Genomic DNA, 72,089 nt, shown 5'->3' on the forward strand with positions numbered 1-72,089 from the left:
CCCCAGCCTGGACCAGCTGAGTGACGTCAGCCGACAGTGGGCTTCAACCCACTGTCAGCTGAAAATGGGTCACAGGAGTGCAGAATGAACTGCACTCCCGTGATCCACAGGAGACGTACAGCCAAAAGGGCTTTGTACTTCTCCCTTAATGGAACAGAACCTATAGGAAAACTGACCAGTCTGATAGCATTAATTCTGGATTCTCCTGTATGAAAGTTGCAATCATTGATTAGATTCTAGTTATGCTTGTAACAGTTTAACAAAGTAGTATTAAACATTCAATGTTTTTTAGGTTAACACACTGAGCACAATGAAATAAATATCCCCCTATTTGTTAAATCTCTTACACCAACACTTGCAGTTTACAGAATTCAATTCTGCTGGCTCCTGCTCTTGCTGCTGCGTCCCTGAATTTATCATCTTTAGAAGAAGAGTTAACAATAGACAGTGCAGTCTCCAATCAGTCTGATAATTTGGAGGAGGGGGAGGAGCAGGAGAGCGCCTTCTCATCTTAGGCCACGGGGCTGTATGTTTCTACTGATGCACACAGCGACCCAGCTCTAGTCCCTGCATGCAAAGGTGGCTGCATAGGACCCTGCAAGAGAAAGGAGCAGGGGCAGACTGACCATTTGGAAACTCGGGCCCTGCCCGAGGGCTGGGGGTCAGTACGGGGCCCCATGAGATGCCCCTGGTACCTTTTTCATAGGCTTTTTTTAGTTTGGGCAAGGACACAGGGGCCCCATGATCCCCTATTGCCTGGGGGCCCCATGAGTTGTCAGTCCGTCCCTGGAAAGGAGCCACTCTAAAGCATTACATTTGGAGCAGTGATCATGGCACCAGCTTGAACAGGAACATAGGCAATAATTAAAAGATACCACTACATAAGTGAATGCATCAGCTGCTGAAAATGTTTAGGGCGGAAACAACTAATCAACATAATTGATTATGTATATAGTTGTCAAATATTTTCATAATTGATTAGTTGGTCAGCCAATTAGTTGGCCTGCATACAGTATGTCAGTAAGTGCCCAAGAACCTGTGAATGTGTGGGGAGCATTGCCTCTTGGGACGTGTAGTCATGGGCAGGAGAAGGAAGTGAGTGATTCTAAAGGCAGACATTTGTTTTGCCAGCTATAGGGGTACTCTATACCAGCCTTTCTCAACCAGGGTGCCTTGAGGTTTCTTCAGGGGTGCCTTCATAAAATGTCTAAAAATTGCCCAAAACTTGTATACCAGCCAGCGGGTGGAACAAGCCTGCCTTTTAGTTACACAAATCCACAGGTTGTCATTATGCACCATTATGACCATCTAGCCACTGGCATCCTGACAACCAATGACATCATCAGTTGATAAAGAGGATGTCCGCTGCCTGCACAGCATCCTTGTTTGACCCTCTCTTGCCCCTCTCCATCAGTGATGGGGTCACATTAGCTGAGTGATGGATAAAAACTAACGGAGAAGAGAAACACTGGAATACTACTCAGTACCAGTGTGCAAAAGTGTATTTGCTTTGAAAGAATAAATCACCTCTAATGTTGGATGTCCTACATGTGTGGATGTTGCTGTGTTATATAAAACTATTAGCATAGTTTTTCCCATTTTAGAATGGGGTGCCCTTTTAAAATTATGGACAGCCTTGAGGCACCTCATTTTAGAATGGGGTGCCTGAAGACTGTCCATAATTTTAAAGGGTACCTGGACTGAAAAAAGACTGAGAAACTCTGCTCTATACTATACTTTGCAGCTTGCTATAGGGACATTCTGAAGACAAGAGGAGCCAGGAAAGTCAGTGGGGAAACCCCAGAAGAGGACAATATTGACTGCTCTGTGCCAAACCATTAAACAGAGCAGGTCAGTATGACAAGTTTATTTTAAAACATCTGTTTACAACCACTGCAACCATTAAAGCTCTGGAAGATTTTACCTACTTCATGACCAGGCCATTTTTTGCTATATGGCACTGCGCTATTTTAAATGACGATTGTGTGGTCATGCAACGCTGTACCCAAATGAAATGTTTACTATTTTTTTTGGGTGATATTTAATTACCACTGAGTTTTTTTATTTTTATGATATAAACAAAAAAAGACCAAACATTTTGGAAAAATAAAATTTATACTTTGTTATAAAGCATATCCAGTAAAAAAAATGAAAGAAAAAAAATTCTTCATAACTTTAGGCCAAAATGTATTTGGTAAAAAAAAATCCCAAAAAGTGTATATTAATTGGTTTGTGTCAAAGTTATAGTGTCTACAAAACTTTTGTAAATATACTGGAATTTTTTTTTTTTAATACTAATAATGGCAGTAATCAGTGACTTATAGTGGGACTGTGATGGTGCGGCAGACAAGTTGACGCTAACTGAGACTGACATCACCAGTGACACTAATACAGTGATCAGTGCTTTTACTATACACTATCACTGTACTAATGACACTGGCTGGGAAGGGGTTAATATCTAGGGACAATCAAGGGGTGCCTAACAATGTGTAATATGTGCTGCTTTGCAGGAATTAAAAAACAGCCACATCTTGCTGTCTGTACAGAGCCCTCTGTAGTTTGTCAAGACAGGGCTCTGTACTGTCATTCGCTAAGCCTATCAGCATGTACCCCCATAAATCATTGGTCGGGATCTGCTGACCGATTTGTGCTGTAGCGAATGACAGCACAGGTCAGGCAGTAGGTGATCGCGCCCCCTACCTGGAAATGCCAAGTCACGTACATGTACGTGATCTGGCACAGCGGGGCCACCCTGCTGCAATAAAACTGTGGTGGGCAGTCCAGAAGTGGTCAACTAAATTATACACCAAACTTTTTGGAGGTTTTTATCTGATTAGTTGAAACAATAATCGGCCATCTAATCGATTATGAAAATAATTATTAGTTGCAGCCCTAAAAATGTTTTGAGGGTTTAATATCACTTTAAGGCCCAACTCTGGGCACAGTAATGTTTAACCCCGTCCTGCCCAGTGCCATTAGTACAGTGCTTTTTTTTTAGCACTGATCACTGTATTGGTGTCACTGGGGATGTCAATGACACAAAGTCAGTTCCCCCCCAGTGTCAGAATGCCCACCGCAGTCCCGCTATAAGTCGCTGTTCGCCGCCATTACTAGTAAAAATACAAAATAAAAAAAAGTCCCAGTATCTATACCTCCATTTGTAAATGCTATAACTTTCACGTAAACAAATTAATTTACACGTATTGGAATTTTTTTTAGCAAAGACATGTAGCAGAATACATTTTGACCTAAATTTACGATGAAATTTTATTGTTTTTCTACTGGACATGTTTATTAGCAAAAAGTCAAAAATATTGTTTTGTTCTCAAAAATGTCAGTCTTCTTTTTTTTTTATAGTGCAAAAAATAAAAAAAACACACAGGCAATCAAATACCACCGAAAGAAAGCTCAATTTGTGGGAAAAAAAGATGTAAATTTAAATTGGCTGCAGCTTTGCCAGACTGCGCAATTGTCAGTTAAAGTAATGCAGCACCGTAACGAGAAAAATGGCCTGGTCAGGAAGGGGGGTAAATCCTCAGGAGGGCAAGTGGTTAATGAATGGCAAAGTAATGTTTCATTCCTTTAAAGCATTAATACAGTATATTCTGTAACGCTTCCGTAATGTGTAAATGATTATTAGAAAAGCTGTATGTAAGCCCCACTGAGCTGTTGCAATAAAGTACACCAGGAGGCTCCAGTAGCACCAGATCGGTGTCTTTGACAAACACTAGTTTTGGTGTTGTGTCTCTATACCAGGGGTGGACTGACAACTCATGGGGCCCCTGGGCAATAGGGGATCATGGGGCCCCTGTGTCCTTGCCCAAACTCAAAAAAGTCTATGACAAAGGTACCAGGGGCATCTCATGGGGCCCCCTACTGACCCCAGGCCCTCGGGCAGTGCCCGAGTTTCCAAATGGTCAGTCAGCCCCTGCTCTAGTCAGCCCTCTGGTTTGCCATTCACAAAGTGCAGCCACTCAACGAATTCCACTTCTCCTCATGACATAATTTCTGCATTTCCTTTTCAGCAATTCTGCTAGGTAGCATCTTATTATGGTAATCTTCAAAAAAGAAAAATAGCCATTTTGATTACTAGTAAATTCCTTATCTTGAAGTACACTAGGACACAGGGCAGGTATTCATAGACCATGGGTTAAATGTAGACAATCTTCAGGTAATTATATGCTCTTAAATTTGCAAGGGCCACCTTTAGTACACATTCTTTGTGACATTCCAGTTTTTTCACAAGCAATAAGGAGTGATAAAGACACAGAGGGGAAAGGCCGGTGTCCTGTACTGCACTCCAAGATATTAAATGTACAGCTACATCCAAATTCCTATTACCCTAATCCTACAGTACAGGACACAAAGCTTGTATGTAGAGACCATGGCAACGTGAGGACAACAATACAGCAAAACAGGACTCCCGACAGGCTCTCAAAAACACAAGGATTACCCACCACAATACGGAACACTTTCACCCCCTCTTCAGGCCATTTTTAAGTTTTCAGAGCTGTCACACCTTGAATGACAATTACTTAGTCATGCAACACTGTACCCAAAAGAGATTTTTAGCATTTTTTGTAAACAGATAATTTGTGTGTTAAAATCACCACTGGGTTCTATATTTTTTGCTAAATAAGTAAAATAAAATACTGACAATTTTGAAAAAAAAAACTTTTTTCTTGTTTTTGGTAAAAAAATGTTACAAATAAATAATATTTTCCTAAGTTTAGGCCAAAATGTATTCTGCTATATTTCTTTGGTAAAAATAACCCAAATTAGTGTATATTATTGTAGCACCCTCCTAGTTACAGTAGGATACTAGGTCAATTTAATTTTAGCTTCACTGTAATCATTGGAGCAGGGGTTGATTACTTATGGCTGTTCAGTGTCTCACATGCATCTGTTCTTTCTACTTCCCTTGGTTTTCTAGAGATTTTTAGATGAATAGTTGGGGGGGGGGGGGGGGGGCAGGACAGGTGGCCTGAATATATATGGGTCTCCGGACAATACCTGGGGAGGCGTTCCCAGTAGGTGAAGGGAAAACCCATAAAATACTTTGAGGCCTGGCAGCCTGGGGAGAGTCCCAGGGTTCAACCTTCAAGAGGAGACCCCTCTGTGCTGTGTGCTCTGACCCTGGGGCAGACAAGCCTGAGGTTTTTTTTCCTTTTTGAAGACATCATGGTCCTGGCTTCGCTTAGTTGGGGGGGTCTACCAAAGAGGGACAGAGCCTGGGTCAGAGACTGGATAGAGCCAGGAAATAAGAACAAGGAATTACTATTTGGGAATGAGTGAGCACTTGATCCTGTTAGAACAATTGAGAAGTGTCTGTGGGGCGTTTCACCCAGCAACTTATTGCAGTGCAGGCGGGTGTTGTGCAAGACAGCCAGGAGAGTGCCATATTGTTTCAGAGTGCTTGGAGAAGCCAAGAGCTGTGCAAGACAGCCAGGAGTATGAGCTATTGATCAATTGTGCCTAGTGCAGCCAGGAGCTGTGTAATACAGTCAGGAGTTGTAAAAATTGCACACTGCAATATATAACCTTTCTAACAAACTTTGCAGAAAAAAGGAATATTTAGTTCACATGTAATGCAATAAATGTTTAAGCTGGCCAACTGCATCAAAGTCTCTATGATGAGTCCCTACTCTGCTCTGCAAATTGCAAATGCTTAAGTGGATTCAGTGCCATTACTATGGGGCACATAGACACAAGTTTTAGGAGAGCTACACATTTCAGATCTGGCCACTGACCTGCAATGCAATAGAAGAAAGATATACCTGTGCTCAAATCCCAGTAGCTTCTACATGAGCAGAGTAGGGACTGGACATAGAGGGATTGCATTGATGCAGTTGGCCAGCATAAACATGTATTGCAATATATGTCAACTAAAAATCCCTATTTATTTCACAGCCTACTCACACAGAGGAGCTCCAAATCCAAGGAGCACCTTCAGGCTTTCTTGGGGCATAAATTACACATCTAAATTTCCTGACTACCTATCACAATTTGGAGGCCCTGGACTACCAGGACAGTGGAGACAACCATAAAATGACCAGTCTGGAAATCAAACACCCCAAAGTATTTTCTAAGAGGCATGGTAAGTCTTGAAAACTTCAGTTTTTTGCTACAGGTTTTTGGAAAATGTCCAATGAAAATGAAAATCACTTGTTTTTTGTTTTTTTACACATAGTAGCCAAGATACTGTATTTCTCACATACATCATAGGCATACTTAAAAATACAACCCAAAACACATTCTGCTGCTCCTGCCGAGTATGGCAATACCACATGTGTGGGACTGTTTCCGTGCCTGGACTAATTATGCACCAGGCATTGTATCTTGTGTATCACACAAATAAAGCAGTTGTATCAAAAGCAAAGTAATGTAATGGTTGCCACTATATGAGTGTTCAGGGAATATAGCTTAGTGTTGCATCACCTATAGCAGTCCCTCTTCCTATAAGCCAAGCAAGCCTAGACTACTGGTACATGGCTGCCCCAAGGAATTCCATGTTCACTAGCCAGGGAGTATGGGAGGCTAATGAAAGGAAGAACAAAAGAGTTCCTGTGGTTACAGGAGTGCAGTTGTCTGCAGTGGATGGCTGGGACTGGTGTCTTGCAGGAATATAGTCTTTTGGACATGCAGATGGGTCAATTCAGGTGTAGGCAGAAACATGGTCAGCATACAGGCAAAGGATCAATCCAGTCGACAAGCAGAAACTACACTGATCTGGTGGTGCTGTGATTGGAGTAGTGGTGATCGGAGAACTGCGACTGGCTGCACTATTAGGAATTGTTCACACGTAAGGTTTAGTGGTGGTAAAACCTTTATGTGCAGAGGCAGTGGCTAAAGGTGTACACCTGCCATGGTTGCTATGCGTTGCTTTACAGCTGTGGAAAAAATTATACTCCTTGACTACCCCCCTTACATGGGGTTGTTAGCTTTCATGGTAGATGCGTTGTTTTAGTGAGTCCATGGCAGATAGTAACTATTTGTAAGGGCTTGGTAGCCCACTTTTATTTAAAAGAAAGAGAAAGTTCACAAATGAATTTCCCATGCAGGGGATCTTCTCCAACTTCAACTAAAATCCATACACTGGAAAATGCCGAGCCACTTGGCTCATAAGCTCACTCAGCTTCAGTTGCAGTACCTCTCCTGGATACTTGGCTATCTAGCCTTTAGACACAGCACCCTGCTGCAAGGCCCACCTCTGGCCTATGGATTGGGGTTCTCCTGACACCCCAATAGGAGCCGACCTGACTCCCAGAACTGAGGCCTCAGTCTTTTGGCTTCTGGCTGGGTTCTCTGACCCCTCAATGAGACCTTCCATCTCCCTCACTAAAGGCGGTCTCCAACTGGGAGCTCTGAGCTATTGTCAGACCTGAGTATATACTGACACCTTACATCTGTGTACTCCAGATTGCAGGTGTCTAGCAAAACCGACACAGGAATGTTCTGATCCAGAGCTGCAGAATCCAGAGAAAGCCAAATCTGCAACTTTCTCTGCCCCAAAACACTAGTCTGGAATGTAGCATTCACCCTAAATGTGAATCCTAAGTAATATCTTCCTATCTTCTCACAGTGACAGGGTCTTGTCCTGTCACACCCTGTACACCCGTCAATCGTGACCCATATGAGTGAATTGGGTTATTTGGGTGGGGTCCAGGGGGTTAAAGCAAGTGATAAGAAGGTGATACAATGCCTACTCACTGCCTGTCAAATGCACTCTGAAGATTGATCTGAACATAAATGACTCTTAAGAGAGCATCACACATGTGAACAAGTACTTCTGGTGACACAATGACTGCTGTAGCGGCGATTAGACAGGCTGACTGCTGTAGTGGTGATCAAGGTCACTGTAACAGTGACCTTGATGCACCAAATATCCTCCCTTGCCTCTGGTGGTTCAACCAGGGGTTGGAATCTCTGCCTTCCTCCTCTCTTACTCCTGTTGTTTGTTTTTGCTCTTCCTCTTTGGGCAAACACACTGGTCCTATTGCATTGGCAACATATATATGTTATTTAATTTGCTCTTTTTTTTTAATCCAAACAACTTTAATTGTCAAGATAATAGAGAAAATGGAACAGTGCTTACAGAATCCACAATGACATTACTGCAACAGCAGGATTACACATAAATAGAACAATGTGGATAAGCAGATCCCGTAATGGACAAAATAACGGAAATAGTGATCAAACAAAACAGAGACCACAAGGATCCAAAACTCTCTTGACAATACCCTGCTTTTTCCTTTTTATTCCTTCCCAACCAGATGTAAACAGAAATGGAGGAAAGGAACAAAGCCCAAAACATGCCTTCAAACAATAAAAAAAATCCCACATCAACAACAACCTCTGGTTCACCCGTGACGCCTCATTAAAAAGAATGGGAGGTGCACATGAACTCCCCCAGGGGGAGGAGTGGAGCCACGCACCTGATATAAAATATCACACCTGCAGAAGTCAGTCCACTATCAATTGAGGAGGAATAAGCCCAGGTGTATCCAGCCAACCCTGCCATACCTGCTGGAACTTACAATAAGCATTGTGGTACGTGAGTTTCTCCCATGGGAGTAAAGAATTAACATAATCTATCCATTGCTTACTAGTCGAAGGAGATGATGATAACCAGTACCTTGTTATCAACTTCCTAGCCAGATATAAAAGTCTAGATACCATAATATACACTCCAGGTTGGAACAGTTCTTGGTCCAGTGCCCCCAACAGACATTGCAAGGGATCTTGGGGAACAGTATATTGCGATACTACAGAAATAAGTTGGAGAACCTCACTCTAATATCTATGTAACTTGGGGCAATTACAGAGCATATGAATGAAATCACCCTGTTGGACCCTACACCTCGGACAATCAGGTGAATCATGCCTGCCCCACCGTTGCAGTTACACAGGGGTCCTATATGCTCGATGGAGAATAAACAATTGATTTAATTTGCTCTTTGGTGTCCCTATCCAGATACTCTATGCTTGAGAAGTGAATGGGGGCTTTTATTTTGGGTTAATGGTACCTTTTGGTACCCTTTCACCTTCTGCCCCTTATACTTATTAGCACTCTGTTCATATATTTGCAATACTGAGTGGCACCCATATTTATCATTTTGGGATCCCCTAAAAGTTTGGACACCTTTCCTAAACAACTTTTTCTTTATTGGTTTATCTTTTCATGTACGTTAGGTGGCCTCAGTGTTTGCATGGTGATTTGTGGGGTGCTCTGTCTTTATGGCCCTTTTTTGGACAAGTGAGCACCTGGAACTCTGACCTACTTTGTAATTTTAACTCATGTTTAATGCTATATACTGTATATTACTTTGTACGAGTATTTCAATGGTTTAACCTTTTCTTCCCTGAAGAAGGAACCTGTTTCTGAAACGCGTCAGTGTGGTCCGAATGCTATATGTCAGAGCTACTTAGCCATGTAAAAGCAGCTTACATCATTATATTCCAGACATATAGGATATTTTGGACCGTAAGATGTGTATCTACAGTATTATTATTCTCTTGTATGTAATCTTTAATCTTTTAATATGGTTTTGCAATAAAGCTTGACATTTTTTTACTCTTTAACCGCTTAAAGACCGCCCAATAGTAGATTTACTGCTACAGGGCGGCCCTGGTGCGCAAGATCACGTATATATATGTGATTCTGTATTTGCAGGCAGGGGGTGCACGCGAGCCCTATCCGCACCAATCACTGGGTCCCAGCTGGTTATTACCAGTCATCGCCCAGTGATTACCGTTTTTTAGCACTGATCCCTGTATTGGTGTCACTGGGGATATCAGTGACACCAAGTCAGTTCCCCCCAGTGTCAGAATGCCCACCACAGTCCCGCTATAAGTTGCGATCGCCGCCTTAATTTTCTGATCGACGCCATAAGTCTCTGATTGCCACCATTATTGGTATACATGTAAAAATAAATTCCAGTATCTATACTGCCATTTGTACACACTATAACTTTCATGTAAACCAAATAATTTACACGTATTGGGATTTTGTTTAGCAAAGACACATCACAGAATACATTTTGGCCTAAATTTATTACGAAATTTGGTTTTTCAAAATTTTTTTACTGGACATGTTTAACCGCTAGCCTACAGGACACTTATACCCCCTTCTTGCCCAGGCCAATTTCCAGCTTTCAGCGCGGTCACACTTTGAATGACAATTGCGCGGTCAAACAACACTGTACCCATATGAAATTTTTATCATTTTTTTATGACAGATAGAGCTTTATTTTGGTGGTATTTAATCACCTCTGGGGTTTTTTTTCTTAAACAAACCAAAATCCACTGAAAAGTTTGGAAAAAAAATGTTTTTTCTTAGTTTTTGTTATAAAATTTTGTAAATAAGTGATTTTTCTCCTTCACTGATGTGCGCTAATGAGGCTACAGTAATGGGCACTGATAGGCTGCACTGATGGACACTGATAGGTGGCACTGATGGGCACTGATGAGGATGCATTGGTAGGTGGCATTGAAGGGCATTGACAGGCAGCACTGATACATGGCACTGATATATGGCACTGATAGGCAGCACTGATATGCAGCACTGACTGGCACTAATAGGCGGCACTAACTGGCAATGATAGGCGGCACTGACTGGCACTGTTAGTCAACACTGACAGGCACTGATAGGCGGCACTGATGCGCACTGACAGGCAGCACTGACTGGCACTGATAGGTGGCACTGACTGGCACTGATGGGTACTGGCACGAGGCACTGATGAGCACTGGCATAAGGCACTGATGGACACTGACAGGTGGCACTGCTGGGGCTACACAGTTCATCAGGGCACACTGATAATCAGTGCTCTGATGATATGTGTACATGTCCCCTCCACGGAAAGTCGATAACCGTCATTTCCCTGTTTACATGTGATCAGCTGTGATTGGACACAGCTAATCACATGACCGAGCCGACATCTTCGGCTCTTTCCGTGATCAGTGATCCGCTGTGTCCGAGGGACACAGCACACCGCCGATCGGCGCACTGCGCGCTCCCTGAGCCGCGCATGCGCAGTGAGAATGGGAGGACGTCATATGACGTCCTCCCAGAATGAGAGAACCACCTTGCGCCCGTCATATTACTATATGGTGGGCGGGAGGTAGTTAATAGCAAAAAGTCCAAAATATTTTTTTTTTTCTCAAAATTGTTGGTCTTTTTTTTTTATAGCACAAAAAGATAAAAAAACGCACAGGCAATTAAATACCACCGAAAGAAAGCTAAATTTGTGGGAAAAAAAGGATGTACATTTCATTTGGGTGCAGCAATGCATGACTGTGCAATTGTCAGTTAAATTAACGCAGCACCGTAATGCAAACTGCTTCTTTAACCGCTTCCTGACCTCCCTATAGCAGAAATACTGCTACACGGCGGCATGGGTGCGCAAAATCACGTATATATACGTGATTCACGCTCCCATGGTTTTTGCGCCCCTCTCAGATATGTCAGTACACCAGTAATCACATTTAAGCCCTTGATTGCCAGGAACACGCTCATTCAGAATAAACCTCCATTGCTAGTATAGTGTCTGAACGGATCAATATCTTTGATCAGATCAGCACTATACCAGCGTTCACATTAGTATAGTGTCCCCAAAAACACAGTGTTAGCGGGATTAGCCCTGGAACCTGCGAGCACCTGCGTTTAGCCCCACACTTACCCCTCTCTTCTCCCCCAACAAGTGCAGTGTCAGTAGGTCACTGTCACTTGATACATTGTACACAAAAACGCAGTGTTCGCACAATCAGGCCTGATCTCTGCTAGCACTTGCCGGTAAATTTTGATGACTCTCATATGCAGCAGAGTGCCAGTACTAGCGCCACTCTAACTTTTGGTGAATTGGCGAGCACCAGTGGCCTAGTACATCCTGGTTTTTCACATACCAGCAATGCAGTATCACTTGGTGACGTAGCGAGTCCCATAAGTGCAGTACAAGCTGGTGTGGTGGTGAGCACAAGTATTGTCCTGCAACAACCAAGATTTCGAACACAGGCCCGTAGAGCCCCTAGTATCTTTCCGGATGTGCTTGCAAATCCCGATTGGCAGTCCACAAATTCTGCAGCACCCATACTTCCCCCATTCACTGCCCAACCCGGAATTCAGGTGGAAACAGCAAATTTAACTACTCCCCTTGATTATTTGGAGCTCTTTTTCACAAAAGATCTGTATGCATTGATTGTGGATCAAAGCAATTTATATGCACAACAATTTACCGCTGCCAACCCAAATTCAAACCTTGCCAGACCATTCACATGGAAACCCATTACAGTTACTGAATTTTAAGGTTTTTTGGGCCTAATCCTCAGCATGGGTATCACAATCGCGGCGTCAGACCCCAGACCTTCTCACCAAACTCGTGACCGAAGGACTAGCCAATCTAAAACCGCAATGTCACATGCGTAACAATGCCACACCCAGCTGCACCCTGCACAGCGTTTTTCCAGCTAATTGGACCACAATCGATGTACCGGCAGTCTGAGTGATTGTTACTGGGTCAGGTTAATTACGTAATTAACCCTTCACACTGCCACCACCTCCTTTTGTACAGAGAAAGAGGAAACTCGGCGATATCAGTTATAACACTATAATGGTTGAGGTAATCGTCTGTATACCACGGTTATACAGAGGGTTAAACAAACACAGTAGCATTCTCTTTAGAGGCAGGAATTCGTAACTTGCAATACAGCGCTATAGAAACAGTTCAACACTTTCAGAAGGGAAGATTTATTACTAAAAGGTCAAACAGGTGCAATAAAAATATTTACAGAAAAGATGTAACTAAGATATATATATCAACATACAGAGAACAACAGCACAGCAAAGAGATATCAGAGAGAGGTGAAAGGGTTAAGATACTTGCCAAAGTCCTGGGTTAGCAGATCCAAGTTTCAGAGCAAAAGGGCATGGGTCTCCCCAGGTGGTATTGATGTTAAAATGGGAGACGTCTTCAACGTAAACTCTTAGGCCTGACAGCCTATTTTGTATTTCCCAGCAGGGGCTGTCTCTGAAGTCAAGGACCAACACCCCATTTAGGGTGTGTAGGTATGGGTGGATACCTCAACTAGAGCCAAAATCTCCCATAACTCATATTTTGGCCCATAACTTTCCATCTGCACAAGTGACATTCCAGATTGTTATGCAGACACGTCTGAGGATTGATTAGATATGAATTATGAAATTATACACTGTACAGTTCACGAGGTCTACTTTTCTGTTTTCCTATGTATTCGAGACAATGCGAGTGACCTTCCAAACTTTTCGCCTGCTCGTGGCCAATCTGACGATAGGTCCGGGTTTTATGTAAGTCTCTCAAATTCCAAGATATGAGACATAGGGGAGAAATGGATTTTGAAAAGTGTTTATCTGATTCTGTCACCTACGCTGAGTTAGGTTTATTATGTCAGAATCTCTTTCAACTCCTGGGAAAGCTTGCCTTATCTCTTACGAGGTGTTGCAATTTGCATATTCTTTAGACAGGGAGGCCCCGGCTCCCTTGGGGGGCTTTATAGCTCCGATGACCCTCCTGTGACATTCCCAACACACATACTGGCCAAATGTCGCTGGGCCTCTCTAAGGAGGGAGGGGGGAAGAATGAGGGAGAAATAGATTTGTCAGGATGGTTAATCTCTTTGCCAAGATGGAGGTTGAAGCCAAAATGGTTGAATCTCATCCATCTCTGGGTATACGCTGTTACAATGGGCATTACTAAAAAAAAATTAATTGCGGTTATATTGATCCACAGACCTGATTCATCATATGCCCGTGTTCTCTGCTGCCATGGCCAGGCATAGAGAGTATAATGTGTTTTATGCATTTCCACAACAATACACTCTGTTGTCCTCGGGGTGACCCTGAATTTGACCGGCTCCACAAAATTCGCCCCGTTTATAAATCTCCTTAACCAAAAATTTGCAGATGTCTATACTCCCCAGCAAAAAATCTGCATTGATGAGTCCCTCATTAATTTTTCTGGCCACCGTGCATTCAAAGAATTTCTCCCCAACAAGCTTGCCAGATATGGGGTCAAGATGTATAAGACCTGTGAGAGGGCAACAGGCTATACATATAAGTTTCAGATTTACGAGGGAAAAGATAGTCACAAGGAGCCCCCCGGATGCTCAGACTACATGGGGAGCAGTGGCAAGATAGTTTGGGACTTGGTGTCATCCTTTTTCCATATGGGGTACCACTTATACATGGACAAGTTTTATTCAAGCGTGCCACTATTTAGACATTTGTACAATCTTGGAATTCTGGCACCGTGCGACCTAATGTGTGCTCAGAATTAGTGGGTGGATGCAGGGCGGTATATTCTAATGGTGGGAATACCACACACTTTTTCTGGCAGAAATTTCTTCTCTTTTTTTCATTCAGCCCACAGGCTGCATACAAAAAAAGGAGAACATAGCATATATGCCCAACAAGGACCAGCGACATACTGGTACATCACTGAACTTTGAATGGTTATACCAGGATGATGCCTACAGCTGCAGGCATAATCCTGGTATAGTTTTTTTCAGCAAACGATCTGCTTTCATGTAAAAGCAATCCTAATGGCTAATTAGCTGCAGCATTGCTTTTACAAGCAGCAGGAGATGATATTCCCCCTCTCCAGATACCTTCCATGGCCTTCTCGGGCAGTCCCGTGCCATCGGGGAACCTGAGAATGCAGCTGGTGTTTCTGCCAGCTGACCATAGAGCTGATTGGAGACCGGAAAGGTGCCAATCATCTCTATAGTCTAAATCGGAAACTACAACCATTTCATCACTTCAGTTTTGTAGGATATAAACAGCACCATTTGTAATTTGGGAAAGCATCTGATCACACCGATCTTGGTGAGATTAGATAATGTAAGGGCAGAGGAGATATCTAGAGCCTGATAGACCCCAGATTTCTCATAAAAGAATATGACAATGCTCACTGAAGTTATAGGGGATATTTGCATTTCCTGTGATAGCATTAAAAGTGATTAAAAAAATGAAAGGGACAGTGTAAAAATAATTAAAAAATCTAAATAACATTTAAAAAAAGCACCCTCGCCCCCCAGCGCGTGTGCGCGCATGCATTGATCCTGTGCCGGTATGTAAACAGCGGTTGCACCATGCATGTAAGTTATTGCTGTGAACGTCAGATCAAGGGCACTAATTCTAGCACTAGACTTCCTCTGTAAATCTAAAATGGTAGCTTGTAAAGGCTTTTATAGCATTGCCTATCGATATAAAAAATGTATGCAGTTTGTCGCCATTGCATGGGCCATGCACAGTTTTAAAGCATGTCATGTTTGGTATCTATTTACTCGGCATACCATCATCTTTTATACTTTACCAAATAATTGGCCAATATATTGTGTTTTTGTGCATTAAAAGTAAACAAAGTGTATTTTTTTCAAACAATTTGCATTTGAAAAATCGCTGCGTGAGTACTATGTGACATGAAAAATTTCAACACCCACCATTTTATTCACTAGGGTGTCTGCTTTAAAAAATATAATATTTGGGGGTTCAAAGTAATTTCCTAGCAAAAAATACTGATTTTTTTCATGTGAACAAAAAGTGTCAGAAAAGGCTTGGTCTTCAGGTGGTTAGAAGAGTGAATGATGTGTGGCATAAACTTCTAATGCTGGGCATAAAATTCCCCCACCCCCCAAAACGACCCCTTTTTGGAAAGTAGACACCCCAAACTATTTGCTGAGAGGCATGTTGAGTCAATAGAAGAATTTCTTTGTTGATTGACCATACAAGTTTTTGGAAAGTGACAAAACTTCTTTTTTTTTTTTTTAAACAAAACTGCGATGATTTATTGCTCTCACATGCCATTGGTATATGTGGAATTACTCCCCAAAATAAATTCTGCTACTTCTCTCGAGTATGGGGGTACCACATGTGGGAGACTTTTTGGCAGTCTAGCCAAGTACAGGACCCCAAAATCCAATAAGCACCTTCAGGCTTTTAGAGGGCTTTATTTCCTCATTACACTTCCTGATTACCTATCACAGTGTCGGAGGCCCTGAAACGCCAGGATAGTCCAAAAGACACCCCAAGGAATTTGATAAGAAGCATGGTGAGTATTTTGCAGATCTCGTTTGTTGCCACAAGTTTTTGGAAAATGAAGAAAGAAAACAAAAACATTTTTATTTTCTTTTTTTATATTTCAAAACCTTGTAAGAAAAAAAAAAGATCTGCAAAATACTCATCATGCTTCTTTTTAAATTCCTTGGGGTGTCTACTTTCCAAAAAGACATTTTTGGGGGTTTGGTGCCATCCTGGCATTTCAGGGCCTCCAAAACTGTAGGTATTGAGGAAGTGAAATGAGGAAGTTACGCACCTTCAGGTTTTCAAAGTGGTCATTGGATTTCAGGCTCCTGTATGTGGCTAGGCTCCCAAAAAGTCTCACACATGTGGTATCCCCATACTTGGTAGAAGTAGCAGAATGCATTTTGGGGTGTAATTCCACATATACCCATGACTTTGTGAGAAATATATAACTTAAATGACAACTTTGTGTAAAACAAAAAAAAAATGTTTTTGTCATTTCCAAAAACTTGTGGAAAAAAATAATCTTCAACATGCCTCTCAGCAGATAGCTTAGGGTGTCTACTTTCCAAAAAGGGGTCATTTGTGGGTGTTTGTTCCTGGTATTTTAGCACCCCAAGAAATGTGTTTGGCAGTCAGAAAGTAAAAGCTGTGTAAATTCCATTATCTATACCATAGTTTGTAGATGCTATAATTTTCACACAAAGCAATTTGTTTACTATACTATATACTTGTTTACCATATATTTTTTATAGCCGAAAGTAAAAAAATATTGTTTTTCTTCAAAATTTTTGGTATTTTTTTGTTTATAGCGCAAAAAATAAAGAGCACACAAGTGATCAAATACCACCAAAAGAGGTGGAGGTGCACGGGCAGCACCGTGTCCAGGCCTCAGATTGATGCTGCAATACTTTCCTGGAGAAGAGCCAGAGTGGGAATACTTATTTCTGAGAGAACAACCTTTGGAGTGATAGTTTTTCTTGGAGGATCCGTGAGGGGGATCCACAACTGCTCTTTGATCCGCAAGGGTCGAAGGGATGAGGTGAGAGGCTTATCCAGATGGTGGTCGGATTCTCAGATTTATATGCACTCAGAGATCTGCACGAGTTTTACCTATGGTCACTAACAGTAGTTATTGGAAGCACTGTTTTCTCTTTGGTCACCAGCAATATTTATTGGACTTTGAGAGCACTGTTGTTTGTACCATTTTAATGGTTATTTCACTTCACAAGAGGCACGTGTGATTATTATTATATTATATATATGTGTATGCGTGATTTATACATATATATATGGAAATGTTTTTTCACATGTTTTGAGCTATTTATTTTATTGTGTTGATTTTATGATTTATGGGCACTAATTAATATTAATTGATATCACTGTCACATGTGTATATATATATTTTTATGAGATTTTGTGATTTCACACTTTTTTTATATATATTAATTTTCCATTTAAATGTGCATATATATTTTGGGTGTAGCGCTACATTCTTTATTATATTTATTTATCACAATCACTGGTATATGATTTCATGTTAGCAGCTTCCACTGGGATTTATATATATTTTTATTTAGTTTAAACACTTGGGAGCGCAGGAGGTTCACACCACTACCCAACAACATGATTGTTGGTCTCCTTCCCCTCTACCCAGCAGCACCCACTATGCGTGGTCCTGGGTCTGTTAATGGGTGTGCAGGGCCTGGGAAACATGGCGGGGGTGTGCGAGTTGGGGTGGCCATTACCAGGGTGCATGAAAGTGATCCAGTGACTGCAGAGCCTCCTGACACCCAAGTCAGAATTCAGGAACACAGAGAGTTTAGAGGTTAGGGCTTAGATGGTGTTCCACACATCGGTGTCAGACAATTTGCGCTTTCCCTTCCTACTTTGGTCATCCAATATTTTGTCTCCAGTAGCCATCCACTATATAGTAACCACTGTAGTGTGCAGGCTCCAACTGAAGTCACAATGTGCAAGTGTCAGTTCTAGCTGGTGTGACTGGAGGAGCCTGTGCAAACATGAGAACATGTATAGCATTCTAGCATCCCCATCTTGTAGTAATATTTGCCCTTTGTGGCTTCAGTTGGAGCCTGCACTCTGGTTATGATGCAGAGCGTGGTATTCGGAGTTGCTAATTTCCTGGGGACAGATACCTAACAATGGGAACACTCCTTGGCAATAGTGATGAATATTAACCTTAATTTAGAACCCGCTGCTGGATTTCTACTGCTATCTGGAACTTTTTTGGAGAACACTTACATATTTTCATGGTAAGAATGGTTTCCTAATGATTGCTAAGTGAATTGACCAAACAGCATCTTGCCTATATTAAATCCTAAGTACAGCCAAAGCAAAAGACACAAAAATCAATACAACGCAGGCCTTGTGGTTGCTATGCAGGGAGAACTGCCTGCAGAGAAACTATATACCTGTAGAAAGATTTTCTGTCCAGCCCCTTGTCGACTGAGTGACTGTCCAGGTGTCACTCTCTTCATCACCATCACAGGCTGAGTTGAAGTTCAGCATCATCAGGTGCACAGATCAAGCTTTTCCTCCTGGGCTTGGATCCTTCAACTGTCTGTTATAGGATGTCCTCATCCCTTGAGTCTCTGTATCTTTGGGATTGGTGGAGGCCCACACTGAGAACACCCTTTCCAGAACACTGCCTGCAGACACCTTTATCTCATCTTCTAAGATCACAAGGCCTCTTAAAGGAAACACTATATTATGTTTTCCCTCATTGCTGGTAGACATTGCACAGCAACCCTCTTTGGGCCCTAATTAAGCTAGCTGAAGATTCTGGGACACATTCCATTGTCAAGACTCTCCTTCCTTATTATTTTCCTTTTTTCCTTCACTTAAAGAACTCTGTGCTACATTTTTTTGCATATGTTAGCCGGATTGGACACTCAGCAATAGTTCACTGCAGTATTCTTACATTGAATAATTATAACTTGTGTTGATATTTGTCAAGCCTGTGGCATCAGGGTTTTAGGGGAAGGAATGGCACAGGAATGTCTTCCTTTCTCCTTTGATGCCTGGGGTCAAAAGGTTCTTTAAATGGTCTACTTGTATTTTCTGTTTGATTCACCTTTACTGTACATCTTTTGATTTGATTACCCAGAGACTAAATGGCTCACACTAAGTTAACTATCCTAATAATCTTTGTCTTTTGACTTGAAAGCTCCTAGTGAATTATAACTTGTGTTGATATTTGTCAAGCCTGTGGCATCAGGGTTTTAGGGGAAGGAATGGCACAGGAATGTCTTCCTTTCTCCTTTGATGCCTGGGGTCAAAAGGTTCTTTAAATGGTCTACTTGTATTTTCTGTTTGATTCACCTTTACTGTACATCTTTTGATTTGATTACCCAGAGACTAAATGGCTCACACTAAGTTAACTATCCTAATAATCTTTGTCTTTTGACTTGAAAGCTCCTAGTGAATATCCAATTGCCTTACTACAATTTGTTGTCATTGCAAGTGTGATCCTGTGTGTACCATGTCTGAACCCAGGGTGTCAGAGGTGTCGAAGGGCTTGCAAGGTCAGGGAAACCTTTGGGGACCATCATCTTTCAGTGACCTCCACCGGGGTTGTGCTACAGCTTTTATGACTGACGGAGGTGGGCAGAAAGGGTGGGCACAGTCAAAGCACCTTTGACAGCCCCTTAGTTCCATTAACCCCCACTAAACCAGAAGATTACAGTAGTGGGGGAGGGGGGCCATGGAGAGAGGAATATTTCACCTAGTAAAAGAGGAATTAGTATCAGGGACACATCCTTCTGATAGTAAGTTATTTCCCTTGTGCTGATGTTTGTGTTTTTTATTTTGGCTGCGCTTAAGCTTTAGGAAAGCACAGAAAACGAGCAATTGACCATACTTACTTAATCAGGGCAATATTATACCACCATAATTAGCTGGTAGGAACCCTCTTATGTCACTTTGCCCTGAAAAAATACATACAAAAATATATACAAATAAGAACATCTCACCAACCATAAACAATTGATTTGTTTTAATTATCTCCACAGCAACACAACCGATAATTGTAGTAGTCACTATCCCGAAGAAAGACAAACCTGTACTTCTAGTATCATGGATAACTCATGTATGACTATATAGAGGATTTCTTTGTTTACTAGACAACACCTAATTACTGATATATATATATCTTTTTATGGTCCACCCTTACATGACAACCTGAGATTTTGAACACAATGTATAGAATAATTCAGAAAAAATGAATGACTCATGCAAGTCTTTTTAGGCGAGGGGTGATCAGATGAAAACACCTGTGCTTATGGGCGGAGATCAATTTGCAATATTTTCAACAATCAATCTTAAATATACAAATTGTTGAATTTTTGGAATTTCATCAGACGTCAGCTGTCAGTCTCTTCTAATACAGATTACCACTGTATAAAAGAGGTTGAATTGTGAACGGCACATCACAACCTGAAAGGAATACTTCTTTATTGCCTGTTCAGTTTCAGTCTATTTCAAATCAAGTTAGTTATGTCTGGAATCAAGGGAGGCCGTGGACATGAGCAACCACAACACCATGATGACCACAATCAACAGAAACAAGACCAAACCAGACAGGTGCCTAAACCATGCGATAAAGGTAAGTGTCAGGGCAAATATCTTAATATGGTATCAGAACCAAAGAAACCGATGGGCAGGGTTCCATGACTTTCTGGCATACACTTTAATGTCTTGTGGTACATGCTACAACACTGCTGTTACTCTTGTAGCGTGTGGAGAGGAAGTCTGGCCCAGTCAGCGGATACTAGCTATTTTGATCTTGACAAGTTCAGTAAACTACAGTCTTATCCTCCATGTCTGAAGTCTGACTATAGAAGGAATCCTCCAAGGCCTGTTTTTAGCACTGCCTAGTTAACAAAGCATTATCTTCACTCTGCACACATGGTTACAGCTTTGCAGTCTTTTCAAAGTATATCTAAACCCAAAAGCAAACATTTTATATATTGCAATCTTATCTTATCAGTCCTTAGATGTCGTGGCTAAATTTGTTTTCAGGATTTTTTCCCTTTATTTTCCCCTTGTGATCAAGCCAATAACACACTTCCTGTCTAAGGGTGTCTCCTCTATCTATGGAGCTATGGGGAAGCAACACAGACACCCTTGGACAGTAACACTGTCTTGTGAAGGGAGTATTATATAGGCTTTATGTTTATGTGAATGCCATCTAAATCATCTCTACCAGGACTTGTCTACACTAGTGGTTGGGGGGCTCCCTCTTAAAGTAGAACTAAAAAGATATATATATCAGTAATTACAGTTGCAAGAAAACGTATGTGAACCCCTTGGGATTACGTGGAGTTTTGCATGAATTGGGCATAAAATGTGCTCTGAACGTCATCTAAGTCACAACAATAGAAGAACACAGTCTGCTGAACATAATACTACACAAACATTAGATGTTGCCATGGTTTAATTGCACATAACATGTAAACATTCACAGTGCAGGGAGGAAAAAGTATGTGAACCTCTGGACTTAATAACTGGTTGACCCTCCTTTGTCAGCAATAACCTCAACCAAACGTTTTCTGTAGTTGCAGATCAGACCTGCACAATGATCTGGAGTAATTTTGGACCACTCCTCTTCACAAAAGTGTTTCAGTGTAGCAATATTCTTGGGATGTCTGGTGTGAATTGCTCTCTTAAGGTCATGCCACAGCATTTCAATTGGGTTGAGGTCAGGACTCTGACTGGGCCACTCCAGAAGGCATATTCTGTGCTGTTGCAGCCATTGTTTTGTTGAATTATATGTATGCTTTGGGTCATTGTCCTGTGGCATCACCCATCCTCTGCGGAGCTTCAGTTGGTGGACAGATGGTCGTACGTTTTCCTGCAAAATGTCTTGATAAACTCTGGAATTCATTTTCCCATCAATGACAACAATCCGTCCAGGCCCTGAGGCAGCAAAGCAGCCCCAAACCATGATGCTCCCTCCACCATGTTTTACAGTGGGGATGAGGTTTTGATGTTTGTGTGCTGTGCCTTTTTTTCTCCACACATAGTGTTGTGTGTTCTTCCCAAACAACTCAATCTTGGTTTCATCTGTCCACAGTATATTTTGCCAGTAGTGCTGTGGAACATCCAGGTGCTCTTTTGCAAACTTCAAACGTGCTGCAATATTCTTTTTGGACAGCAATGACTTCCTCCGTGGTGTCCTCCCATGTACTCCATTCTTGTTTAATGTTTTCCTTATTGTAGATGTGTCAACAAAAATGTTAGCATGTGCCAGAGATTTCTGTAGGTCTTTAGCTGACACTCTGGGATTCTTCTTTACCTCATGCAACATTCTGCGCTGTGCTCTTGCAGTCATTTTTACAGGTCGACCACGCCTAGGGAGAGTAGCAACAGTGCTAAACTTTCTCCATTTGTAGACAGTCTGTCTTACCATGGACACATGAACATCAAGGCTTTTGGAGATACTTTTGTAACCTTTTCCAGCTTCATGCAAGTCAACAATTCTTGATTGTAGGTCTTCTGAGAGCTCTTTTCTGCGAGGCATGGTTCACATCAGACAGTGCTTCTTGAAACCAGTAAACCCAAAACAGGTGTGTGTTTTTTAAGGGCAGGACAGGTGTCAGCAACACATCCAATATCATCACACTGATTGGAGTCAAGATTGGCTCACTCCTGGCACCAATTAGCTCTGGGAGAAGTCTTTAAGCTAGGGCCTCACATACTTTTTCCTCCCTGCACTGTGAATATTTACATGTTATGTGCAATTAAACCATGGCAACATCTAATGTTTGTGTAGTATTATGTTCAGCAGACTGTGTTCTTCTATTGTTGTGACTTAGATGACGTTCAGAGCACATTTTATACCCAATTCATGCAAAACTCCACGTAATCCCAAGGGGTTCACATACGTTTTCTTGCAACTGTAGGTGTTGTCTAGTAAACAAAGAAATCCTCTATATAGTCATACATGAGTTATCCATGATACTAGAAGTACAGGTTTGTCTTTCTTCGGGATAGTGACTACAACAATTATCGGTTGTGTTGCTGTGGAGATAATTAAAACAAATCAATTGTTTATGGTTGGTGAGATGTTCTTATTTGTATATATTTTTGTATGTATTTTTTCAGGGCAAAGTGACATAAGAGCTAAGAACTATAAGAAAAATGTTTTCTTTTTAAAGCCTTAGACAGCACTTGAAACCAATTAGCAGTATGTGAATATAATATATAAACAATGTGTGGATTAAATAAACTAAATAATAATGTTCTATATCATACAGTACATACATATATGTGCAAAGTCCAAAAGAAAAAGGAAATTAGTGCAAAGCATTATTAAGGTCCAAACAGAAATAGTAGTCCATAGAAGGTGAAAAAAGGATTTGTATCTTGATACCAGATACCAGTGTGAAAAACACATATATTCTTTATAAAAATAGCTTATAATAAAAATAATGTGCCAAAACGCATATAGGCAATGTTTCTCCAGTCTTCTAGGTAGTTGCCAGCTCCTCAGCGTGTATTCCAACTAGACTGGAAGTGACAAACCTAAAGTTTCACTTGATGTCTTTCGTCATCATTGCATGACATCCTCAGAAGTCTCAGAACCTGTCTATGCTTGCTAAACGACATTCAATGACATTCACCAAACATTCACTGCAGGTGAATCTTCCTGGTGCATTTGTTAAATGACAGTCATTAGTTTACCTACAGTGAATGTGTGGTGAATGTCACATTAACCTCTTTATAAATATATCTTTATTATTTTTTCTTGTAAGGTTTATGACATCTTATTTTGAAGGTTGTATTTAAGGAGCATTTTCTGTCTAAATATTAACATCATTCATTGTACAGGGCATAATAATAATGCCCTGTTTTTTATATGTTTTAGATTAGGTTCAGTCCACCAAGAAGTACTTTATATGCCGTTGTTCATATCACAAACATAAATATCTCATGGATGTGGACTTTGCAACATAGCAAAAACTAGGCAATTGTGTTGTTAAGCAAAAAACACAAATTACAAATGTATTCATTGATGCATAAGAATATTGTTGAAAAATATGTGGCAAGAGGAGCCAAATTTGTGTTTAGTTCTTAATCCCAAATATCCAACCTAACTGAGGTTAATAAAATACAAGCTATTGATGATTTTATTCTGTTATGTTTTCTAGCACCTACAGTTGTGATTGATCAGAAACCAGCTTGCGTGACCCCAGGTATGTTCCAGTGAAAATTACAAATAACATAAAATGCTATTAACTATTTGCTTCTAATAGAGTAGATCTTAGATTGTAAGCTCCAAGGAGCAGGGCCCTCCTAGCCAGGGGCGGACTGACAACTCATGGGGCCCCCGGGCAATAGGGGACCATGGGGCCCCTGTGTCCTTGCCCAAACTCAAAAACCTATGAAAAATGTACCAGGGGCATCTCATGGGGCCCCCTATTGACCCTAGGCCCTTGGGCAGTGCCCGAGTTTCTAAATTATCAGTCCACCCCTGCTCCTAGCTCTCCTGTATTGTTGCTGTATTGTCTTCCTTTATATTGTAAAGCGCTATATAAATCCTGTATAATAATAATAATGTTTAGGCTAGAAATCAGGATTCTATTGAAAGCAGGCCTGTGCTCAAAAAATGCACTTTACATTACTGCAACCCCCTCTTCATTCCCTTCTTCATTCTAAACAGCTGATTTTTTTCTATCTTTTTTTTTTCATTTTTAATCTACACCCCACCTCAAACCTTTATTGTCACCTAGGCAAGAATGATGTGTACCCTGCTCCTGAAGCTTCCTGAGATATGCACGCTACATATCCCTGGAGTCTTCAGCTTCCACAGGTTGGACTAGAACAGGTGTGACTTCATGGCATATTATCAGGGGTCAACTGCAAGGACCAGAAAGTTATAGCAAGCTCCAGAAGATGGTGCTGCAGGACCAACCATGAGGTGGCAGATAACAGCAGAACAGACACTGGATTTACTTATCTATCTATTATATATTCAGGAAGCCAACAAACCAGATAAGAGGGGATGGAAAAAAAATTAAAGCAGGGGGTGAAGTTCCCCTTTAGGATTAGCATATACAGTGCCTTGACAAAGTATTCATTCTCCTTGAACTTATCCACATTTTGTCATTTTACAATCAAAAACGTAAATGTGTTTTATTGGGATTTTATGTGATAGACCAACAAAAAGGGGCACATAATTGTGAAGTGGAAGGAAAATGATAAATGGTTTTTAAAATTTTTTGCAAATAAATATTTGAAAAGTGTGGCATGCATTAGTATTCAGCCCCTTTTACTCTGACACCCCTAACTAAAATCTAGTGGAACCAATTGCCTTCAGAAGTCACCTAGTTAGTAAATAGAGTCCTTCTGTGTGTAATTTAATCTAAGTATAAATACAGCTGTTCTGTGAAGCCCTCGGAGGTTTGTTAGACAACATTGGCAAACAAACAGCACCATGAAGGCTAAGGAACACACCAGACCGGTCAGGGATAAAGTTGTGGAGCAGTTTAAAGCAGGGTTAGGTTATAAAAAAATCTCAAGATTTAAACATCTCATGGAGCACTGTTCAATCCATCATCTGAAAATGGAAAGAGTATGACACAACTGCAAACCTACCAAGACATGACGTGATGTAAATATAATATATAAACAATGTGCTGATTAAAAAAACTAAATGATACTTTTCTATAACATACAGTACATCCATATATGTGCAAAGTCCAAAAGAAAAAGGAACTTAGTGCAAAGCATTATCAGGGTCCAAACAGAAATGGTAGTCCATAGAAGGTGAAAAAATTACTTGTATCTTGATACCAGAAACACCACTTGTTAAAGTTCCTCCACATGCACATATAGAACAATCTGCACTCACCACATTGCAATGACCCCCTTGTTTTATAACAAGAAAAGTCAAACTGCATTTTGTGGTCACCAAAGGCCTGGATTGGACCTTCTTGTTGGCATCTTATGTGGATGTCCTCTCCTTGTCGACAGGCCGAACAATACTCCAATGGCTCGGATAATAAATAATCCAAAAAGAGAAGAGGGATCCTGTCAGTGTGAAAAACACTTGTTTATGTTCAGAAAAATAGCTTATAATAAAAATAATGTGCCAAAACGCATATAGGCAATGTTTTTCCAGTCTGCTAGGAAGTTGCCAGCTCCTCAGCGTGCGTTCCAACTAGACCGGAAGTGACAAACCAAAAGTTCCACTTGACGCGTTTCCTCATCATTGCATGACATCCTCAGAAGCCTCAGAACCTGTCTATTTCTCTCAGTACAGCTTTCTTCTCATATTGACATACTGTACATCAGAATTTATATACATTTTATATAACATCTACAACACAATAGCATCAGTTCACAAAAAGTAAAATATGGTATTTTCACTACTGCACAGTATTTATTTTAAATAAAGATTTTATTGCTTGCTAAACGACATTTAATGACGTTCACCAAAAATTCACTGCAGGTGAATCTTCCTGGTGCATTTTGTTAAATGACAGTCATTGGTTTACCTGCAGTGAATGTGTGGTGAATGTCACATTAACCTCTTTATAAATATATCTTTATTATTTTTTCTTGCAAGGTTTATGACATCTTATTTTGAAGGTTGTATTTATGGAGCATTTTCTGTCTAAATATTAACATCATTCATTGTACAGTGTGCATTTTAATAATGCCCTGTTTTTTATATGTTCTAGATTAGGTTCAGTCCACCAAGAAGTACTTTAAATGCGTTATTCATATCACAAACATAAATATCTCATGGATGTAGACTTTGCAACATAGCAAAAACTAGGCAATTGTGCTGTTAAGCAAAAAACACAAATTACAAATGTATTCATTGATGCATAAGAATATTGTTGAAAAATATGTGGCAAGAGGAGCCAAATTTGTCTTCAGTTCTCAATTCCAAATGGCCAACCTAACTGAGGTTAATAAAATACAAGCTATTGATGATTTTATTCTCTTATGTTTTCTAGCACCTACAGTTGTGACTGATCCAAAACCAGCTTGCGTGACCCCAGGTATGTTCCAGTGAAAATTACAAATAATATAAAATGCTATTAACTATTTGCTTCTAATAGAGTAGATCTTAGATTGTAAGCTCCAAGGAGCAGGGCCCTCCTAACCCTCCTGTATTGAACTGTATCATTGCTGTATAATCTCCCTTTATATTGTAAAGCGCTATATAAATCCTGTATAATAATAATAATAATAATGTTTAGGCTAGAAATCAGGATTCTGTTGAAAGCAGACCTGTGCTCAAAAAATGCACTTTACATTACTGCAACCCCCTCTTCATTCCCCTTTCTAAACAGTTGATTTTTTTTTTTATCTTTTTTTTTTCATTTTTAAACTACACTCCACCTCATACCTTTATTGTCACCTAGGCAGGAATGATGTGTACCCTGCTCCTGAAGCTTCCTGAGATATGCACGCTACATATCCATGGAGTCTTCAGCTTCCACAGGGTGGACTAGAACAGGTGTGACTTCATGGTACATTATCAGGTGTCAACTGCAAGGATTGGGAATTTATAGCAAGCTCCAGAAGATGGTGCTGCAGGACCAAGCATGAGGTGGCAGATAACAGCAGAACAGACATTGGATTTACTTAGCATATATATTCAGGAATCCAGCAAATCAGATTGGAGGGGATGGAAAAAAATTAAAGCAGGGGGTGAAGTTCCTCTTTAGGAATAGCATATACAGTGCCTTGAAAAAGTATTCATACTCCTTGAAATTTTCCACATATTGTCATATTACAATCAAAAGCGTAAATGTATTTTATTGGGATTTTACGTGATAGACCAACACAAAGTTGCACAGAATTGTGAAGTGGAGGAAAATAATACATGGTTCTCAAAATGTTTTGCAAATAAATATCTGAAAAGTGTGGCATGCATTTGTAATCAGCCCACTTTATTCTGATACCCCTAACTAAAATCTAGTGGAACCAACTGCCTTCAGAAGTCACCTAGTTAGTAAATAGAGTCCACCTGTGTATAATTTAATTTCAGTATAAATACAGCTGTTCTGTGCAGGGGCGGACTGACCATTCAGGCACTCGGGCACTGCCCGAGGGCCCGGGGTCAGTAGGGGGCCCCATGAGATGCCCTTGGTACTTTCATAGGCTTTTTTGGGTGTGGTTTTAGTGTGGGTGAGGACAAAGGGGCCCCATGATTTCCTATTGCCCGGGGGCCCCGTGTGTTGTCAGTCTGCCCCTGGTTTTGTGAAGCCCTCAGAGGTTTGTTAGAGAACATTAGTGAATAAACAGCATCATGAAGGCCAAGGAACCCACCAGACAGGTCAGGGATAAAGTTGTGGAGCAGTTTAAAGCAGGGTTAGGTTATAAAAAAATATCCCAAGATTTAAACATCTCATGGAGCACTGTTCAATCCATCAACCGAAAATGGAAAGAGTATGACACAACTGCAAACCTAGAAATCAATCAACAGTGCAGCACTACAAATTCATATACAAATGAACATAAAAATACACTATATGCTGTGCCAATATATCTCATCCCTTATATAAATGTAATACTGTGGTCACTCCCAGTGACATCTATAATGCTAAACACTTGAGTGTCCTAATAGGTGAAACACAAAAACACTCTTCATGCAGGTGCTCCAAACTGAATGTGAATCCACAGTGACAGGGGTGCCCCCTCACCTTCCTGCCCAGGCCCCTCAGGACCAATGAGCTACAAATGCCTCTTTGTGTTCCTCCAAGCAAGTGGAATCCTCTGCAACAGTAGTGGTGGAACTCTCCTCCTCTGGTAGATTTTGTATCCAGTTAATGCCTCCTGATACTAGGACAGGTGCCTCTCCATAAGCATCCCCAGTAAAGCAAAAAGATCCAACATAGTGTAAAACCGTTATATAAACAATGTGCTGATTAAAGAAAACTAAAATAATACTTTTCTATAACATACAGTACATCCATATATGTGCAAAGTCCAAAAGAAAAAGGAAATTAGTGCAAAGCATTATTAGGGTCCAAACAGAAATAGTAGTCCATAGAAGGTGAAAAAAGTACTTGTATCTTGATATCAGAAACACCACTTGTTAAAGTTCCTCCACATGCACATATAGAGCAATCTGCACTCACCACATTGCAATGACCCCCTTGTTTTATAACAAGAAAAGTCAAACTGCACTTTGTGGTCACCAAAGGCCTGGATTGGACCTTCTTGTTGGCATCTTATGTGGATGTCCTCTCCTTGTCGACAGGCCGAACGATACTCCAATGGCTCAGATAATAAATAATCCAAAAAGAGAAGAGAGATCCTGTCAGTGTGAAAAACACTTTTTTTTTATTTTTATTAAAATAGCTTATAATAAAAATAATGTGCCAAAACGCATATAGGCAATGTTTTTCCAGTCTGCTAGGAAGTTGCCAGCTCCTCAGCGTGCGTTCCAACTAGACCGGAAGTGACAAACCAAAAGTTCCATTTGACGCGTTTCCTCATCATTGCATGACATCCTCAGAAGCCTCAGAACCTGTCTATTTCTCTCAGTACAGCTTTCTTCTCATATTAACATACTGTACATCAGAATTTATATACATTTTATATAACATCTACAACACAATAGCATCAGTTAACAAAAAGTAAAATGTGGTATTTTCACTACTGCACAGTATTTATTTGAAATAAAGATTTTATTGCTTGCTAAACGACATTAAATGACATTCACCAAAAATTCACTGCAGGTGAATCTTCCTGGTGCATTTGTTAAATGACAGCCATTGGTTTACCTACAGTGAATGTGTGGTGAATGTCACATTAACCTCTTTATAAATATATCTTTATTATTTTTTCTTGTAAGGTTTATGACATCTTATTTTGAAGGTTGTATTTATGGAGCATTTTCTGTCTAAATATTAACATCATTCATTGTACAGTGTGCATTTTAATAATGCCCTGTTTTTTATATGTTCTAGATTAGGTTCAGTCCACCAAGAAGTACTTTATATGCCGTTGTTCATATCACAAACATAAATATCTCATGGATGTAGACTTTGCAACATAGCAAAAACTAGGCAATTGTGTTGTCATGCAAAAAACACAAATTACAAATGTATTCATTGATGCATAAGAATATTGTTAAAAAATATGTGGCAAGAGGAGCCAAATTTGTCTTCAGTTCTTAATTCCAAATGGCCAACCTAACTGAGGTTAATAAAATACAAGCTCTTGATGATTTTATTCTCTTATGTTTTCTAGCACCTACAGTTGTGATTGATCAGAAACCAGCTTGCGTGACCCCAGGTATGTTCCAGTAAAAATTACAAATAATATAAAATGCTATTAACTATTTGCTTCTAATAGAGTAGATCTTAGACTGTTCGCTCCAAGGAGCAGGGCCCTCCTAACCCTCCTGTATTGAACTGTATCATTGCTGTACTATCTCCATTTATTTTGTAAAGCGCTATATAAATCCTGTATAATAATAATAATAATGTTTAGGCTAGAAATCAGGATTCTATTGAAAGCAGACCTGTGCTCAAAAAATGCACTTTACATTACTGCAACCCCCTCTTCATTCCCCTTTCTAAACAATTGATTTTTTTTTTTATCTTTTTTTTTTCATTTTTAAACTACACTCCACCTCAAACCTTTATTGTCACCTAGGCAAGAATGATGTGTACCCTGCTCCTGAAGCTTCCTGAGATATGCACGCTACATATCCATGGAGTCTTCAGCTTCTACAGGGTGGACTAGAACAGGTGTGACTTCATGGTACATTATCAGGGGTCAACTGCAAGGACCGGGAATTTATAGCAAGCTCCAGAAGATGGTGCTGCAGGACCAACCATGAGGTGGCAGATAACAGCGGAACAGACATTGGATTTAATTAGTATATATATTCAGGAATCCAGCAAATCAGATTGGAGGGGATGGAAAAAAATTAAAGCAGGGGGTGAAGTTCCTCTTTAGGAATAGCATATACAGTGCCTTGAAAAAGTATTCATACTCCTTGAAATTTTCCACATATTGTCATATTACAATCAAAAGCGTAAATGTATTTTATTGGGATTTTACGTGATAGACCAACACAAAGTTGCACAGAATTGTGAAGTGGAGGAAAATAATACATGGTTCTCAAAATGTTTTGCAAATAAATATCTGAAAAGTTTGGCATGCATTTGTAATCAGCCCACTTTATTCTGATACCCCTAACTAAAATCTAGTGGAACCAACTGCCTTCAGAAGTCACCTAGTTAGTAAATAGAGTCCACCTGTGTATAATTTAATTTCAGTATAAATACAGCTGTTCTGTGCAGGGGCGGACTGACTATTCAGGCACTCGGGCACTGCCCGAGGGCCCGGGGTCAGTAGGGGGCCCCATGAGATGCCCTTGGTACTTTCATAGGCTTTTTTGGGTGTGGTTTTAGTGTGGGTGAGGACAAAGGGGCCCCATGATTTCCTATTGCCCGGAGGCCCCGTGTGTTGTCAGTCTGCCCCTGGTTTTGTGAAGCCCTCAGAGGTTTGTTAGAGAACATTAGTGAATAAACAGCATCATGAAGGCCAAGGAACCCACCAGACAGGTCAGGGATAAAGTTGTGGAGCAGTTTAAAGCAGGGTTAGGTTATAAAAAAAATATCCCAAGATTTAAACATCTCATGGAGCACTGTTCAATCCATCAACCGAAAATGGAAAGAGTATGGCACAACTGCAAACCTACCAAGACATGACATGACGTCAATATAATATATAAACAATGTGCTGATTAAAGAAAACTAAAATGATACTTTTCTATAACATACAGTACATCCATATATGTGCAAAGTCCAAAAGAAAAAGGAAATTAGTGCAAAGCATTCTTAGGGTCCAAACAGAAATAGTAGTCCATAGAAGGTGAAAAAAGTACTTGTATCTTGCTATCAGACACACCACTTGTTAAAGTTCCTCCACATGCACATATAGAACAATCTGCACTCACCACATTGCAATGACCCCCTTGTTTTATAACAAGAAAAGTCAAACTATACTTTGTGGTAACCAAAGGCCTGGATTGGACCTTCTTGTTGGCATCTTATGTGGATGTCCTCTCCTTGTCGACAGGCCGAACAATACTCCAATGGCTCAGATAATAAATAATCCAAAAAGAGAAGAGAGATCCTGTCAGTGTGAAAAACACTTTTTTTTTATTTTTATTAAAATAGCTTATAATAAAAATAATGTGCCAAAACGCATATAGGCAATGTTTTTCCAGTCTGCTAGGAAGTTGCCAGCTCCTCAGCGTGCGTTCCAACTAGACCGGAAGTGACAAACCAAAAGTTCCATTTGACGCGTTTCCTCATCATTGCATGACATCCTCAGAAGCCTCAGAACCTGTCTATTTCTCTCAGTACAGCTTTCTTCTCATATTAACATACTGTACATCAGAATTTATATACATTTTATATAACATCTACAACACAATAGCATCAGTTCACAAAAAGTAAAATATGGTATTTTCACTACTGCACAGTATTTATTTAAAAAAAAAATTTTATTGCTTGCTAAACGACATTTAATGACATTCACCAAAAATTCACTGTAGGTGAATCTTCCTGGTACATTTGTTAAACGACAGTCATTGGTTTACCTGCAGTGAATGTGTGGTGAATGTCACATTAACCTCTTTATAAATATATCTTTATTATTTTTTCTTGTAAGGTTTATGACATCTTACTTTGAAGGTTGTATTTATGGAGCATTTTCTGTCTAAATATTAGACTATTAGAATAGTAGACTTTGCAACATAGCAAAAACTAGGCAATTGTGTTGTTAAGAAAAAAAACACAAATTCCAAATGTATTCATTGATGCATAAGAATATTGTTGAAAAATATGTGGCAAGAGAAGCCAAATTTGTCTTTAGTTCTTAATTCCAAATGGCCAACCTAACTGAGGTTAATAAAATACAAGCTCTTGATGATTTTATTCTCTTATGTTTTCTAGCACCTACAGTTGTGACTGATCCAAAACCAGCGTGTGGGACCCCAGGTATGTTCCAGTGAAAATTACAAATAATATAAAATACTATTAACTATTTTCTTCTAATAGAGTAGATCTTAGATTGTAAGCTCCAAGGAGCAGGGCTCTCCTAACCCTCCTGTATTGAACTGTATCATTGCTGTATAATCTCCCTTTATATTGTAAAGCGCTATATAAATCCTGTATAATAATAATAATAATAATAATATTTAGGCTAGAATCAGGATTCTATTGAAAGCAGACCTGTGCTCAAAAAATGCACTTTACATTACTGCAACCCCCTCTTCATTCCTTTTTCTAAACAGTTGATTTTTTTTCATCTCATACCTTTATTGTCACCTAGGCAGGAATGATGTGTACCCTATTCCTGAAGCTTCCTGAGATATGCACGCTACATATCCATGATATCTTCAGCTTCCACAGGGTGGACTAGAACAGGTGTGACTTCATGGCACATTATCAGGTGTCAACTGCAAGGACCAGGAAGTTATAGCAAGCTCCAGAAGATGGTGCTGCACGACCAAGCATGAGGTGGCAGATAACAGCGGAACAGATATTGAATTTACTTAGCATATATGTTCAGGAATCCAGCAAACCAGATAAGAGGGGATTGAAAATATTAAAGCGGGGGGGGGGGGGTCCTTTAGGATTAGCATATACAGTGCCTTGAAAAAGTTTTCATACTTCTTGAGCTTTTCTACATTTTGCCATGTTACAATCGAAAACGGCTCTGAGGAAGAGCCTAGTCCTCGAAACGCGTCAGATTTGGATGTCCAGAGTTCTCACTACAGACAGACACGCAGTGTGAATCAGACAGAGCTGTTCCTTTATGATGTGCCTTTTATTTATTGATCATTTGTGGATTGCAATATTCCTGCTGGTTCTGTCCATGGTTTTTCCTGAGCCATCCCTGTTCTGCTGGTTCTGTCCATGGTTTTTCCTGAGCCATCCCTGTTCTGCTGGTTCTGTCCATGGTTTTTTCTGAGCCATCCCTGTTCTGCTGGTTCTGTCCATGGTTTTTTCTGAGCCATCCCTGTTCTGCTGGTTCTGTCCATGGTTTTTCCTGAGCCATCCCTGTTCTGCTGGTTCTGTCCATGGTTTTTCCTGAGCCATCCCTATTCTGCTGGTTCTGTCCATGGTTTTTCCTGAGCCATCCCTATTCTGCTGGTTCTGTCCATGGTTTTTCCTGAGCCATCCCTGTAATGCAATGAGAGGCCAGTGGTGGTGCCGGAGTCATCCCTGAAAGCTGTCAGAGGCCAGTGGTGTTTTTCCCTGTCTTCATACCATGATTTTCCTGATGGAAGTTATCCATACCTGTGGAGGAGCTGAATATTTCTTTATGAGCATTTAACACGCTCTTCTGGTGAGTGCATTCATATAGCAGTTTTCAAGCACGAAGTCACTTTCACCCGTTCATCACGGAGAATTTTGGGACGTTTTAATATTCATCCATATTGTCTCATCAATTTATTTATATTGGACTGTTCACTTATGTCACTTTATATTTATATATTTGCAAATACCACTTACTCACTGACATTTTGTGGGACACTTTAGCAATATTATTCACTTGTAGCACAAACTGAGCGCCTTCAGTTTGAGTATGTCACTTTTGTCACTTTATTAAGTAGCATTTTTATTTTTATAATATTATACAGCATTGAATTATATGTTTTTCATAGTAACACTTTAATAATTTCCCCCAGTGCATCTTTTTCTCCATTCAAGAGGAGAAAAAACACAGGAAGCTGTACAATTACTGATCGCTGTGTTCGTTAATCACAGGCTATCACATTAGTGATCAAGAGCTGGTCCTCCAGGCTCCCGATCATTAGTATGAGACCTAGAGTTGTTGGCAACATATGCCACCCCACAGAAGGAGACCCACTTCATTGAGGCTGCATATGTGCCTACAATTGGTGGCATGGGGTTAAATCACATTTGGAACTTTGGAACAAGCATAGCCACATTTATGTCAGTGGGGAAAACAGTGGGAAAAAAGCCTGTTGAACATGGCATGCCTATTTTGTTTGCCACACAGTGCAGCTTCGGAGCTGCAGCTAATGTGTATGTGGTTGGCCGGTGACCACTGCCTCAACCTACTGGTTTTTCTGCCTGACAGTGCCCATGTAAAAGGGGCCTATGAATTAACTTCGATCTTATGGCAGCAAGCTTCATAGGCCTTGAAGTCTCTTGTGGTAACACGTTTCATAGGCCTCTCATGCAAAAGCATTTCCCAGGCCTCACCTAGCAGTCTCTCATGGCTTCTCCCAGTAATGTCTCAATGTCTTCCCAAGCCTTCTATCATTACATGCTCCACAGACCTCTTCCAGGACTTTCTTCTGGCAGCAAGCTCCCCAGGCCATCTGAGTATTCTGAACTGTAACCTTCAAGTTCTTTCTCCAGAAACAAAGCATGCCAGGTGTTCCCGATTCCCTTATTCAAACATCAACCGAACTCTAAATTCTTCTACAGGCTGTTCTGTTTCTAAAGCCTGCTTTATTCACTTGTTTCATCCAAGAACACAACTCTACAAAGCAATGGGCACAAGCATTTGCAAAGATCTCAGGAAGCATATTTGAGGCTCTTAAGCCTGCTTTACACTAGTGCAATTTCAGATGTGACGTGAGTCGCACAGAATCACATGACAAGGGAAATCACATTGTTTTCAATGGTGTCTGCTTAGATCAATGTGACTCAGCACGAATTTGGAAAAGGTTCCTGTACTACTTTGGTGTTATTCCAGTGTAATTTTGGCCCAACAGAATATACACAATTTATGAAAGTTGCATCGGCTACAAGTTTAAGCTACACTGAAAGTGGATCAAAATCGGATTGAAGAAGTGTGAATCTAGCCTTAGGGCTCATTCACACTATGGGCTCCTAAACATTTGCAGCCAGGGAGTGGTAAAAAAAAGATGGTTGAACTGTGGTTTTGCTACCCCCCAACCTCCCCTTTAAAGCTAATCTCCATGTTTCATTTAACTTTAAAGTGGTTATAAAGGCAAAAGGTTTTTTACCCTGATGCATTCTCTGTATAAAGGTAAAAAAATCTTTCAAAAGCTGCTGTCAGTCTTTGGTTTCTGCTGCTGTCAGTCAAATCCTGTGTGGGGGGCGCATACAGCCAAAATTAGGATCGAGCCCGCACAAGTGCCCCCATAGCAAGCGGCTTGTTATGGGGCACTCAGAGATGAGGAGGAGACAAGATCACCGGCAGGGGACCCCAGAATAGGAGGTTCAGGGTCGCTCCGCACAAAACCATTGCAAAGAGCAGATAATTATAATTATGTTCACTATTTAAAAAAAAAAGTTTTACAGCCACTTTAAACTGTTCGTATGGACCAAGGTGGCCCAAACGAACTATTTACTTCACTAACAGTTGCAGCGGTTGTGTGCACTGTAGCCTCAGCTCCATATAGTAAACAGCACTGTGTTCCAGCAGTGGGATAGGGACTTCCCGTCATACTCCAGGAACAAAACTGAATCGGGCTGAGTGCTTCGCAGTCATTCAGAGGAAGCTTTGTATTCTATGAATAAATACAAAGCATCTCCTGATCGGAGGAGATTGTGACATCATCAGCCCTCTTCTCTGTCTTAGCCAATTAGGGGAAGCTTTTTATTCATTCATAGAATACAAAGTTTCCTCTGAATTGCTGAGTAGAGGTCAGCCTAGCTAAATCATTCATTTGGACCAGCTTGCTCCAAACAAACTATGTAAAGTTAAATGAAACATGGAGATCAGCTTTAATCCAACACAACAGCTGGGCAGGGTGAACCCATGCAGAGGAAATAAAGATTTGTTCACCGGCAGTGGCAAAAATGATACCTCGGCTGCGTTCTAGGGCAGCATTGCCGCTGTACTCAACCTATTCAAGTGAATGGGGCCACAATTGCCCTGCAACAGCTACAATGCACACAATTGCGGCACAGTGATGTTAGCTTTTCAGGGCTAAAATAGGCAGTGAGGAGGCAACATATCACCTCCCAGCCACATGTTAACCACCCTCTGAAAAGCACATCACAATCACTTTTCAGAGGGACGGCAAGGGCTGCTGCTAGTGTAAACAAGGTGAAAGGTGTTTTTACACATAAAAAGCAATTGCTTTTATTTGCCCCAGTTATACCACAACACTGCCTTGATTATCAGTGCAGTTTATCAGTGCCCATCAGTGTAGCTTATCAGTGCCACCTATCAATACTCATCTGTGCAGCCTCATCAGTGCCCTTCAGTGCAGCCCCATCAGTGCCCATCAGTGTAACTTATCAGTACCACCCAGGGGCGGACTGACCATTTGGAAACTCGGGCACTGCCCAAGGGCCCGGGTCAGTAGGGGGCCCCATGAGATGCCCCTGGTACCTTTTTCATAGGCTTTTTTGAGTTTGGGCAAGGACACAGGGGCCCCATGATCCCCTATTGCCCGGGGGCCCCATGAGTTGTCAGTCCGCCCCTGGTACCACCTATCAATGCTCATCTGTGCAGCCTCATCAGTGCAGCCCCATCAGTGCCCATCAGTGTACCTTATCAGTGCCACCTATCAATGCTCATCTGTGCAGCCTCATCAGTGCCCTTCAGTGTAGCCCCATCAGTGCCCATCAGTGCAGCCTCATCAGCGCACATCGGTGAAAAACAAAAATTACTTGTTTGCAAAATTTTATAATAGAAACTGAAAATAAAAAAAACATTTTCAAAATTTTCGGCCTATTTTTCATTTGTTTAACAGAAAATGAAAAAACCCAGTGGAGATTAAATACCACCAAAAGAAAGCTCTATCTGTCTAAAAAAAAAATGATAAAAATTTCATATGGGTACAGTGTTGTTTGACCGCACAACTGTCATTCAAAGTGCGACAGCGCTGAAAGCTGAAAATTGGCCTGGGCAGGAAGGGAGTGAAAGTGCCCGATATTGAAGAGGTTAAACTGATTGTAAACCGTTACCTTGTAAAGCAATCCATTCAGTTTAAAACAGAAATGAAAGGCAAAACATTTGTGTATAAATATAAACAACGTTATATACACCTTTTTCCCCCTTTTGCTGTATATAAGTGATTACATACCCTCTGTTCTCAGCTGCACAGGAGTTAGGGGAGGAGATACAGCAGTACACTGATCTTTCCAGTAAATGTCTTTGTCATGTCAGCAGAAGTTTGATCATTATAGGAGGGCACACTCAGAGTTCTCATGGACCACACTGTGCTCTCTTGCCTAGTGTGGTCAGTTTTTGATTGGAAGCAGAGGGACTGGCAGGAACATCAGGGATTTCACACAAAGGAAGCAATACAGGATACTTTTTCATACAAGTACATGGTACAGCAGGCACATATCAGGAATTTGAAATGTTGGGTTTACATGTGCACTGCTCCATGCGCACTACAAATCCCATATTTCATAGTCCCTAGTCAATCTTGGGAGAAAGCAAAAGTGTGTTCCTAAAGTGGGACCACAGAGAACAAGAACAGTAGGTCAGATCACAGCAACCAAAAAAACAAAAAGGAAATTTGAGAGTTGGAGGAGGCTGAGAGCAAAATAAGGTAGATTTTGAGCTAAGAATACATACTTGAGTGATTTTTTTTTAAACAGAGTTTAAACTCACTTGAAGCTGGTGACAAGGTCATTTTAAAGAGGTTCCACTCTTCTATACTAACAACAGCCACAAAATTATAGCTGCAGTTGGATTTTAAAAGCAGTTAAAACGCTTTACCCAAAACAAAACAGTAAGGTCCATGTCACACTTGTGACTTCTTGCCAGCCACAGGATTGTTCTAATGTGCAAGAAAAGACTTACCCCGCTTGTATGTTACGGCTCCCTCGTGGGCTACATGGGTGAGGTGTCACTCCCTCATCTGCTCGGAAATATTAAGCATTTAAAAAATGATGGACATATAGTATATACAATTTATATAAAACACAAAAATGTCACCTTTTTTTAGTCTGTGTATTTTTTGCAAATGTCCTCCATTAGTAGTTTATTGCATATCCTACGTCAGTTAAATTTGTTACTCAAGCCAATCTCAGACACAATTTTCTGCTCATATGCTTTAGTAAATATGTATCTACAAATAAATTTGTAAATTACTTTACTCACAAGTGTCTTTCTACAAAACAGCTCCAGCACAAACTGCTTCTCAGCCGACTGCACCTCAAGTTGTGACACCCCAACCAGCTGCCTCTCAAACTGTGGCACCCCAGCCATCTGTACCACAATGTGCGGCACCCCAGCCTGTGCCTCAATGTGTGGCACCCCAGCCAGCTGCACCCCAGCCAGCTGCACCCCAGCCAGCTGCACCTCAGCCAGCTGCACCACAGCCCTCCCAGGTCAAGGGCAAAGCAGGAGTCAAGAAGTAACAGCAATTCTATAACAATGTTTGCCTATGGTTCTACCACCATCTTCTTACACATAACAGTGTAATGCTTATTACATGACTACAAACCTACAATTATGTTAATATCCGAAATTCTTACTGATATTAAATTATATCCAGCAATGCAATTTGTGTCTGTATTCTTTAAAACCTTTGAATGTAAAATATTAAAATAGAACTCTTGGCAAACAGCTAAGTGCAAATGTAAATAACTGTAACTCTAACCCCTGCAGGAGCCGCTTGGTATGATGGGTTCTCTGTTCCACCTCAATCCTGTAAAACGCTTCTCTGACACACCTAGTTATATGATAGAAGGCTGCACACACCTGCATAACTTAAGTATTAATATACTACCACACTATATTACCTTACAGGAAATAGGCCACAGGCTACTTGATGGTAGATAAAGCAAGTATATTATTGCAAGGCAAGATAAATGCAAAGCACAAAGACAACAGATAAATAAATATGTTTGAATGCATTGAACTAACTGACGTGAATACTAGGCTATAGTATGGCAATTAGCCTATGTTTGAGACAACAATAATACTAAATCAAATGAACCTGGTATACACAGTCTACTGTAAATAGTAAAAATATATACATGGCAATGAAAAGTCTCATAGTAACGCTCTGTAACAACTGATCAAATAAAGTGTTCTGGGGTGCACTCTGTGTATATACCCTTGAGTGGGGGTATAACTATTTTTTCCTAAGAAGGGGTACCCCTGAGAGGCAGCTCTATAGTACCTGGCACCTAACTGGTCAACTTCAGCCAGCTAATGGTGGGCTGGGTCTGTACGGTGGTGCACTTGATTTCTGTCCCTGCATGCAGTAGTTAAGGTGTCTGTTAGGGATTGGTCTTCTTCTTCTTGACAGGCTATCAACAGTCAGAGGATCTTGCTGTGGACACTTGGTTGTTTGTTGCTGCTGCCACCAAGGGGGATGGGGGAGAAAAGAAGGAGTGAGCAGGGGGACAACGCAGAAGTCCTAGGTTCAAATCCAGGCTCTGAAAAATTCTCTGACCCAATAAAATACCACAAAGCTATGCTAGATTTTTAAATTGGAACAATCTTTTTTTGCAACCCCTTTGTCAGGCCTTCTTTGGTTGATTACAGATGACGTGACATTTCTTAGGGTTACAAATCAACCGTTAATTGTCCCTACAGTCAAAACCACTAGGCTTCTTTTTAAGACTACTGTTTTATGCAGTGGTCCAGGCCCTATGATCTCAATCCTGGGCTCCTCAAATTTTTCCCAGAGTGCTTCAGATCCTCAGTTTCTAACACTAATATAAAAAGTAACTTTTATACTGACCAGTTCTCTTACCAAAAGAAAATAATGAACAGTGCAGATGTTTCCAATTTAACTCAGATCCCTGCCAGAGGAACTGAAAGTGCTCGGCACCAGACGCCAATTTGAAGCATTGTGCTTAGATCAAATCCCAATTCACGCTTTCCTCACTTTACACTCTTACAATTCACAGAATAATAATGTAGCCAACAACAGGAGGAAAAGCAAAGGTCCACAGCAACTATAGAGCTGGCTACCAAAGCATTCTCTGAACGGCATCCGTGCAAAGCAGCTAACCTCCTGTATTCATAATGCAGCAGGCCAGCTACTCAGCACGGGACCCAGAAGCAAGTGAAGAACACAGCAATAGTGGTGTCTACTTCAGTGATTTCCAGCTTCCCCCAGAAATTGACCAGGTATATACAAAGTTAAGTTGATCCAAGCTGGACCAATGTAACGATGTATAAAATATCAATACCTGGAGTTCTCTTAAGTAGTGAACATGTATGGATTATTTCTGAAGAATAAGGATATTGTCTAGTATCACTTTAATATTCAACTCTTCAATTCATTTTTTAATGATGTCTTATTATCATTATGAACCCACAACCTTGAAAAGTACATTATGCAAATTTGTTTGAGAGTGGCACCAAAAACATATACTATTTTATAGTTTTTATTCCAGAAATTAAACCTCACTTTCATTAACCTTCATGGAATCTTCTTCTAATTGAACACAATAGACATGTAAGCCCCTAAACTAATTTATAATCCACCTGAGCTGCTCACAAACACTTAACAGAAATGTCATAACTTGTTCAAGTGGCCTATGCAATGAAACAAAGGAGGAGGAGGAAATATCATCATTTATCCTGTAATAATACCTGTTAAACGCCAGTCAATAAAAGTACTCAGAAAAGCTTACATGTTTTATTTGAAAGGTGACTTCAATTGGGCTCAGTTAAGAAATTAACAGCATTTCCGAACTGCTCCCTTAAAATATATTCTCAAGTATATAAAGATTGAACAGAAATAATGATAAACAATTCATTTATGTTTTTTTATATCCAACTTGAATGGGAATATACGTATAAGCTAACATGCCAGTATTATAAAGCATTTTGTGGGTGAAAAGATTTATCTTTTGGAACACTTTTTAAGGCTCAGCAGCCCATTCAGCAGGACACACAGCTACAACTACACCAGAGATCACTTCACTATGCACAGGGGTCTGCAAAGGAATCATGGGTGGCAAGTCCTGCTCCTGTCTAGTCAGAGTCAACCCAGAAGGCCAGAGGAACAAAGCTATTAACCTCACTAGCGGTCTGATTATGTCAGTATTTCTGTGCTCAAAGCAGTACGTTGTTTTCAATGGAAATATGTTGTTTTTTTTATTGTAGGCCTGTAATTCTTAGGAATAACTTACTGAAATCTCTCAAAACAAGAGTCTAGTAAACATCCCGGGTATGATAACATTTGAAACATGAAATCATCAATTATAATATAATAAATAATCATAAAAAATAATATAACAATAAATTTTATTCAATAATGTAATCAAACCAAAAACACTGAAATTTGAAATAGTTCACTGTGCTCAGTTGCAAAATCGTTTTCAGTGTCTGATGACGAATTTCCCCACGAATCATTATCGCTCAATTCTGCAAGTAGTTCTGATTTACTAACGCTGTTCTCTAGCTGGTCTAAAACCGCTTTTGACCTAAAGGGACACTTATTGGATGCCATGGACATTTCTCAGTTTCCAGGCAGAAAGAACGGTAAAAATGCAGACAGGGCACAGGACAAAGTACTAGGGACAAAATGTATGTGAAATGGTTTGATACAGTAATGTAATACTATCAGAGTTTAGTGTATTGAGTGAATGTCAAATTTTTACATTTTTGAAATTCCCGTCAGTTCCGTCCCCCGTACGTCCCATATGTCCTCACAGGGAATGGAACCCGGACGACGGATGCCAGCATCGGCCTGAGGACATGGCCGGGGATGCTGCAGGGGGGGACATCATGGGATCACAGGACAAGGTAAGTGCTTGAGGGATCCCAGAGCAATGCTGCAGTTTAATCCCGAGTGTAGTTTGGGGTTACCCCTTCTGGTAATGAAAGTTAACCCTGAGCTACACTCAGGAATACCACCAGGGGGGTTAAGCTTCCCTCTTGCCGTGTCCCTTCGTAGGCCCCTCTAGTGACAGCCTTGTCTGTAAGAGTGACCAAGATTATTTAGAGTCTTCAAAGAACCAAAGAGGACAATAAGGTGGCAATGTCTATTGAGGACAAACTCTTCTTGAACATAATGGAGAAGGACTAGTCAAAGATGGCACAAACAGCTGGATTGTACCTCTTTCCTTCAGACCACAGAGACAATGCCTACCTAATAACAGAGAACAAGTACAAAGGCATTTCTCTTCTCTTCAATTTAATTTTCAAAGACAGCCAGAGATGAGAGACCATTTCTTTTCTTTCATGGAGAAAATCTTTGAAAACGGTCATGCAGAAATAGCTTCCACTCTTAAAGACTCTGAGCAGTGATGCTACCTACCGATATTTGGAGTATACCACCCTAGGAAGCCAGGTCAGAGCAGAGTATTGTTTTACTCTAGTGCCAAATTTGAGGATCCTCTTGACAGGTCCAGACCTCAATAACAAACTTCTTACGCATTTGCAGAGAATGTTCCATTGCTTCCTTGTCAGAGAGAATGACAGAAACGTCTTGATATTTATATGGTTTAGAGATAATGACTCATCCAAAGACATCACTGAGTACTGCATGAGAGTACACATCTTTGGCAAAAGCCCTTCTCCTGCAGTTGCTATATATGGACTCAGATGTTCGTTCAGGAGGGTGAGCCTGAATATGCCTCAGATGCGAGACAATTCGTAAAAAAGAACTTCTATGTACAGTAGATGACTGTTTAAAAACGTTACCTTCCAACAAGTCTTCAATTAGTCTCCTGAAATGGGCACAGCAAATGTTAGCCTGCTCCAATCTCAGGCTTCACAAGACTGCTTCCAACAGTAAAGAAGTAATAGATGCTTTCCGTACACAAGAACACTCTAATGATCTAAGAGACTTAGACCTAGGGACAGACTCTTTAGCTGTACAACACAGCCTTGGTCTGTTATGGGACTTGAAATCAGATTCCTTTACCTTCCAAATAAGCACAGAGGAAAAACCTTTCACACAGAGATGCCTTTTCCACCCTTAATATGATAGAACAGGGTCTGGAGCTAGATAGTCAGCATAGGCATAAGGCGAGACATGACTTGGTTTGCAGGACAGGCTGGAGTAACAAGGGGTTAAAGAATTAGTCAGCTTTACTTAAAAGTTTGAGGGCCGTTTGACTGGAGGAACATGGGGCAGGTTGGTGCGTGGCAGCATGGGCCCTGGAAGGAAAATAGAGGTGTAACATTTTCCTCAGGGTCAGTCTAAGCTGGTACAGTAGAGAATGAGCTTCTCCCTCTTTCCCACCCGTGATACTTATTTGGCTACAGGTGTTTTTTCGCCTTGTGTTAATTGCCTTGTTGTTTCTCCTTTTTGGGGGTGTTCTTCATTTTTTGTGTTGGGTTGTGTAGTAGCAGTTGGATGGGGTCTCAGGGTCTTTTAAGGCAGTGACTGGTAAAACTGTTGCAGATTGAGCAGGTTGGGCCCATCTCAGGTATGGGTGTACCTTTCCGAGTTAAGTGAAGGATTAATGTATTAACCACTTGCCGCCCAGCCACCGCATATAAACGGAAAGAACATATAGAGCCCATTGAAGGGAGGACCCATATCCTGGATTCACCCATAACAGCATTACCAGAAAAAAGGAGGTGAACTATCCAGTCTGCTTTCTACAAAGGAACATACCAGAGTAAACCCACGTTTCTTGGTTTAATATTCCTTTAGCACAAACTATCTGGATTGTATGAGCAACCGTTTACAGTAGATTGAGCAAACCGCAAGTATGATGGGATTCACATCTGATTGAACTCACTTATGAATTGGACATTTATATGCATAATTTTCAATCACTACTTTGATATTAATACTGGTTTATATTGATTGATTTAAAATTTTCTTTGAGAGTTTTTTCACTATTAATCAATTTATTGAATTGTTATAAGCAGTTCATCATGCACATTTAGTATATATAGACACATATTTATTTAAAGGGCGTGGCACCATTGTTATAATTTATTTATTACTATTATACATATATATGAGGATGTAAAGAGGAGCCAGCGAACTTATCTCTTATTTCTTACTTTAACTTCCAGTGGCTCATAGGTAACTTTATTGCTATCTGACTGAGATGCCCCACTGCCCCTTGATAAAAGAAACTCTTTGAGTGTAGAAGCTCTCTGACAGCTTTACCATATGCTCCTTCACCCTCTACAGAAGTACAAAGCCAAAATCTTTGTATATTCTCCAATGCCTCTGTCAAAGCAATAGCGGCTGTTGCCTATGTAAAAACTGTAGATGTTAGGGCACAGCACAACATAGGATTTGTCATGGGCAAAGCAAAACTGGCTCCACAGCCGAGCCACACCATGCTTAGACTAGAATAGATGAGCACAACGAAAACATTTGTTTTGTTACTTTTCAGGATTGATTAGTTAAGTAACTAATTTTGTTTTGTTACATTTGTAATGAAATTCATTTAGTTTCGTTTCATTTATCCGTTTTTGGCCGGATTCACATTTTTCCAATGGATTCAAAGTAATTGAATTTGAATTGCAAATACTGAATCAATCCCAATACAATGTGTAAAATAACTGGTTCTATTCCAAATTTGAATTTCGGAAGACGGTTATATTCTTTATATTTATATTCTATTTTTTTTTTCTATACCTTTCTATTCAATTCTAGTCTATTCTGTTCTATTATACTCTATTCTATTTCTTTAGTTTCTATTCCATTATTTTCTTTTCTGTTCTGTGCTACGCTATTCTTTACTATTCTATTCTGTTTTTAGCTATTCTTTTCTAAATTTGAATTTCAGAAGCTGGCTTTATTCTACTGAGTCTATTTCATTCATATCTATTCTATTCCTTTATTTTCTATTTTAGTCTTTTCTGTTCTGTTTTACTGTATTCTGTTCTGTTCTATTCTATTATTTTCCTATCTATTCTATTCTATTCCTTTATTTTCTACTCTATACTTAACTATGCTATTCTTTTCGAAATTTGAATTTTGGAAGACCGCTATATTCTAACACTACTATACAAAGGGGTTGATTTACTAAAACTGGAGAGCTCAAAATCTGGTGCAGCTCTGCATAGTAGCCAATAAGCTTCCAGCTTTTTTCATTAAAGCTTAATTGAATAAGCTGAAGTTAGAGGCTCAGTGGCTATCATTCACAACTGCACCAAATTTTGCACTCTACAGTTTTAGTAGAGCAATCCCATAGTCTTTGAAAGAAATCAGCAATAGTCAGCAATATGTTTATATTTTGAATTTGTTTTCAGATTTGATTTTGTTTTCAAATTTGATTTGGATTTGATTTCAATTTCAGATGAAATTTTGTTTTGTTATTTCAGATTCATTTACTTGTTATGATTGTAATTCGGAAATTTGGACACATCCAAATCTACGAATAACGAACATTTTGTCCAAATTTTGATTCGTAACGAAACGAACTGCACATGTTTAGACTAGAACTTTGTACTGCAGTATTAGCTGTTGAGCTAGCCGAACATATTGCATCAGAAATGGACATTGACCTTAACCACTTGTCCTCCAGAGGATTTTCCCCCTAATTTACCCCCCTTAACAGCGCTGAGTTACTTTAACTGACAGTTTTGCGGTCATGCAACATTTTTGTCATTTGTTTTCCCACAAATAGAGCTTTCTTTCAAGGGTATTTGAACACCTCTGTGGGGGCTTTTTTTCATGTTATAAACAAAAAAAGATAATTTTTTTTAAAAAACTATATTTTTGCTATAAAACATATCAAATAAAAAAAATTAAAAAAATCCAATTTCTTCATAAATTTAGGCAAAAATGTATTCTGCTACATGTCTTTGCTAAAAAAATTCCCAATAAGTGTATATTGATTGGTTTACGGGAAAGTTATAGCATCTACAAATGGCGGTATAGATACTGGAATTTTTTTTATTTTTTTTTTTTACTAGTAATGGCGGTGATCAGTGACTTATAGCAGGACTGTTTGACTGTGGTGGGCATTCTGACACTGGATGGGAACTGGCTGCCACTGATATACCCAGTGACACTAACACAGTGATCAGTGTTAATTAAAAGCACTGACACTGTACTAATGGCACTGGGCAGGAAGAGGTTAACATCTGGGGTGATCAAAGGGTTAACTGTGTGCTGTGTGTGTTTTACATTGTGTGCTGTTTTACTTTGGAGACATGCCGCTTTGTATCTCTCTGCACAGCAGAGAGATACAAAGCAGCATGTCCATGCTGACAGCACAGAGACCTGTGTTGTTTACACACAGTTCTCTCCCTTGTTAGCTTTGCAGACAATCACTGAGTGCCGGCCGGGTCTCAGTAATGATATCCCCAGCTGCCAATAGCATAGCGGGTAGGGCGGAGCATGTGCACCCACTATATCATGTATATTTATAAATATATATGTGATTTTGCGCAGCCGTACCGCCCTGTAGCAGTATTTCTACTATAGGGCGGATGGCAAGTGATTAAAGATGCCTTTTTCTACACTGACAGCGAGGTGGTGTTAAGTCACATCTATAGCAAGACTAGACGATTCTGTTTCTGTCAACATCATGTGCTAAGGATTAGGAAATCCACTTGTTCAACGCAATAGCACTTTGTACTTACTGACCATAGCCCTGCAGACCACGCTACAAGAGCCTTTGCTGCATGTCATCTTAAGGACACGACATGGTTTACAGGACCTGCATTCTTGTACTGCGCAAAACAACTCGATTCTGATAGTGGCACAATTGAGCTAGTAGATCCAGACTCAGATGTTGAAATCCGCCCTGAAATCTCCAGACAGTCAGCTTAAATCCCACAGATGTAACAGATTCTCAAACTGAAAGTTACTTGTTCGAGCTATTACTTGCCTCATCCACATTGCTCATTCCTTTAAACATGTCACTCATGCAAATGACTATGACTGGAAAGGCTGGCACCACTGTCAAAGGATTAGTTCATCAGTAGAACTCCAACAGCCTCAAGATCTCATCATCTGTATTGTGCAATATGAAACTTATGTCTGGGAGATCAGCTAAGCAAGAAATCAATTCCTACTGACAGTGCTCTGAAAATACGTTTAATAGTTACATAGTTAGTCTGGCTGAAAAAAGACAAAAGTCCATCCAGTTCAACCATTAAAAAAAATATTATAATCCTATACCCACAGTTGATCCAGAGGAAGGCAAAAAAAACCAGCAAAGCATGAGCCAATTTTCTCATGCTGGGAAAAAAAATCCTTCCTGATCCCCCGAGAGGCAATCGGATATTCCCTGGATCAACTTTACCTATAAATGTTAGTATCCAGTTATATTCTGTGTATCCTAGAAGGAATCCAGGCCTTTTTAAAGCAATCCACTGAGCTGGCCAGAACCAACTCATGAGGGAGTCTATTCCACATTTTCACAGCTCTCACTGTGAAGAAACCTTTCCCTGTTTGGAGATTACATTTCTTTTCCTCCAGATGTAAAGAGTGCCCCCTTGTCCTCTGTGATGAGCTCACGGTGAATAACTCTACACCGAGTTCACTATATGAACCACTTATGTGCCACCAAAACTCTTCCAAGTGAGGACGGGACAGTCAGAAAGGTCAAAGTTAACCGCTTCCGCACCACCCTATAGCAGAAATACTGCTACAGGGTGGCACGGGTGCATATATGCATGATTTTGCAATTCCGGGTAGGGGGTGAGAGCGCCCTACCCACACCGCCATTCGTGGCCTCGGCTGTCAATCACTAGGCCCCAGCCGGTCATTCTTTGTCAGCACCCAGTGATCGCTGAGTATCTGAGTATGGGGCGGCACAGTTGCTTAGTGGTTAGTACATCTGCCTTGCAGTAAATGGGTCATGGGTTTGAATCCCGACCATGGTGCTTCCTGCAGGGAGTTTGCATGTTCTCCCTATGCTTGCATGGGTTTCCTCCAGGTGCTCCAGTTTCCTCCCACACTCCAAAGACATGCTGGTAGGTTAATTGGATCCTGTCTAAATTGGCCCTAATATGTGTATGTATGAATGTAAGTTGGGGACCTTAGATTGTACACTCCTTGAGGGTTAGGGACTGATGTGAATGTTCAATATATATATGTGTAAAGTGCTGCGTAAACTAACAGTGCTATATAAGTACCTGAAATAAATAAATAAATCTCTGACAGGGAAGAGACCTGTATGTAAAATAATAAACATAGCAGAGCCATACAAAACAGTGTGCTTACATTGGAAAGCACATACAACATACTTTGAAACAGCACACAGTTAGGCTACTTTCACGCTGATCTGCCGCAAAAACGCATAGGTGGTTTTACTGTGCTTTTGCCAAGCTTTTTGAGCGTTTTTAAAGGACACGTGTAAAAACTGCACCATTTTCCATTGATTTCAATGGGAAGAGCCAATTCGGGGGCTTTTTTTTTAACTCCCCAAACATGCCCCAAAGATGCTGCAAGCAGGAGATTTTACACCGCAACGCCTCAGTGTGAAAACATACATAGATATATATTCACATACATAGAGAAGCGTTTTTCTTGAGCTTTTTAGGCACTTTTTTCAACGCAAAAATCCTCTGGAGGGCAAGTGGTTAAAGTACACAGGAACAAGGAAGCAAAGTTGTTCCTTAGACCAGTTTTCTGATCTGGTCTTGCTATTACCAGAGAGGGGACCGGACACCGCAATAGTCTGGCAGTAGAATGGAGCTCCAGGTGAAACATGTGACCTCCACTCCCCCTTTTTATTTCTAGAAAGCTTTAATATAACAAACAAGCAGAGGCTGCAGAGTGGAGCTCCACTGGACAGGATATGATCAACATGTACAGTATAAATACATCAGTGGTTCATATAGTGAACTCGGTGTAGAGTTATTCACCGTGAGGTCAACACAGAGGACAAGGGGGCACTCTTTACATCTGGAGGAAAAGAAATGTAATCTCCAAATACGGAAAGGTTTCTTCACAGTGAGAGATGTGAAAATGTGGAATAGACTCCCTCAAGAGTTGGTTCTGGCCAGCTCCATGGATTACTTTAAATAAAGGCCTAGATTCTTTACCAGATACAAATAATATACTATAACTGGAAACTAACATTTATAGGTAACGTTAATCCAGGGAATATCTAATTGCCTCTCGGGGGAACAGGAAGGAATGTTTTTCCCTGCAGGAGCAAATTGGATCATGTTTTGCTGTTTTTTTTTTCCTTCCTCTGGATCAACTGTAGGTATAGGATTATAACTTTTTTTTTTAATAGTTGAACTGGATGGACTTTTGTCTTTTTTCAGCTAGACTAACTATGTAACTATGTAACATCTTTGCCTCCAATGCCTCCACAGAACATCTCTGCCTCTAATGACTCCTCCAGAACACCTCTGCCTCTAAGGACTCCTCCAGATCACCTCTGCCTCCAATGGCTCCTTCAGAACATCTCTGCCTCTAATGACTTCTCCAGAACACCTTCGCCTCTGGTGACTTCTACAGAACACCTCTGCCTCCAATGACTATCCCAGAACACCTCTGCCTCCAATGACTCTCCCAGAACACCTCTGCCTGTAATGACTCCTCCAGAACACCTCTGCTTAAAATGACGCTCCTAGAACACCTCTCCTCCAATGTATCCTTCAGAACACCTCTGCCTCCAATGACTATCCCAGAACACCTCTGCCTCCAATGGGTAACCCAGAACACCTATGCCTTCAATGCCCCTCCCCCAAGCACACTTCTTCCTCCAATGCCTCCCATAGTACTCCTCTGCCACTAATGCGCCAATAGCACACTTCTGCCTCCAATGCTTTCCCAATCAACCTTTGCCTCCCAATGTGGTCTTGTCATTGCTTCTCCTGTCTGTAACACATTATGTAAATGGAGGAGATAATCTCATAACTCATCAGACTCTCCCTCATCATAGATGCCCCCAAACATGCCTGTGTCTTCATTGTCCCTCCCCACAGCAAACCTCTCTATCCCCCACTACACTTCTGTCACCGATTCCACCCCCAGGATACCTATGTACCCCCCAGCACTCTTCTTCCATTGCCCTTCGGAGCATCTCTTCCTCCAATGTCTTTCCTAGCACACCTCTGTCTCCAAAGTACCCTCCTAGCACACTTCTGTCTCCAATCCCCCCCCCCCCAGCACACCTCTGCCTCTATTTCTAGCCTCCCCCTGGCACATCATTGACTTCTTTTTTCCTCCCCCAGAATGCCTCTGCTTCCTTTGCCCCCTCCCCATAACACCTCTGCCTTCATCCCCAGCACACATCTGTCTCAAATTCCTCCATCACACCTTTGCCCCCAATTCCTTCCCCCAGTATATCTCTGCCTCCCAACCCCCCTCCCCCAGCACACCTCTATTTACACTTCCCCCCCAATTCCTTCTCCAGCGCATCTATGCTTCCTTTATATTTCCTTCTCCAGTACACCTCTGCGTCCATCCCCCACCTTCCTCCAACACACCTCTGCTTCCATGTTCCCCCCTTCCTCCAGTGCACCCCTGCTTCCATGTTCCCCCTCTTCCTCCAGTGCACCCCTGCATCCATGTCCCCCCCTTCCTCTAGAGCACTCTTGCTTCCATGTTCCCCTCTTCCTCCAATGCACCCCTGCTTCCATGTCCCCCCCTTCCTCCAGCGCACCAATTTCCATGTTCCCCCATTCCTCCACAGCACCTCTGCGTCCATGTTCCCCCCTTCCTCCTGCGCACTCCTGTTTCAATGTTCCCCTCTGCCTCCAGCACACCTTTGCTTCCATGTTCTTTACTTCCTCCAGTGCACCCCTTCTTCCATGTTCCCCCCTTACCCTAGCACACCCCTGTGTCCTAGTTCCCCCCTTCCTTCAGCGCACCACTGCTTCCATGTTCCCCCCTTCCTTAAGCGCACCCCTGTGTCTTTGTTTCCCCCTTCTTTCAGTGCACCCCTGCTTCCATGTTCCCCCTTTCCTTCACCACACCCCTGCTTCTATGTTCCCTCCCTTCCTCCAGCGCACTTCTGCCATTACCATTCTGTTGCTCTCACAGTGTGTAGCGCCTGAGCCTTACATATGTACCATCACCAGTGGAGGCCGTCCGTCCTGCGCTTTCTACCACCTGGATGCATAACTATCTGACTGAGAGGGTGATGGAAGAATACAGCCCAGGACCCCACACCAGGCTCTGCTCAGGGCTCTGCCCCAGTACACACAGCTATCATACACAGGGACAGGAGGAGGAGGAGTGGGGGCCCCAGAAAAACTGATAGTCCGGAGTACACCATGTGTGCCCTGAGCTCCACTCCGCTCTTCTAGACATTTACTTCTCAGCGGGAGTGGGCTACAGGATCTTACAGCTTCTGATTGGTGCTGTTATGCCAATCAGCAGATCTTCCCTCTGTGCAGGGGACAGCCTGCACAGATCTGGCACTGACTCTGCTGACTGTCTATGAAGGAGCCCTATTTTCGGGACTCAGCTCAGGACAAGATCCTGTCGGGACATCAGTTAAGAATCCGTGACATTCCCAGCAAATTAGGGACTGTTGGTAACTATGCTAGTTTCTTCTGAGGGCCCAAAAAGTTGTGTCTTTTGATATCAGGTGGGGAGTGTTCTGCAGCAGCAGGAAATTCAGCCTGCAATATTAAATCTGGCCACTAAATGGAGCCCAGAATAAATGTACTGTTTCAAAGAACTCAGAACCAGTTTTTCCTAATAGTTTCACCCATTATTGGATTATTACTGAACAGAAGGATTTAGCTGCATGTCGAGTTACACACAGGGAGACGTAGTGAGGACAAAACAGTTACACCCACACAAGCCTTTTTCCCACATGAATTTTAGGAAACCCCAGCATTGTTAAGAAGCTTCCAGCAGTTATGAGGTACTCCTGATACTGCAATTACTCACTACTTCACCCAGCTCTAGGAGCTTCCTGCCTTTAGGGGGCCTCTTCCTAGAGGTAGAATAACTTTTTCAGGACCAAAGTCCCTGTAATCAGGTTCGGAGGTTCTTTCTCATGCAAATATCTCTCCAAACCTCCAAATTCCAGTTCCCAAATGAGAACTTATCAATCTGTAGAGGACTACAAGTCAGTCCTCTCCTGTCAGACCAGACTACCCTGGAACCCACCACCCTGCATGGTACACCCAGCGCCGCCGATAAAGAGGTACTGCCGGCCCTCCTATATGGAGCTCTGGCCCCATGAGTTCAGTAGGGGGTCCAGACACCTGACAAGCAGGGAGTGTCGCGAACGTGCACACCAGAGGCAGGACGCCGCCTCCATTTTGTTAAGAGTATCCATGTTATTCCCTCATTCTTCCCCCCTCCCTCTCTGAGAGTCACACTGTGTTTGTGTGGTAGGAGGCCGGAGCCCAGCAGGGGGCTACGTGCTATAAAATCCCCAAAGGAGCTGGGCCCTAGCTGTCCAAAGAACCTGTGCAATGTAACACCTCATATAAGATAAGACAAGCTTTCCCAGGAGTTCAAATTACATTCCCAGGAAACACGACCAGATAACCTTTGTTAAAATCCATTTTTCCCCTATGTCTCATTTCTTGGAATATGAGAATTAAATAAAAACCGGACATATCGTCAGATTGGTTAAAAGGAGATGAACATTTTGGTAGGTCACTCGCCTTGTCTCGAATACATAGGAAAGCCAAAAAGTAGATCCCGTGAACCGTTCAGTGTATAATTTCATAATTCAGATCTAATCAATCCTCAGATGTGTCTAATATATAATCATCTACCCGCGGGTGGAATGTCACTTGTGCAGATGGAAAGTTATGGGCCAAAATATGAGTAATGAGAGATTTTGGCTCTAGTTGAGGTATCCGCCCAGACCTCCACGCCCTAAACGGGGTATTGGTCCTTGACTTCAGAGACACCCCCTGCTGGGGAACTACAAATTGGGCTGTCAGGCCTAAGAGAGAAAAGTTGAAGATGTCTCACATTTTAACATCAGTACCACCTGGGGAGACCCGTGCCCTTTCACTCTGAAACTTGAACCCAAGACTTTGGGAAGTAACTTAACCCTTTCACCTCTCTCTGACATCTTTTTGCTGTGTTGTTGGTCTCTGTATGTATATTTTAGTTACATCTTTTTCTGTAAATATTTTTATTGCACCCGTTTGACCTTTTACTAATAAATCTTTCCTTCTGAAAGTGTTGAACTGTTTCTATAGCTCTTAATTGCAATTTACGAATTCCTGCCTCTAAAGAGAACGCTACTGTGTTTGTTTAACCCTCTGTATAACCGGCCTGTGGTAACCGTTTTATACAGACGATTATCTCAATCATTGTAGTGTTATAGCTGATATCTCCGAGTTTCCTCTTTCTCTGTACAAAAATGGAGGTGGTGGCAGTGTGAAGGGTTAATTGCGTAATTAACCTGACCCAGTAACAAGCGCATTCAGGCTGCCGGTACATCGGTTGTGGTCCAATTAGCTGGAAAATCGTTGTGCTGGGTGCAGCTTGGTGTGACATTGTTACGCACGTGACATCACGGTTTCAGATTGGCTAGTCCTTCGGTCACGAGTTTGGTGAGAAGGGCTGAAGTCTGACTCTGCGTCCGTCACATATTGGTGACAGCGATCATGGGATTGTCGCATATTGGTGACAGCGATCTCGTGTTCGTCACAGATTGGCTGGCAGCGTACGTGGGATAGTTGCATTAAGAGCTTCAGTGCAGTGTTAAAAAATTGGCTCTGCACTGAAGCATTGTAACCTATATAGAGAGAGACATATAGCAAAAGCTCCTTCCTTTTTCTGCTTCCTATTCTATCTTTGCTTGCAATTATGCCTGGTGACGCAGAATACAAGAAAATGAGCAAAAGTGATTTGAGTGCGGAATGTGCCTCATGGACATCGGTTGCAAAACTCGTGATGATTTGATTCGGGATCTACAGGAGCATGATAGCCGAGCAGATCAGAACTCGGGGGAACTTGAGCATGATGGGGTTCCCACTACCTACATTCCCAGTGGCTCAGAGACTGCCTCGCAGGATGGGCATACAGAGACTGACACTGGAGAATCACCGAATGGTATCGTCACACCACCACCTGAGCGGACCAGCACCGGAGTGCCTGTAACCAGCAGAGACTCTCCTCAGATGCAGGAAGCCCTAAAATGCCTCATGGAGACAGATCTTGAGGCATACCTGCGGTTTCTTGAATGCCAGGCTGACAGAGAAACTGCAAAACGCCAGGCTGAGAGAGAGGAACGCCAAGCAGCAGCTGACAGAGAGGAGCACCAGGCGCAGAGGGAAGCTGATTGTCGGCACGAGCTGGAGATGACGAGGCTCCAGCAGCAGCAACGACAGAGCCAGAACCTTGGGTCCTCAGAGCACAGGGATGCATCTCTGGCCGTGGGCGCAGCCAAGTTTCCAGTGATGGAAAAATATAGTGACTTTGACACGTACTTACTGTTATTTGAAAAAACGTGCCATCAGTACCATGTGCCCCCAACTCAATGGGCTCGGTACCTGACACCAGGGCAACGAGGCAAGGCCCTGGACACGTTTGTTGAATTGCCAGAGGGGCAGGACGATGATTATGAAGTTTTAAAAGATGCCATTGTCCAGAAGTACCAGATGACCCCGGAAGTGTACCGCAAGCGGATCAGGTCCATGCAAAAGGGACCTGGGGACTCTTACACGGATGTGGCGAGTCACTTACGCACCACATTCCGACAGTGGACTAAGGGACTGAAAGCTGACTCCCACTAGTCTTTAGAAGAGCTCATGATATGAGACCAACTCCTACACATCTGCCCAGCCAACATCAAACAGTTTGTCTTGGAGAGAGAGCCAGCATCTACTAAAGCTACAGCCAATTTGGCAGATACCTTCGTCCACATGCGAGTGTCTGACCATCGCAAGGCTCCTCCGAACAGCTGGAAAGGGGGGAAATCACTCATAGCAACCCCTCCTATGTCAGTGAGTCAAGCTTACCCTCCGCCCACACCTGCAGCACTTGGAGCCAAGCCATCCCTGCCTGATAACCGCAGATGTTTCACCTGTGGGAAAGCCGGACATCTCAGGACACAGTGTCCTGAACAGAAGCAGATGACATCATCTTGCCAACCGGCCAGCAACTCTTCTTCCGTGTTGTTCCTCCGCAGGAAGATGCGGGTAACCCCTGCCAACTTGCAGCCAGTCACTGTGGGCAACCGGTCTGTAACTGGTTTCCGGGACACCGGGGCAGAAGTCACCTTGATCCGGCCAGGGGTGATTGAGCAAAGGAACCTCATCCTAGGAAAGTTCCTTACCCTCACAGGAGTTGGGGGGACCCGTTCACGCATACCCTGTGCAAAGGTATTCATAGATTGGGGTGCGGGAAGGGGGATGAGGGAGGTGGGGGTCTCAGATGAAATTCCCACACCTGTTTTGTTGGGTGCTGATCTAGGCACTCTTGTTTCTTATTATGCCCCTGCCGAGAATACCCGGAAGGGCCCCCTGGAACTCTCTGGACCTGCCAAGGTACTGTGTGCAGATATTGGGGTAATGTCTGGGCAACCTGTGGATGGACAGAGGGAGGGGGCTGGGAATGGAGTGGGGCTACAGGATTCGCTGGAGAATGAGAAGAAATCCCCTTGCCTGGGGAAGTATCGAACTCATGTGTCATTGATATTATCAACGTGACTGTTGATAATGATAATGATGACGATGAGGATAATAATGTCAATAATGTTGATGAGAATGTTGGTAATGCTAATGATGGTTATGATATTCATGATAGCTAAGATCAGGGAGACGCACCTCTGGTGACCAGAAGATGGAAGCACCAGGCACTTCACTTGAAAACCATAGAGGAGCTGCCTGTTGTACACACAGTAGTTATTTATATAAGAAATCCATATCTATGGGAGGATCGTGTCCAGGAGAGAACTTGCTGTACCAAGCAAGAAAAAAACAAAAAAACAAATAACTTCCACACTTCACAAAATAAGTATATGTCCAGCTATTAATCTCTTCTCCTCATTTCCTGTTGTGATTCAAACTGACCAACCATTGTGACGTTGGAACAAGAGCACGCTGGGAAGTCTAGTGACTCACCTTTGCTCACATGAATATCTTTTTTAGGGGATGTGTTTTATACAGGACCTGTGCATTTCTCTGGAGTAGTGTACATTTTAGTTTTATCATTTAATATTGCACTGACTGAAATATATTGACAACCCTAAATATAATATTAAAAAAAACTTCAGAATGTTTTGGAGGCATTTCCACTTCAAGTTTCGACACGCAAATCTATCTCTCGACCCCTCGCCTCACCCCCTCAGTCTCCGCCCGAATCATAAACCTACTGAACGACATATCAGATTGGATGTCGCTCCACTTCCTTGAACTGAACCTCTCCAAAACCGAGCTCCTAGTCTTCCCCCCAGCCTGCACACCACCCCCCACTGACTTCTCCATCAAGTCCAACAATGCCACCATCAGGACCGCCCCGCAGGCCAGAGTACTTGATGTCATTTTTGACTCCAATCTATCCTTCCAGCCCCAAGTCCAATCACTAACAAACTCATGCAGACTCCACCTCCGCAACATCGCTAAAATCCGCATGTTCCTAACCCCAGAAACCACTAAACAGCTCATCCACTCCCTCATCATATCACGACTCAATTACTGCAACCCCCTCCTCACTGGCCTGCCTTGCCACAGGCTATCCCCACTTCAGTCGATCCTGAATACGGCAGGCAGACTCATCCACCTTACCAACCACTCCGTTTCCGCCACCCCCCTCTGCCAATCCCTCCACTGGCTTTCAATTGCCCAACGGATCAAATTCAAAATCCTAACATTGACGTACAAAGCTGTCCATCATACTGCCCCAAACTACATCACCGACCTAATATCCAAGTACCACCCTACACGCACTCTCCGCTCCTCACAAGACCTCCTTCTCTCTAGTTCCCTAGTCTCCTCCTCCCATGCCCACCTCCAGGACTTCTTCAGGGCATCACCCATACTCTGGAACTCCCTACCCCAATCCATCAGACTATCACCTACTCTCCTCTCCTTTAGGCGCATCCTGAAAACCCACCTCTTCAGGGAAGCCTACCCCACCCCCTGCTAATTCCTGACCTCCTCCACTCTTCCTACCACTCCATCCCCCACAGCTATTTCCTCCTGTACCACTATCCCCTCCCTCCTAGATTGTAAGCTCGAAAGAGCAGAACCCTCGAACCCCTCGTGTATCGCATTGTATTGTTATTGTACTGTCGCATGTTCTGTCTCCCATTGTAATGTACAGCACTGAGCGAACTGTTGGCACTTTATAAATACTGTATAATAATAATAATGATGATGATGATGAAACAAATGATGAATTTTCATGGTTGGGGGTCACCCACAGTGCTGTGAAGGGGGCAGTGGTACAATCTCTGGGGGCTGAGCAAAGGGATGGTCTGGATAGGCCTGTCCCTTGCCCAGGCTCAGAAGATTATGCCTTGATAAGTGCCCAGCCGTTGGCCTTGCATGGTACTGTGCAGCCGGCTGGGACTTGTAGTTCCACGCATAAGGCAGCACTGAAAAGCGATCCACAAAAGGGACTTCAGAGGTTAGCTAGCTGTGAGCTTCCCTGCTGAGGGTAAACAACAGCTGGCTGGGCCTTGTAGTCCCACATGCAGGCCAGCACTGGGAAGCCATTTACACAGGAATTTCAGCCTCTGGCTAGATGTGCATTTCCCTGCTGGGAAGAATAAACAAAGACCTGACAGGGAAGATGGAAGGAATGGCCTATCCGCAGGGGGCTGGAAGCCTGAAAGCATGTCATCTGATCTGACCTGTCATGGTGTGTCAACAGGCAGACAAACATGTGTCCTAGGCAGTGACAGCACACCGGGATGGGAAGTGCGAGGGACCTTATTGGAATTGACCCTTGGATCTCACAGAGGGGGCTGCGGTCCTCAGCTCAAATCACCTTTCCTTTCCACTCAGGTCCTGAAGCTGCTGGCAATGCCTACCTCCTGCCTTCCGCCAACCTCACCTCCCAGGAGGTGCAGGCTGAATGGGCCAAAGAGACAGAGGGAATGGCGCAGTCAGGAATCCAGGGGTCAGCCCGAGTCTGGGCATCCCCGGTAGTCTCGATCCCCAAACAGGATCAGATGACCAGGCTTTTTGAGGACCTTGGAAAGCTGAGCACCAGCCCTGTGGGTGTGTCACACCCCATGCCCGGGGGCCATGAGGTAATGAAGCATCCGGAAGGTGCCCGCTGTTTAACCATCATGGACCTGAGCAGGGGGTATGGGCCACCATCTCTAACCCAGGAGGCTCAGGACGAGCCAGCCTTTACTACCCCATGTGACTTGCCTGAATCCACGGGAGAGCTAGTTGGGGTTGAGAACTCACCAACCACCTCTCCAGGGGTCAGGAATGACCTGCAATGCGGAGTGGAACTGGGTGCAGTTGCCCACTGTAGGGGCCTTACGGTGTTCGACCCTGTCTAGGAAGAGCAACTTGGTCCCGACACTAGTCAGGAACCAACTGCCCGTGCCTAGTCTGACAGTCGAGAAGGGTAACTGTCAGAGGGGCATGTCAGTGATTCAGCTTTGGGAACCACCGGTAGCAAGAGACCCCCAGAGGTCTGGGCATGGGGAGACTGAGGCAGTTGTGGCCTGGCCTACTCCCCAGGCCAAAAAGCAGGTTATGTCAGTCGTGGGTGTAGCTGGCTATGGTAAGACACCTGGGGGCAACTATCATAGCTCAGCTGGACCTGTGACTGACCTATCAGACAGGAAACTGGTGGAACTGGTGTCCTGCATGCTAGCAGGTAATGAGGACTGTTCATCTTGGATGAAGGTAACTGTGGACACATCTGGGAGGCGAGTTTCAGAATTCGCCTGTCCGATTCCGGTGCACACAGGTGCCAGATGTAGTCCTAGGCCTGAGGAAGAAGATGGGAGATGGAAATCTCCTTCTCTACCTTGACAAGAAGCTACATATTAATATGTTAGCAGATGACACCCCTGAGCCGAAGTGTTTTGTGAACAGGTGGGCACCCCGGCAGTCGCCACGGTATTCGGATAGCCACAGCCGACTGGTGCTCACCCGTGATCTCTCACTTGGTTGGCACAGCAGTGTTGCCAAGGAGAACAGCTTCCTTTTCAGACGGAACTTGGTTCTCCCGCAGTGCAGCAGTACCAGGTCAACCCAAGGTGAACCTCTGGGGAAAGGTCGGTTGCGTCAGGAGGGAAATTGTAGTTCCCTCCCATACAACCACCTGAGGGGGGAAGTGTCGCGAACGTGCGCACCAGAGGCAGGACACTGCCTCCATTTTGTTAAGGGTATCCATGTTATTCCCACATTCTTCCCCCCTCCCTCTCTGAGAGTCACAGTGACATTTGGCCACTGTGTGTGTGTGGTAGGAGTGTCACAGGAGGCCGAAGCCCAGCAGGGGGCTACGTGCTATAAAATCCCCAAGGGAGCTGTGGCCTAGCTGTCCAAAGAACCTGTGCAATGTAACACCTCGTATAAGATAAGGCAAGCTTTGCCAGGAGTTCAAAGAACCTTCCCAGGAAACACGACCAGATAACCTTTGTTAAAATCCATTTTTCCCCTATGTCTCATATCTTGGAATATGAGAGACTTACATAAAAACCGGACATATCGTCAGATTGGCTAAGAGGAGGCGAACATTTTGACAGGTCACTCGCCTTGTCTCGAATACATAGGAAAGCTGAAAAGTAGATCTTGTGAACCGTTCAGTGTATAATTTCATAATTCATATCTAATCAATCCTCAGACATGTCTGCATAATAATCTACCCGCGGGTGGAATGTCACTTGTGCAGATGAAAAGTTATGGGCCAAAATATGAGTTATGATAGATTTTGGCTCTAGTTGAGGTATCCGCCCAAACCTCCACGCCCTAAACGGGGTATTGGTCCTTGACTTTAGAGACACCCCCTGCTGGGGAACTACAAATTGGGCTGTCAGGCCTAAGAGAGAAAAGTTGAAGACGTCTCACATTTTAACATCAGTACCACCTGGGTAGACCCGTGCCCTTTCGCTCTGAAACTTGGATCTGCTAACCCAGGACTTTGGCAAGTACCTTAACCCTTTCACCTTTCTCTGATATCTCTTTGCTGTGCTGTTGGTCTCTGTATATTTATATGTATATCTTAGTTACATCTTTTTCTGTAAATATTTTTATTGCACCGTTTGACCTTTTAGTAATAAATCTTTCCTTCTGAAAGCGTTGAACTGTTTCTATAGCGCTGTATTGCAGTTTACGAATTCCTGCCTCTAAAGAGAACGCTACTGTGTTTGTTTAACCCTCTATATAACCGGCCTGCGGTAACCGTTTTATACAGACGATTATCTCAATCATTATAGTGTTATGGCTGATATCTACGAGTTTCCTCTTTCTCTGTACAAAAAAGGAGGTAGTTGCAGTGTGAAGGGTTAATTGCATAATTAACCTGACCCAGTAACAAGCGCATTCAGGCTTCCGATACATCGGTTGTGGTCCAATTAGCTGGAAAATTGTTGTGCAGGGTGCAGCTGGGTGTGGCATTGTTACGCACATGACATCGCGGTTTTAGATTGGCTAGTCCTTCAGTCACGAGTTTGGTGAGAAGGGCTGGGGTCTGACGCCGCGCCCGTCACATATTGGTGACAGCGATCGTGGGATCGTTGCATATTGGTGGCAGCGATCTTGCATTTGTCACAGGGAGAATCGGATCATCATAGACAGGGAGGGTGATTGGTGGGGCAGGGAGACAGTTACTGGAATTGATCCCCTGTGTAGCTCTCCCTGTAGCCACTGTCCTTCTCGCCAGCTTTTAGCTGCTGTAGGGACAGCTACACAGGGGGATTAGTTCCAGTTACTGCCCCCCAGTCTCACTGATCATCCTCACTGTCCCTGATCCGATTCCCCCTGATTGTCAGCTGTCTGGGCACCATGTGTGCCCCTTCCCCTCCTCTTCTTCCCACCAGCTGCTGCAGGCACACAAAGGATCATTAAACAATAGGGGAGTAGTAAATGTGTCATATTTACTGGTTTCTTCCTTTTCTGAATGAACACACTAAGCAATCAATACCGATCACTCATTGTGTTCATTCATAACTAAAGCATAGTAAACATTGTCTACTATGCTTCAGTTTGTCAATGAACAGGGAGCTTCTGTAGAGAGTGGCCCCTGTTCATGCATCTGTAGTGCCGCTAAGGATGCAGAGAAAGGATTGGAGATCTACTGTATGTCCTTAATACAACCATCAGTCTCTCCCTTCATGCCAGGGTACTAGGTGTAATCCTAGACTCCCATCTGTCCTTTCAGCACCAAATCCATTCACTGTCCAAATCTTGTAGACTTCACCTCCGCAACATTTCCAAGATACTCCCGTTCTTAACCTCTGAAACTACTAAGCAACTTATTCACTCCCTGGTTATCTCTCGCCTTGACTATTGTAACTCCCTCCTCATTGGCCTACCTCATCGCAGGCTATCCCCTCTTCAGTCTATCATGAATGCTGCTGCCAGACTCATGCAACTTACTAACCATTCCATATCTGCCACCCCTCTCTGCCAATCCCTCCACTGGCTTCCCATTGCTCAACAAACAAAATTCAAAACATTAACAGTAACATATAAAGCCATTTATAACTCTGCCCCAAATTACATCATCAATATTGTCTGCAAATATCACCCAATCCATCCTCTCTGCTCCTCCCATAACCTCCTGCTCTCTAACTCCCTTGTCTCCTCCTCCAATGCTTGTCTCCAGGACTTCTCCAGAGCCTCCCCCATCCTCTGGAACTTTCTACCCCAATCTATCCAACTATTGCCTACTCTGCCCACTTTTAGGCAATTTCTGAAAACCTCTCTCTTCAGGGAAGCCTATCCTGCCTTCAGCTAATAACAGAATCTTCTATTCCTCCTATCAGTTCATCCCCCACATTTATTACCTTTTGTACCACCAGCCCCTCCCTTTTATATTGTAAGCTCCAAGGAGCAAGGCCCTCCTAACCCTCTTATATTGAACTGTGTCATTGCTGTATTGTCTCCCTTTATATTGTTAAGCGCTGAGCAAACTGTTGGTGCTATATAAATCCTGTATAATAATAATAATTATTATTATTTTCTCTGTCTCAAAACTGAGACATCAGGGATCTGTTTAGACCCCTAATATTTCCCAAAAGCCCACCAACAGCATTGTAAAAAAAAAATTTAAATAACTATAAGAAAATTATTTTAAAAAACGGCTTATTTACATGGGTTCTCTGGCCCACACAGTGTGAATGAGTGGTTTGTTTGGGTGGCTGGAGCTACCTGTTACTGTATGAGAATACACCGGCTGCATGAACAAAACCGCAGATCCTAACTTGACAGGCATTTGTGGGTGAGTGACCCTTATTGCACCCTGTCTGTGTTCAGACTGTACAACTACAGCCACAAGCCTGTGTTTGTACAGCTGCTTGTGTCCCCATAGTGTAACATAGTCTGCCTGCACACAGCTCAAGCCATATAAAAGAAGTTATGTTGTGTGTGGGTCCACAAATAATGATTTTAGTGTAGTGAAGTTATCATTTAGATATTTTGGGGTGGGGTCTTGTCAGATAGGCTATATGGGGCCCTGTGATTTCTAAAAGCAGCCCTGAGTACACCAGTTACATACAAATCATCTACCTTAAAGGGATCACAACCCAAATATGCGTCTGTTCAGGACCCATCCTTGGTGTTCTGGACAGTTATGGACTTTAGAGGTGCCAAAACAAACACTAACAAACTATCTGATAAATACCACTGTGAAAAACTTTGTATCAGTCGCCAAGTAAACCAAGTATACACGCATTATTTAAAAAGAACCAAGTATAGGTTTTAACAGGACATTTTTCCACTCAACTTCCTAATACTTATACGTATGTGTTTTCCACATTCCATGAGCAGTCCCAAAAGTCTTATGTCTGTCCATTCCTGCCTCCTTGCTAAGGGGAAGCTTCCAGAGCTAGATCCTCAAAGATTACATCTTTGCCAAGGCCTGTTTCTTGCAACACTTACCATGATGACTAACAACCCAGTGGGACTCCCACCAGACTATATATACAGAGCTCTGTTTCCCAAGGTGGCCCACACTGGCAGGGGCAGGAATTGCATTAGCTCACCATCTATGCTAACACCCCACTCACTACTCTGGGGACCCCTAGCAGTTAACCAGGCATCTACACTGCCCACTCTCACTACAAGATTTCCTGACCCGATGTCTATATCTAATGGTTCATTTGTGGGACTACACCGAGCACTCCTGTATCCCTACCCTACATTCTGATGATTTGTTCAGGGAGTGGAAGACATCTGCCATGGCTCCTGCATTATCCACCATCTGGATAATGCTTTGTATTACCTTATTTTAGCTTTTATACATGTATAGACTGATGTCTTATATTCATACACCAGAAATAATATGAACACCCTTAGTATTATGTGGCATTAAGAAAGAAACTAAACAATGTAAATGTTTAGTAACGTCTCTGGCGTGGCTAGTTATTTCATGAAACAAAAATATCAATAAAAAGTCAATAAAGCATAAAAGTTTTGCAACAAAGGAAATTTCATGTACTGTAAACAATGAACACCAATGGAATAATTGTATGTAACAGCTGAGTACAGTTCTTACTCATCTATTGCATTTATAATAATACTGACATTAGGATAAGGAAAAGTGTTTATCTATACACAGAGTGATAGATGATGTATACTGACCTATATGTATGAGTTATTGTTGTTCTTTGGCTTCTGAATATTTTTAATAAATCAGAAAAAAATCCAGATTAATTGTGTATTGTAAAAATATAAAGTTATCTTTTATATTATAGTTTACCATTATGTTCCTAAATAATCTTATCGTGCCAATCTTTTAGATATAAATGCAATGATATAGGACTGGGATCACAGAGATGTAACTGTAACAATGATACTTAGGTACAGCTGTGAGTATCTCTACCATTGGGCACAGTTTGTAAATCTCCCTGTGGGTTATAGAAACTCCGAGGTAAAGGTAAGAGGAGTCATGATGCCAGCTACTGATAGGTACCAGCATCAGCACATCCTACAGGAAGGTACAATATATTGGTCTGCAGACCTATATGGAAGAAAAACATATTTGAAATATATTTAAAAAATATTTTTACCAAATATATTGACATATATTTGAAATACTACAATTTTGGCCATATTCAATATATTTCAAAATATAATTCAATAAATATATATATATATATATATATATATATATATATATATATATATATATATATACACATATATACACACTGAATGTTGAAATGTGTTTTTTATATATTACAAAATATATGAAAAATATTTTTAAAAATATATTTTTTTTTAAATATATTCTTCAGATTTTTTTTAACATACAAAAAAGTAATTTTAACATATATTTTTACATATATTTTTAAATGCATTCCAAAAATGTAGATTTGTACTTTTAAAAAGACAGTATATTTGAAATGTATTTTTTTTATATTTTTCATATATTTTGTAAAAAAATGCATTTTACCATTTTTTATATATATATATATATATATATATATATATATATATGCCGTATTTTCCGGCGTATAAGGTGACTGGGTGTATAAGACGACCCCCTAATTTTCCAGTTAAAACATAGGTTTTGGGCTATACTCGCCATATAAGATTACCCCCCTTCCAAGGCAACACCATTTAAAAACATCAGATTTTTTAATTGAAATGGTTATGACTTACCGGTACTTAAAATCCTTCAAAATCCTCATGTTCATCCTCTGACATCATAAGTTCATGAATGACATCTTGTGATACATTTGTAAGACAGTCATCATATGGATCAAATTCCAAATCAGATGGTTACCGCTGGATGTGCGGTAATACGGTAGCTTCGGCTACATACAGTATACAGTATATATACAGCCCGCTGGATGTGCAGTAATGTACATACAGTATACCGTGCTGAGCCAAGCTGGCTCAAAACAAATGTCCCTATGACAGATTAATCTGTCAGCCCGCTGGATGTGTGGTGTATACAGTATACTGAGCCAAGCTGTTTCAAAACGTACCGGTACGTCCCTACAGTAATCAGACCACTGGATGTGTGTATGTACAGTAGCTGAGGCTACATACAGTATACACTGGGCCAATCACGGCGAGCGATGTATTCTACTAATGAATACAAAGCCTGCTCGGATTGGCTGAGGTTGTGACATCATCAGCCCACCTCTCTGACTCAGCCAATCCGAGCAGGCTTTGTATTCATTAGTAGAATACATCACTCACCGTGATTGGCCCAGTGTATACTGTATGTAGCCGCAGCTACCATACATACACGCATTTAGCGGGCTGATTACAGTAGGGACGTACCGGTATGTTTTGAAACCGCTTGGCTCAGCGCAGTATACTGTATATACTGCACATCCAGCGGGCTGACAGATTAATCTGTCATAGGGACATTTGTTTTGAGCCAGCTTGGCTCAGCACGGTATACTGTATGTACAGTATTACCACACATCCAGCCAGCTTGACCCAAACAAACTCAAGGTTCACATTTTATACCCCGCGTATAAGACAACCCCCAATTTTTGGGGTATATTTTTAAGTATAAAAAGTAGTCTTATACGCCAGAAAATACTGTGTGTGTGTGTGTGTGTGTGTGTGTGTGTGTGTGTGTGTGTGTGTGTGTATATATATATATATATATATATATATATATATATATATATATATTGAAATATATTGAATATGGCCAAAATTGTAGTATTTCAAATATATGTCATTATATTTGGGAAGAGTATTTTTAAAATATATTTCAAATATATTTTTCTTCCATATAGGGAGTTATTGTAATAGTGCAAACATCAAAAAGTCTATAATGTAAAAAATAACAGAGATTTTTTTTTTTTTTAAATTAACTTTTAAAGTGACCTTTGCAAACCTCTGGCAGTGTTAAAATTTATATAAATTCATCTGTCACTTTTGCTGGACATAGGAGAGGACTTTTAAAGTTTGCCAGGGAAGCAATAATTAACAAACCCAACCTATCATGGTAGAGGCAGATTTTTTAGAAAGTATACAATAACTGGGGTTTATTTACTAAAGCTGGTTCACTCAGAATCTTGTGCACTTCTACATGGAAACCATTCAGCTTTCAGGTTTTACTGCTAAAGCTTAATTGAACAAGCTGAGGTTAGAAGCGAATTGGCTACCATGCACAAGTGCATGATATTCTGAGTGAACCAGCTTTAGTAAATCTCCCTCATTCTGTCTCTGACTATGAATTCTGCTCTGTTCAGGGTCTGAATGATATAGTTTCTCTACTTAGGGCCATCAGCCCAACATATCTTATTACTGGTCCAGCGGGAAAATACCACCGTGCCACTCATTTTTTACAACCCACATTTTTTATTTCAAACACTTTCATTTGTATTTTTCTACAGAATTACATGCAGACCAAGCTGTCAAGCAGGAGGAATACTGGGCTGTATATCTCTTGCCAGACAGCTTGGTCTGCATGTTATTCTGCAGAAATATACAAATGAAAGTGTTTGAAATAAAAAATGAAATTCATAATTTTTATATGTAATAATTACAGATATTAACAGTTATCAGAAAACAAAATATTTTGCAATACTTCTTCAGTAAAACGTTACAAAGATTTTTGAATAAAAATAAATAGTAGTCCTTTGAATTTCTAATTATAAAATGCACTACAGAATTGACATAAAAGTTCAAAGCCTTTTAAACTACGACTCATAAAAATTTGATTCCACCCAACAAGGAAAAACATAACACTATTATTATTATAATACAGGATTTATATAGCGCCAACAGTTTACTCAGCGCTTTACAATATAACTGGAAACAATACAGTTCAATACAAGAGGGTAAGGAGGGCCCTGCTCCTTGGAGCTTACAATCTAAGAGGGAGGGGCTAGTGGTACAAAAGGTAGTAACTGTGGGGGATGGACGGTAGGAGGAGTAGAAGATTCTGTTATTAGCTGAAGGTAGTATAGGCTTCCCTGAAGAGATAGATTTTCAGAGAATCCCTAAAAGTGAGCAGAGTAAGCGATAGTCTGATAAATTGGGGATAAAATACCTTAAAATGTCTTATTATAAGTGAAACGAAAGGAATTCAAGGGTTGTATGATGTTATATGATTGGTAACATATTATATTCACACACCCCATCAATAAAAGAAAAATTACTTTAAAAGGACTCAAATAATAAATGGTGAAAATACAAAAGAACATGACCACACTGAAGGATCCTAGCTTTTCTTCTAAAACTTATTCCTGTGGTCATCTTACAATATGACTGTTCTACGTAATATCACTATGTTCATGGTGTCAACAGTAACAGTACCAGGAAATAAGACCTTTTGTGCATCTACTGCTGGCTTGAAACCTAAAGTTTGGTAATCACATGGTTTAACAATGTACTGTATTATTGTTATTATTTTTGACATCATTGATAATATTCTGTTCTTTATTTGGTCAGCCAAAAGCAATTTCATGAAGGGAAATAAAGTACAAGTCAGTATAATATTAAAGTTGTGTTTTAGAACTGAACCTCTCCAAAACTGAGTTTCTTGTCTTCCCCCCAGCCCGGACACCACCCCCATTGACTTCTCCATCACATCCAACAACGCCACCATCAAACCCGCCCCGCAGGCCAAAGTACTTGGTGTCATTCTGGACTCCAACCTATCCTTCCAGCCCCAAGTCCAATCTTTAACAAACTCGTGCAGACTCCACCTCCGCAACATCGCCAAAATCTGCATGTTCCTAACTCCAGAAACCACTAAACAGCTTATCCACTCCCTCATCATATCACGACTTGACTACTGCAACTCCCTCCTCACTGGCCTGCCTCGCCGCTGGCTATCCCCGCTTCAGTCGATCCTGAATACGGCAGCCAGACTCATTCACCTTTCCAACCGCTCCGTTTCTGCCACCCCCCTCTGCCAATCCCTCCACTGGCTTCCGATTGCGCAACGGATCAAATTCAAAATCCTAACACTGACGTACAAAGCTGTTCACCATACTGCCCCGAACTACATCACCGACCTAATATCCATGTACCGCCCAGCACGCACATTCCGCTCCTCACAAGACCTCCTTCTCTCTAGTTCCCTGGTCTCCTCCTCCCATGCCCGCCTCCAGGTCTTCTCCAGGGTGTCACCCATCCTCTGGAACTCCCTGCCCCAACCCATTAGATTATCACCTACTCTCCTCTCCTTTAGGTGCACCCTGAAAACCCACCTCTTCAGGGAAGCCTACCCCACCCCCTGCTAACTTGCCGACCTCCTCCACTCTTCCTACCACTCCATCCCCCACAGCTATCTCCTCCTGTGCCACCATCCCCTCCCTCCTAGATTGTAAGCTCGAAAGAGCAGGGCCCTCAATCCCCTCATGTTTTGCATTGTATTGGTATTGTTCTGTCATATGTTCTGTCCCCCTTTGTAATGTACAGCGCTGAGCGAACTATTGGCGCTTTATAAATACTGTATAATAATAATAGTAATCGGTTAGAATTTTTGGAAGCCTATTTACCACATTAGTCGACAGACTTGAAAACATTTACTGCTTCATCATCTACTGTAGAAAGTTCTGAAAGCATTATGAGACAACCAGGATATTAATGCTTTAATACTGGTGCGTTGTGCAGTACTTTTTCCTTTACTTTGTAAGAGAACAGGATATATAGAGGTAAGAGGATGTTTATCGATAATAATGTTTATGTCTAATTTATTTATTTTTGAGATTGATGCTACAGCTACTGTACAATTATTAGTGGGGTCCACTAAACCCCTGTTAAGATATAGTTGATGCCATTGCTAACCTCTTTTTAAGATTGCTAGTTACCTAGGTGTAATGTTGACCACTGAATTCCATAAAATCTATGTCACCAACCTAAAACAAGAACAAAGATGAGGAAAGTTAGAGAAAGGACAGAAAGGCTGATCTACATACTTGTTCCAGGTCAGTGACTCAGTATTGAGGAAAGAAGGCCATCATGACAGCCAGGTATCTGGCAATCTTGGAAACAGAGGCCATCTGTGGCAACTTTCAAAGTTTTTTCCTTTAAATTAGAACTATCGGACAAAACTTTTTTTCATTTTGGATAGAACAGGGGATAGTTTATTTGTCAGTTTATTTTTTGCCATCTGTGCCCAATTGGAGAGATTTACCTTCACTTTCTGTCCCTAGCCAAACGGAAGTGAGAGATAATTCCTGCAAATTAAGGGAATTTCTTGGGGACCCCCCTGGTTCCCCAGAACTAGTGTCCCTATTGGAAAATTTCCTCTCTTTTACATTTCTGGGGACAATCCAAAATGTGGCATTTTTTGTTTACTTCCACTTTTGATTATAATGGTAAAGAGGACAAACCGAGCAGGGGAATTTCCCTAACGGGGGCAAAGACAGCAATAAAAATCTAATAGGTGTTCTAATCCATCTCCACTCTGTCCAAAAATTAAAAAAAAAATTTTTGTCTTTAGTTATACTTTAATGCACAAATGCCAATGCTGCTCATGATTAATATCATATAATATTTATCATCTGACTTGAAATTAAATATTTAAAATGCTGTAAATCTTCTAAATAAAATCAGTAAATTGTACTCACAATATACTATTTAGTGCAATTTAGCAACAGTTCTTCAAAACACTTGTCCATTTAAAAGATAAAATACAATCTTGCCGATGTTTGAAAATACTCATTTGTAAACTGTGGTTTCATTTATTTGTTAAAGTTTGTTATTTGGCTGTACAGTACACAGTTACATCATAGGGCTGAAAAAAATCAGTTCATTTAGTTTATCTAGTTCAACCAATAGGAAAAAAAAATAAACAGAATAAATAGAAAACCTCATACTCTATATGGTGCAATTTGCTACAACAGAGGAAAAATAAATTCATTCCTGATCCCCCAGAAGGCTATCGGATTTTTCCGGATCAACAACCCTTGGTGTTTTTACCCATAAATGGTAATAATCAGGTATATTTTGTGTATTTCGGAGTTAATACAGCCATTTTCTAAAACAATCTACTGAGCTAACCAGAACTAGTTCCTGAGGGAGCCTATTTCACATTTTCACAGCTCTTACTGTGAAAAAGATTTCCATAAGTTGCAGTTAAATATCTTTTCCTCCAGATGAGTTTTCCCTTGTCCTTTGTCACGACCTTAAAGTGAATAACTCAACACCAAGTTCACTATATGGACCATATATATCTATATCTATACATGGTGATCGTCTCCTTCTATGAATCGCCTCTTGGCAAGAAAGAATACATTCAGTTCCTCTAATATTTACTCGTAGCTGAGCTCTTCCATGCCTCTTATCAGTGTGGTTGCCCTTCTCTACACATTCTCCAGTTCCCCAATATCATTTTTGTCAATTGGTGTCCAATATGAACTTCATATTGAGGCCTTACTAATGCTTTGTACAGGGCCAAAATTATCTACAATAGTGATTTCAAAGCCTTAAACCTTAAGAGCAGCTTAGCACTGCCTTGGTGCAATCCTGCTGCGCTTTGGGAAAAGCATAGTGAAACTGTAGTTTCCATGCAGGTTATCTGCCATTTCCCATAAATTTCTATGATGTCACAGTTTTGTGGAAGTTTCAGGAAGAGCACCAAAGATGCAGCATGCAGGTGTTTTTGTGTGCTTTTTGAAACTGCACCAAAACTACAGGACCTCATAGAATTCTATGGGAAAGCGCAGCTAACCCACACGAAAAATGCAGGTTAGCTGCACGTCAGCAAAAGCAGAGCAGTGTGAACCTCCCATAAGAGTTTAGTTAAAATGAAAAAAATCAGCACAAGGGATGGTAACTTTAGCCATCAGCAGAGGGAGGGGAGGCTCTACCAGGCAGTCCAAGACAAAGTGTTTACTGAATGCCTCACACTATTTCCAAGTGTAGCACTTCTCCTGTAGGAGCCACTGTAAAATTTTCCCAGGTTCTTCAATAGTGAATTGCCCCGCAACCAGGCACACGAACACAGTTACTCTTTTCCTCAATAATCAGTCTAGGCGTTTAGGGGTTTTGTTTTTATCTTTGGAGAACGTGGATAGGGTTGAGGGAATTGAGTGGGATACTCCAAAACAGGAGCTATGTACAAGTTGAGGACAGTGATCTCCTTTCTATGAAGCTCAAGCAGAAGTCCTTGCATATGGCAAACCAGAGACTTGGCTTGTAGTAGAAACAATAACTGGGGTGACCTGATGTGTGATGGTGCAGGAATCAGGGGGATCTGAGGTGTGAAGTTGTAGCA

At 41.6% G+C, this 72,089-nt stretch overlaps 1 protein-coding gene across 6 annotated transcripts; it reads left to right on the forward strand.

Annotated features, from left to right (window-relative positions):
• Positions 1–20,482: 20,482 nt before the first annotated feature.
• On the forward strand, positions 20,483–39,535 carry PRR27 (proline rich 27). Of its 6 annotated transcripts, XM_089676508.1 has the most exons (6): positions 20,485–20,675; positions 24,223–24,267; positions 27,040–27,084; positions 30,290–30,334; positions 33,013–33,057; positions 39,152–39,535. In XM_089676508.1, the coding sequence occupies exons 1-6, from the start codon at positions 20,567–20,569 to the stop codon at positions 39,388–39,390; spliced, it is 528 nt and encodes a 175-aa protein (XP_089532634.1). In that variant the 5' UTR covers positions 20,485–20,566; the 3' UTR covers positions 39,391–39,535. The 6 variants fall into 6 exon arrangements, with proteins under 6 accessions (XP_089532637.1, XP_089532639.1, XP_089532636.1 ...); XM_089676511.1 differs by lacking the exon at positions 30,290–30,334 and having other exon boundaries at positions 20,483–20,675; XM_089676510.1 differs by lacking the exon at positions 27,040–27,084 and having other exon boundaries at positions 20,484–20,675.
• The last annotated feature ends 32,554 nt before the right edge of the window (positions 39,536–72,089 follow it).

This window comes from Staurois parvus, unplaced genomic scaffold (assembly GCF_062004578.1).
Source record: "Staurois parvus isolate SC_StPar_1 unplaced genomic scaffold, SC_StPar_1.0 ptg000170l, whole genome shotgun sequence".
Taxonomy (NCBI): Eukaryota; Metazoa; Chordata; class Amphibia; order Anura; family Ranidae; genus Staurois; species Staurois parvus.

What these genes read in the sequence shown, in the direction of transcription:
- PRR27 (XM_089676508.1), top strand. Translation starts at nt 20,567, where the DNA reads ATGTCTGGAATCAAGGGAGGCCGTGGACATGAGCAACCACAACACCAT. An exon ending in GCCTAAACCATGCGATAAAG is followed by an intron (nt 20,676 to 24,222) that starts GTAAGTGTCAGG and finishes TATGTTTTCTAG; the next exon opens with CACCTACAGTTGTGATTGAT. An exon ending in ACCAGCGTGTGGGACCCCAG is followed by an intron (nt 33,058 to 39,151) that starts GTATGTTCCAGT and finishes TCTACAAAACAG; the next exon opens with CTCCAGCACAAACTGCTTCT.